This window comes from Physcomitrium patens, chromosome 17 (genome assembly GCF_059467195.1).
Source record: "Physcomitrium patens ecotype Gransden chromosome 17, ASM5946719v1, whole genome shotgun sequence".
NCBI classification, from domain to species: Eukaryota; Viridiplantae; Streptophyta; class Bryopsida; order Funariales; family Funariaceae; genus Physcomitrium; species Physcomitrium patens.
The window spans coordinates 13,679,421-13,745,719 of NC_143426.1; the positions used below are offsets into that span (position 1 = coordinate 13,679,421).

Sequence of the window (66,299 nt, forward strand, 5' to 3'; positions counted from 1 at the left end):
AGAGCTTGTCAAAGGCTCTCCGCATCATGTTTGACAAACCCAAGCATTGTGACTTACTTACATTCAACTTTAACTTTTTTCAATTTTTTTTTCCTGTTTTTTTCAAGTTCTTTTGGGGATTGGCCTCAATTTCCAATCGTACTTTAAGTTGGGGACTAAATGAAGAGTACATCCCAAGTAGTACAATGAGTTCCAATGCAAATTAATGTGAAGAAACCAAACATAAAATATATGCTTGCAGCAGCGGGAACAAACAAACAAACAGGAAAAGATGGAATAAGTAGCTAATCATTACACAGCATCCTGCATATCACACAATAAGAAAAAAAAACGCGGTTGACTTTTTGTCACGCATTCCACAAACAGTATCTGAAAAGCGTTGACCTCATGCAAATGTCAACGCACTTTATAGACCAGAATGGGAACGACAAAACACCACCAGAATTTATTTTATTCTTAATTTTCTATAAAAGCTTGTCCAATTTTGAGTCAATGCATGTGTCGATTTTTTTTTTTCTCTAATATGCTCTCGTTTCCCCCTTTTGCCTGCACAAAATTCCAACACTATCAGTTTCTCAAGGGCACAAGTTCAACACACATGCTAAAATTGATGAATTATTCACCCTGAATGGAAGCTGAGGGGTAGCAACATGTTATGAATGAAAGACTGACAACTTTCAAAGGGAATAATCAACAACCTTCGCAGAAGTGTCGTTGGAATGAAAAACATCCATTCATTTGGATGAAATTTCGTTTTTCTGGATGGAGAAAGGAGATCAGATTAAACTTTGCATGTGTGATTGAAATGTTGTGCACCGAGGCATTTTATTTTGTAGGACACACGAAATCCTTACAAAGATATATATATATATATATATATATATTTAAAGCAGGTGCACGGTAGAGTGGATGGATGGATAATCTGCAACACTTGGATGAATGAGCTGAAGGCACACATTTACCGGGACGAACCAAATGCCTTGATATGTCTTGTCAGGGAATCTGTGTCTTTACAGCTTTCCCCACTTTGACTCTGTTGGTAAGGACGCCCTTGAGCTTGCATTGGATGAATTTGGATGAATGTGGATGAACGTTTTTTTACTGACACCTAAAGTGTTCAAAGTTAGCTTTTGCATTTGAAGGTGGATCTCTTCAATTGTAAGACATGGTGCTAAAAGTTTGTGTGCTATATTCCCAAGCTGAGAAATCCATAAGAAACCAAATCATGTTCTTCAAATATCATGAATCACAACTCTAATGATTCATGATATTATCACGATATTATCACAATAGTATCACAATGAAGGCACTTCTCATGGTTTTATAATTTTCATACATTTATTTTAAAAAATAAATATAACTATGTGTCTTTACAGAAATCTTAATAAGATTGATGTCCTTTGGAACAGTGGAAAATTTTAATTTTAATTTAAAAACGTTGAGTATCAAAGAAAAATAAGACATGTGTTGCAATATCACATACTTCTATACTCTTTTCAATAACAGTATTCCACAAAATCTATGTGTGTGTGTGTATAAAGGATAAAGAATACATTGACCATTTTTCAATAAGTCAATTTTTTACATGTGATTGCACATGACAACTTTTTAAATGATAAAAACACAAGAGGGATTCTGTCTACAGAAGCACCACAAACACAGCCCACATGCAAAGTGTGCTGCTGCCATGGCTAGAATTGAATGAAACAGTAAATGTTTAAAAAAACTAAACCATCAAAATCATGCCATCACATGCGCTACAAGATGCTGTGATCAATAGATAGTTTGGCTTGGCTTCCGTTGGCCAAGGAACAGAACCCAAAGTATCATTCAATTTGGATAATTATGGCAATGCAGTGGATGGGAAAGTTCAAGTTCCAGTCAAAGAAGACATACCATTTCAAAACAAAACATTGAGACTAGTAAATAAAAAAATAAATTAAAATATGGTTGCCTACAGATTTGAATGTGTTTTAAAAAGTTTTATTCTTATCAACATAAGAAGTTGTCAAACCAGCGAATTCTTCTGAACATGAGAAAAGTATTACAATTTTTTGCCACTGTCTTTGAAGACCCATCTCTTGCTTGGAAAAAATCTATCTCTCAATCTACTTAGAATACAGTGAAATCAATAAACAAATCGATTGAAAGAGAGGATAATAATGAGATTATGTGTCAATTAGACCCCCCACCCCCCTGGCCTCTCAAGGGGATGATGCCCTTAAAATGTAATTAACGGGTAGAAAATTAAAACTTAAAAAATTAAAAAACCCCCTCACCAAAAACACAAAAAGAGCCCAGGAAAGGGGAACAGACAGTGGATGAATGAGCATAATTTCTTTTTCATCCGCATCCAAGCTTAAGAGATGGGGAGATGGGCATGAAAGGAGATTTGGACATTTGGCGGCAGATGTGTGGATCACAACTGTATAAAAAGTCAACGTGAAAAGTCAAATGCATTCCAGTCAACGCACGGTCTACAAAAAGTAAAAGTCAGTGCACAGTCAGTCCTGGGTGGTTGACTTTGGATGGGTACAAACTTCCCTTCACATCTTCTCCATGAGCTTCACATTCATTGCACTTTCTTTGCATATATATACACACACACACACACTCATATATATATATATATATACAAACACACACATATATTCATAAGTAATTAAGTAATGAAGTTGAGTTGATTTTGGCATCATGGAATCTACTGTTTGAAGTAGGATTGATTCCAATAAGGATTTTCAACCATGCACACAAACAAATGGTAGTGGAGCAAATGACGTGTTGCCACATCTAACAAGACGACGCCCTTGTTGAGCACAAGCAATGTGAATTTAAAATCCTATTTGAACACATGCTTTGTCTTTTACATCACTTTTCACCAATTTTTGGATAACCTTTTATGTGTGTACAAATAAATAAATAAATATATAAACTCATACTTATTTGATAGATGACAATTTTTCAAATTTCAACATTTCAATTTTATTATCACAATCTTTTAAAGATGAAGCATTTTTTGACAATATATTTGGCGAGGTAATCAACATTCTCACACACACACACACACACACACACATATATATATATACATATACATACACACATTAAAATGAATTTATATTTTCCCATATTGAACAACAAATCAACTAATCTGGTACACTTGACATGCCATGAAATTTTAGAGGTGAAAATGTTTTGAAGTTACATGTATTCAGTTTGATGAAATTTGTAGAGTTTTCAGTTTAATAGAGTTTGGTATATGAATTTCCATCACCATTACTACTTTTGCTGATGTATACAAATATACAAAGAATGACGACAATTGAAAAAAGAAAAAAGAAAACAAAACAGAAGTAAGATAGAATCCTATCGAGAAGAAGAACATTTATCAATCATATTCATAAATTCGTTTTAGATCTACTACTTTTTATAAGATTAAATATTTATAAACTTGAACATATGCTTCTTTGAGAAAAAGAAGAAGAAGATAATTCTTAGTATGATTTGCCCTTTTAGAATTTGTACACAACTCAAATACAACCACAATGTCTCAAATCACATTAAATTTAAATATTCATTATAACTAGTCTATTCTTTCACATAAAATAACTTGGACTTCTAACAACCATGTGAAAATCATCAACAAAAGGATAGTATTCAAACAATAATCAAACTTGAAAAGAGGAATCATTGAACAATGGGATCACTAAAATAAGAGCAATACTCCAACACACATGCACACACACTCCCATTTGTGTTGTGCTTTGTTTCACTCACTTGCTCTCTCATGCTCTTGTTAAATTGACTTGATTATAAGATTGTGTTCACAAATACCATCTCATGCCACATCCCAAGGTGCTCAAAGGGTGCGGAGAACAGGGAAGTGTGGAATGGCCACATGGTCAAATGAAAAGAAGTTCTAAAAAAAATGTTACAAAAAGAGTTAAAATCAATGAATAGAAGCTTGGATAATAAGGGGTTCCATCTCTATACAAGCAAAGGAGGAACACAAGGCCTTCTCATGTAGTTTTCAAACCCCTCCCCAATGGTTTCAAAAATTCTAAATAAGCCAACTCCTTCCTTGGAAGGGGCAAGCATTTTGTTTGGTTTTGTGTTTTGATTTGTTTTATTTTACCTTTTTGAATGTTAATCAGTTTTTTTTTTTGCATGATGCTGCTGGGCAGCTGTTTCCTATGCCACAACCCCCAACCACATCATACACATGGATGTTCATTTATTTATTTTAATAAAAATAATAAAAATAAAAAATATAATTCATACCAAAAAATTCTCACCAAATAACTGCCTTTGAGGCTACATGTTACATGATGTTTAATGCAACATGCTGAAATATAGTTTGGACAAAATGATGTGGATTTTGGTATATGTTTGGTTCAGAAATTGATAGTTGGAATTCTACTTATTTAAGAGCTTCAAACCAAGATCTGAAGATTAATTACTAATAGAACAGTACATGTTTTCTAACTCTATACTCAGTCTGAAACTAGTCTGATTGTTTTCAATTAACACCATATACACACTTACCTATAGATACATATACAAACATACATGCAAAAAAACAAACAAATAAAATAAGAGGATATTACAAGTATAGGTTAGTATATTTTTATTTTTTAGACTATATTGATTTTTATTTTTATTTATTTTTATTTATTTTTTGTCTTTTATAAATAAGGTTGGTAAAGAAATCAATTTAAAATTATATGTCATAAAAATAAAAATTTGAATTATGTAATTAATTTGGTTGAAAATTTTAATTCAAATATTTTACTAATGTTTTCTATAAAGTTTAACATTTCAAACTTATATCATTCAAATGAATCTAAAAAATGTTAAGTGAAACCAAAATATACGTCATTGAAAAAACCAAATTATTTTACTCTATATTCTAGCTTTTATTTTTGTGTTTAAATTTTTTGAAAAAAAAAATGTGATTGTAATCATAGAATTTTGAAGAAAAGTATATCATGCATCATTTTCAGGCTTGCTTTTCCAACAACCTTATATAATAAATCACCAAAAAAATCATTTTAATTTTTTAGAAGAATAATTCTTGCCAAGAACAAACAGAAAAAGAAAAAAATGGAAATGATATTTATGTGTATATATATATATATATATATATATATATATATAATTTATTTTTTAAAAAATTCATTGAAAGAAATTGATCAGAAAATTTTCTTTCAAATTCAGAAGTATAATTATGATGTTTGTAGAATGAAGAATTTATGCGAATTTTGAAAAATTGCATGTTTGAGTAACAATGGTTTGAAGACATACTCATGGATATAAATATTTACACTACAATAAGAATTAATTCGTAGATTCAACTACTTTAATGAAATTTGTAGACAAGCCTTAAATTAGAAACTATGATATCCAAATAAAGAATGTTTGACAATTTTTAGCTGCAGCCACTAACAAAACACTTCCAACTTTTTGATTTTAAGAAAATCAGGTGTCTGTTGAGTTGCTATTGTATATCGATGGCTAGATGTTTATAAATACGAATATCTATTTATGATGAGTACAGAAAGGAGAAAAATTTAATTGATATAAGACTAAAAAAATTGATTGATTTTCTAACAATATTTAAAATTAATAACAATTGTTTTGGTCTATTAATTACTGATTGCACTATACATACTTTAAACCACTCAATTGGTATATTGAGCATACATATTGTAACTTTTTTATAAAATTCTTTCTTCTTTAAGTTTATAATCCTCCATATTGATTATTTATAAAAATAATATTGATCCAATGGTTTAAAATATAACTATAACTATAAATATTTATAACTATATATATATATATATATATAGTTATATTTATAAAATAATATTGATCCAATGATTTAAAATATAACTATATATACACATATACTTGCATGATTATATGCATTTTGTAGACATTTAAATAAACTATAATATATAATCAATAGGAATTATATAGATCTATTCTAGTGTATAATAGTTTTAATATATATATATATATATATATATATATTTAAATTTACAAATTTACATGCATGGATGATTTAATTATTTTTATTATTAGATATATATTTTTTAAAAATTCTAATTAAAATTATTAAATTTTCTTGATTAATTAAAAAAAATTCTAAAAAAATTCAAGAATTAATATTGTTATTTTTTAAAAATTCATTGAACTATTTTTTTAAAATATATATATATATATATAGAGAGAGAGAGAGAGAGAGAGAGAGAGCGAGAGGAAGAAAGAGATGTTAAAGCCACACCATCCTTGCCATCTCATGATCCATTTTGTACCTGCTCCCTATCTTCAATACCATTCCCAATTCCCATCTTTTATTCTTGTTTCATGTTCCTAGCCACCATCTCCCACCCCCCTTCCTTCTCTTGCTATAAGTATAGATTTCACAAATTCACCCCATTTTTAATATAGTAATATTATTTATAATTTAATAAATATTATTGAATTATTATATCAAAGTACCATGCTTTAGATGGATTTTATAAATAATTAATTAAGTTTTAAAGATGATCCCTAAAATAAACTTGTTTCACATATAATACATAAAGAAAGATATTTAATATAATTTTTGATTTTATAAAGATTAAAAATTATAAACTATCAAATATTATTCATATAATTACATAAATTATGTCTTTTAGATTTTTTTAGTTATTTTATATTTATATTTTTATTATCTATATAAAAAAAATTCATATAAGCTTCAATTTATTTACAAACAACCTATTTTATTTAAAAACATCACGGATTATGACATTATAGTTGATATTTGTAATCATAAAAATCTTTTAAAAATTTTTAAGGAGATTATTTTTGAAACCATTTTTAATTTCATCTAATATTCATATTAATGAAATTAAACAACCTCATTTCAATCCAATGTTATGTAGACAACTGTACAAAATTCAGATTACTTGTGTTATAAACCACAACTTTAAAATTTATTTTTTGCATAGCAAAAAAAAAATCTACGGTTCTTTGTTTTAAAAATAAGAAAAAAATAAAAATTAATTTTTATTTTAATAATAGGAATATAAATCTGAAAAGATATTGAATTTACTAGCTTACTGATATTTTAATTTTATATTATAAATTATATGATTCTACAAATAAAAATTATAATTGACCTCAAAATGATTTCTTATATATATATATATATATATATGTATATATATATTAAATTTATATTTTTAATAATTATTATAAATTAAAATATGAGTAAATTATCTTGTAGCAACATTTATATTTTTTACATGAAACTTGTTATATCTAATATCAAAAGAATAAACAACACAATGTAACATTGATTCTTTGAAAGAAAAAAATTACATGAAATTAATAAATACTACCTCATCGCTATATAATATATGGCTTTTATGTTTATTATATTCTTTTTTAATATAATATTTATAATATAAAAAATAATTCTTATAAATAAATACAAATTAATATTTTTTTATATTAATATATTATTTTATATGCATATATGTATAATCACATTAAAAATTGTGATAACTTTTTTTCAAATTAATATTCTTCAACTTGAGTAATTTTTATTAGATTTCTTACTTAGAATTTATTCTACATGATTCATGTTACAAACATCTAATAAGAAGATTTCAAGAATATTATTAAAATATTCTAAAATATTTCAAAATATTCTAAAAGATTCTAAAAAATAATAATAGTTTGTCAAAATTACCTTCTTATTAATATTAGAGCTTGATCCTTCTTGATTAAGTGTAAATTATACTTCTTCTTGAAGGTATCTAAGCTCTTTAGAAGTTATAAAATATCCTCTCCTAAATTGATATTGTTTATTTTTTATTTTTTATTTTTATTTTTTAGAATGGTTGAAAATAAAGATGTTAGGATGGTTGAGTCTTATGAGTCTAAGTTAGATGTTATTATGAATACAATGAACATTCTAGCTTGTAGAACTGCTAAAATTGAGGGATTTTTTATAAGGCTTCATAGTGATGTAAGATCTGGAGCAAGTCATTCTGGGATGGAATTACTTTCTAAAGCTTCTACATCCAAGGAGGTGGTAGCTTTTATACCTCAATAAGAAAATTAACCTATTCAATAACATAAGGATCTTGTCAATGACATAAACTAGAAGAAGATACATAAATTTGGAAAATTTGTTTCAAAAAAAAGAAAAAAAAAGAAGAAATAAAGTAGTATGTATATTAAAAAGAAACTAGAATTGCTATTACAAATGACAAGAAAACTAGAGACTCTTAAATCTAGACTAGAAGCAAGAAAGAAATTGACAAGAGTGAAGATGACTTCACTCTTGCCTCTATATATACTATCTAATTAGGAGCTATGTGGCAATATTCTATAAGACCTCAAATATGTATTGACTTTGTAAAATACATGCTTTAGCTTATAAGGTAAGTTTTTTACATGTGGACCACATAGTTAGCTTGTCTTTTAAGCTATCAATATGTGTGGCACATGGCCAACTTGTTGACCACGATTCTAACCTAAAAAGTCAATTAAAGACACATGTAAAGTCAAAGCAATGTCTATAAAGCTTTTAAAAAGCTTTTATAGAATATATTATAGAATTGATCTACCTTTAAATCATATAAGTAATTATTGTTTTACATGTGTATGCTTGTGACATTACCTCTCCTTCTAGGGATGAGTTCCATAAGGAACAGTCTTCATGTGTTGAAAAAATCTAAGATGCGATGAATTATATTTGCTACATACTCTGATCTTTGTTCTCTTCGAAGATAGTTGATAGGCCCTCTCAACCATTGATAGTATCTCATATTAGGGCAAAAAGACTACCTTATTGTTTGGTCATTGTTGAGACTTTTCCAACTTCATTCAAATAAAATATCTAGAACACCGTTAGGAGTTGTTTCTACCTCTAGTAAAATCACCAAACATCAGAACTCTCTTTTGAGGTCATGATATCAAACACATTGTATCTCGCCATCTATTTGAAGAAAGACATGTTGTTCTTGAAGATCTTCATTTTGATTTTATCGTCTTGAAGGTTGTGACAATCGTAATGTCTCATTATTCTTCATTTTGATTTAGATGGATGTGATTGATGAAAAGCCTCCACCACATTTGTTGCATTTGCAAGATTCTTTATTGGCTCCAATGTGCATTCACTAATATCATATTTGTACCAATGGACAAGATATTCCAATTTATTTTAGTACCACGTTGAGTCTAGAACTTCTTCTACTTCAAACTCTTTATTATTGTCCACTTCTATAGGAAGAAGTGGAGCTTATCTTCTTCTTATTATATTCATAGTCTTGTATGGTTTAAGAAGAGATGTGGAAGATATGATGGATTTTCATTACTTTTAATAGATATAACTGATAAACAACTGGATTGATTTGTCCACAAATAGGAAAAGGTCCAAGCCTCCGGTATTCTAAGTTATCATAAGGATGAGTAGTCTTGATATTACGACAAAGCAATGATACCTTGTCACTTATATTGAATTATGGTTATTTCTTTTAATAAGCATCTATGTTGATTTTTTGTTATTTTTTAGCTTCTTTTAATTGCACCTTTATTCTTGCATGTAGCTCTGACAAACAATTTATTAAACCTTCTGTTGCAAGATTATCAACTTTTGAAAAGTCAAAAATATCAAATTATAAATGGTGACCATAATTGGTAAAAAAAGATGTCTATTGTATAGAAGAATGTATTTTACTATTATAAGAAAATTATGCCAATGGCAAGAGGATTCTCTAATCGACTTGTTAATAATTAATAGTACACCTTAAGTATTACTCCAAAACTTGGTTTATGTGCTTTGCTTGTCCATCAATTTGAGGATGAAAGGTCGAAGAAATTTTTATGTCCACCTTTAAAATGTTAAAAAGAGTTCTCCAAAATCTTGATACAAATTGAGTCCTTCTATCTAATATAATATCTTTCAACAATCCATGATATTGATAGATATTGTCAAAAAAAAGCTTAGCACTTTTTTTACTTGTGATAGATTTTATGTGTGGTACAAAATATGCCATTTTGATAAAACAATCTACTATCACAAATATAGAATCACACAATCTTGAGATTGGAAGATCTATAATAAAATCCATAGAAATAAAAAACCATGGTTGTTCTAGAATAGATAATGGTTGAAGAAGTCCATAAGGTTGATGCCAAGTTGTTTTTGACCTTGAAAAAATGTCACACAGTTGAACAAAGTTTTTTACAACCTTCCACATTTGTGGCCACCAAAAATCTCTAGATATTAGATCCAAAGTCTTGTTGTATAAAAAATATCTTGTTCTTGGAAAGTCGTGACATGCTTGAAGAATACGTAAACGTGCTTCTTTTTTTGGCACATATATGTGTATTTCAAAATAAAGTAGGTTTTTCTTGAACTCAAACTTAGAAGTATCACAAGACTTAAAAGAAGTATTCTTGATATCATGAACAAGAGGATTAGAGGACATACTTGATTGAATTTGTTTAAAAAAAGTTGAATCAATGGTCAATGTTGATTTCACTGCTCAAAGATAAAATTATTTTGGCTTCAATAAAATTATCTTTTGTTGATCAAAACTTATATCTCTTTTTTTAGGAGTAAAATAAGAACATTTGGAAAGAGCATCAAACAAAATTTGTTGTTTTTTCGCTGATAAGTGATATTGAACTCAAATCTTGATAAAAACATGCTCCAATGAATTTAGCAACAATTTAAAATACAAGTTGACATTAAATATTCGAGGTTCTTGTGATCCGTATATAAGGTGATTGGATTGGAAGCACCTTCTAGATAATGACGCCATTTTTGAAAAGAATCCACAATTGTAAGAAGCTCTTTGTTGTGGACTTCATAATTAATCTGAGCTGCTAAAATTTTGTGGAATGAAAAGCTATTGGACGGAGTTTATCATCTATTCTCATTTGTAATAATACAATGCCTAAAGCAAAGTCCGATGCATCTATTTCCATAAAGAATGTCTTAGAGAAGTCAATGTGATATAAAATTGGTGCAAAAATAAAAGTTATCTTTAAAGCTTCAAATATTTCTTTTGCTTCTTAATTCCATTGAAGTTTTTCTTTATAAGTCAAATGTGTAAGTGTAGTTGTAATTCAAGAGAAGTCTTTGATGAAGAACTGATAGTAATTGGCAAATTCCAAAAAATATTTGATATCTCAGACCGTTTTTGAGATCTTTTAATATATAATCATTTGAACTTTCTTACGATCCATCATAAGTCCATCGTTTGAAATGATATAATCTAAGAAGTCAACTTGAATAATATAGAATATATAATTTTCTATCTTGGTATAGAGTTCGACATGTCTTAATTTTTGTAAGACATGACGAACATGAAGTTCATGTTCTTCTATGTTCTTAGAATAGATCAAGATGTTATCTAGATAATAGACAACAAAATCATCTAAAAATTCTTTAAAAATATCATTTATAAGATGTTGAAAAGGTGTTGGTGCATTGGTAAGTCCAAAAGGCATGACATTATTTTCAAAATATCCGTACCTGGTTTGAAATGTAATCTTTGATTCATCTCATTTTTTGATGCATATCAGATTGTATGCTCTTTATAGATCTATTTTTATATAGATCTTAGCTTAATTCAAGTGATTGAAAAGTCTAGATATTAAATATAGTAAGTACTTATTTTTAATGGTAATCTTATTGAGTTTTCACTAATCAACACATATCCATAATGATTCATTTTTTTTCTTTAAAAATAGAATTGGAGCTCTTATTGGAAAATTTGAATGGCAAATGAAGTTCTTAGCTAGATTCTTTTCAATATAATCTTTGAATTTGGCTAACTCATTTTGTGAAAAATTGTAGATTGGTCCAAATGGTGGTTATATTCTTTCTTGAAGGTCAATTGAATAGTGATAGAAACGATGTTCTCAAAGAGTATCTACATTCTTTTTCTCAAATACATCTTAAAAATCTTGATATTGGCTTAAAATACCACTTGAAGTCTTAGGACCATTAGAAATGGGTGTGGTATAAATGACACAAGGTGATCTTTTTTTTACAGCATGCAAAAAAGATCTTACACTTATAAACATATGTTTAATTATACTAGACTTGTGATTTTCTACTTGATTAACTACACTTTTAGTTATATTTTTGAAAAAGTCAGGAGTACAAAAAATCCAATCTATTCAAGGATTGAATTTTTTTAACCATAATAAACTAAAAATGATTGAATTAGAAGGAGATGTAATGATATTAAATACTACAAAGCTATTATTACCATTAGTTATTACTTCTATGAGAAGGGTTTTGTGAGTAACATCTTGAGAAGACAAAAAGCGACCATCTATAACTTCTACATGAAAAAATTTAGTTTTCCTTACTAAAGATATGTTAAGTCTTTTAGCTAATTCTTCATTTAAGAAATACGCTGAGGCTCTTGAATCTAACAAGGCAAAGTCTTTGTAATGTATAGGTCCTAAAATAATATTTAATGTAAAATAATGAGAGGGTTTTGAAGAAAAAATAGGACCTTCATTAGGTATTGTATAATATTCCAACCACATAATTCTTATTGTAGCTGGAAAAACCCATTTTCTAATATATTGTCTTTTTTGATATTTGTACTTCTCATCTTATAATTGTATTGCTTCTTTGGACAATTTTGAGTAGTGTCCTTAGGTTCTCCATAATAAAAGCATAATCCTTTTTAATGGCAACAAGTCTTTTCTTGCTCAATAAGAGATTTGAAACATACGACATTAATTTGCATATCTTCTACTTTTGAATGTATGTGTTGAGGAGGCGTTGGTATTGCCATTGAATTATAATAACATTGAGGTTTACTTACTTGACTTTTAGATCAAAATTCAAAAAGTCAATTATCACACTTCACACCAAAGTCAATTGCTTGACTCAATGTTTGAGGATCAAGTAAATTTAGCATCAATTTCTTTACCTCATATTGTAATCTATAGAAAAATTGGCTAATCAGTGCAACATCATTCCACTTGATATCAGTTACAAGTTGTCAAAATTGTGAAGCATATAATGTTACGGATCAATCACCTTGTTATAAAATATGGACCTTGTTTGTTGCAATATAAGTTGCATCATTTTTTCTATACATAGATCAAAACTTTGCTAAAAAAGCCTCCAAATTATCCAATATTAAATCTCGCTGTTCAAAAAAAGATGAAAACTATAATAATGCTGAACTTAAAAGAAGTGTATCAATAAATCTAACTTGTGATCGTGAAGTTAGATAGCTTTAGAATTGAAGTTCAATCACAAGTTGTACTTGATTGATAAATCTTCAAAACTTGGAGCTTGTGCCATCAAACTTTTTAGACAAGGCAACTCTTGGTTTTCTAATACAAAAAGGATATTCTATCATAGGAGAAAGAATATGATTAGGTGCAGATATTGAAGCATCTCCAATCATATCTATATCTTCACTTCCTTCCATTCTTGTTGCTCTTTGTGGTCGTAAACTAAATTGATGCATTGTAAGTATTAACTCCCTCAATTGCTCTTGCATTTTTACCATTGTACTCTTCATTTCAAAAAGCTTTGTCATAATAATACTTAGAAAATAAATATCTAATATTGCTCAAGACAAGTAGAAGAGGGGACTTAAGAACAAAGAAGATACTACAAATAATATTAACTTAGAAGAGGGTAATCCACAACTTCTAATATGCTTATGTCTTATCAAGAAAAAAAAATAATCCACTCTTAATCAAGAGAAGACAAAGCTCTAATATTGTAAGTGTATTCTTGTCAATTTGTCAAGGACATGAATTAGAAGGTGAATAAACTTGAAAAATCTATGTCAAAAAAAAAAGTAGCAAAATAGAATTAAAGTAGTATGTATATTAAAAAGAAACTAGAATGGCTATTGCCAAATGACAAGGAAATTAGAGACTCTTAAATCTAGACCAAAAAGAAGAAAAAAATTGAAAAGAGTGAAGAAGACTTAGCTCTTGCCTCTATATATACTATCTAATTAGAAGCTACCTTGTAATGTTCTATAGAACCTCAAATATATGTTGACTTTGCAGAATACATGCATTAGCTTATAAGACAAGTTTTCTACTTGTGGGCCACATAATTAATTTTTTCTTCAAGCTACCAACATGTGTGACATATGGCCAACTTGTTGACTACATTTCTAACCTAAAAAGTCAATTAAAGATGCCTATAAAGTCAAAGCAATGTCTATAAAGCTTTTAAGAAGCTTCTATAGAAGATATTATAGAATTGACTTACTTTTATCTACTATTATCTAAATCATATAAATAATTATTGGTTTACATGTGTATGTCTATGATAGATCCTTAGATTAGTCTTTGAAAAAAGTTTGATGGTACATGCTAGAAGTTTTAAATATTTGTTAATCAAATTCAATTAGTAACTTTTCTACACCTTGAATATTATTCAATAAAAGAGTCATGAGTTGGTTTAATTGGAACCTTGCTCATATGACAAACTTTAACTTTAACTTTAATTAAACTTTAATTAAACCAAGTTATTTTTTTGATATTTCTTTAAGATAAACTTTATTTGAAAAGAATTTTTTAATCTTTAGCAACTTTAAAGCTTTCTTAAAATCATTTGGAGAGGCATTTGAAAAACATGAAAAGGCTTGATAGACAACAATTAAGATTCATTTATTATGTCAAGGATCACTTTCTCCATCAATTTATGTATCTAATTTTAGGTAATTGATTTGTGACATCAATTGTAATAAAGAAGCTCTTATGAGCCAATTCTATTGGAGACAAAGAGATGATGTAAATTGATGTAGTATAGTTCAAACTTCTTACAAAAAAAAAAAAAAAAAAAAAAAAAAATGTTAATTTCAACAAAGCCTATATTTATATTATGGTGAAGAAGGTTACAAATCTAGAAATTATCTAAAAAAACAACATACAACCAAGACTAGGAGTATGATTGTTTAAAAAAACAAAGAGGCCCAACCACAATTTGGACCATGTGGCTAGACATTTCAACACCTCAAATTCATCAAGATTCTTCTCTCTTTGCTCAACTTGCTTGTTGCTTTACTATATCTTTATTTCTTAGCCCACAAAAATTTCAAACAAACATCTTATTAGATTCAAGAGCATCCACTTGCTTTATAAATGAAGAGTTTTTTAAACTTCATAGAATTTCTTTAATACAAAAGTCAAAACTTATATATGTAGATGTAATAGTTGTTCAACCTTTATCTTTAGGCAATGTTACTCATGAGACCATACTACTAGATATATCATTTGAGGGCCATAGTAGCAAAATAGATCTCCGTTGTCATATTACGTGTTGTTTTGCTCAACAATGCATTGGACACTTAGCTGTAGAAGGTGAGATTATGTATTACAAGTAGCCAAGAAACCATAATAGATTTTGTCCATACGAGAAGAATATAATTTGAATTTCAATTCAAAAGTGCTTAAAACACTCTTCTTAGTAGTCTTAACCATACATAAATCCTAATTACCTTGTTACTTTCATATTTAAGCAATTTAGATTTTTCTTGTAAGCCCCAATCATAATCAGTAAGCTTTAACAAGCTGTAACATCCAATCCGATTGTCCACTTGATGTGGAATTTTTCATGCAATTGTCAATGTAAGTCATCTATATGCTCAAGAATTATTAAGCCAATCCAATTTATAGATTGTGAGAAAATCTCCAAAAATTGCTTTGATGTCACTCAATTGTCAACTTGAAAAGTGAAGCAGAAATCCCAACAGTGATTTCTCCCTTTTCAATCATTAACTTTGTGTCAAAATTGGTGTATAGCTTGATCTTTAAGTCCTCCAACACCATCCTAATTTTCACCTTAATCCGACCACTAGATCTCCAGATATCATAGAAACTCTACCAAACCTCAAATTGCCACCTTTTGAAACCCTCTTGTGCTAAAAACTAGATATCTCTAAACGACGTTGTTAGATCATCACAAAATTTTGTAAACACTTAGCACATCTAATAATCCAAACAGTGTTAAGTTTTCAACTATAGATGTCATACTGTTAGGGACATAGTCCTTAGAACCTTCTAGAGACAAGTTTCTAGAACCTTCTAGAGACAAGCTTCTAGAACCTTCTAGAAGCAAGTCTCTAGAACCTTCTAGAAGCTTCTTAGTTAGTAGAAGATGTTAGGGACATAGTCCTTAAAACCTTCTAGAGATAAGTTTCTAGAACCTTCTAGAAGCAAGTCTCTGGAACCTTCTAGAAGCTTCCTAGTTGGTAGAAGTTGCTTGAGAAGCTTCCTAAATAGGAGTATATATTGGAATCGAGGCTGAAGAGTTCTTTAGTCTCGATAACACATCTCTTGGAGCTCTAGCTCACCTCTCTGGTGTTGTTCTTGTATTCATCTGATTAATCTAGTTCTTGCAAATTCTTCTTGAACTTCTTGTTAGATCTCAAGTCTGTATTTCTGTGTCCGTGACAGTTTGTCGAGATTTCATTCACCTCAAATATCTGAGCTAGTTTCTTCTTTGTTAGAGTGTGGATTACCCCTCTGCTTGGAAGTGTACTAGGATTTTAGATGTTGCGGATTACCCTCCTCTAAATTGATACTTCTTTTGTTACAATATTGGAATCTTATTCTTCTTGGAAAGAGTGGATTACCCCTTTTCTTGAAGCTCTTAAGGCATTTTAGAGGTTGCGGAATACCCTCCTGTAAACCAATATTGTCTTCTTGTAGAGTCATTTCTGTCCTTCTCTTAGAATGGCCGAGGGTCAAGACATTAGTATGACGGAAAGTTCAGAGTCCAAGTTAGATGCTATCATGAATACCCTCGCTACGTTATCGCAAAGAACTACAAAGATTGAAGGAGTTGTGGCAAGGCTTCATAATGATGGAGCATCTGGGATGGCACAATCTAGGTTGCACCAGCCTCAAACTTTTGCACTTGGAGAAGCAATTTTGCCTCAGGTTCGAGAAGCACCACTGGTTCTACAACATAAGGAGCCCCGAGTTAGCCTTCCGGACAAGTTCGATGGTACGCGTTCCAAGTTTCGAGGATTCGTCAACCAAATCAGGTTGATAACAGTTTTACAGCCCGAACGCTATCCAACGGAGGAGTCACGTGTTGGGCTTGTTGGAACCTTACTTACAAGACAAGCTCTATCATGGTTTGCTCCTTTGTTTGAGAAACGATCGTCCATACTAAATAACTTTGAAACCTTTTTGGAGGCGTTTGCGAAAGCATTTGGTGAACACGACAAGGTTCGATGAGCTACAACAAAGATCCGGTCACTACGACAAGGGATGCATTCTACATCAATCTATGCATCGGACTTCAGGCAATTAGCATGCGACATCAATTGGCACGAAGAAGCGTTGATGAGTCAATTCTATTGGGGTTTAAGGGACGATGTGAAGGATTTGCTGTTAACTCTTCCTGATCCGCAAACGCTCAACGAAGCTATTAACCAAGCTGTGAAGTGCGATAACCGCCTATTCCAACGTCACCAAGACCAACGTTCAAGACAACATATGGTTCGTCACATCCCAACTATGTCGACAAGCAGCGTGAATTCACATTCAGAGGTAGAAGACATGCAAATTGATGTGGTACGTGTCAAATCTCTTACTCTAGAAGAAAAAAAGAGACGTATGGAGGAAGGTCTATGCTTGTATTGCGGTGAAGAAGGCCACAAAGTTGGAAACTGCCCCAAGAAGCAAAATCGACGTATTATCAGGACTAGGGGCGCGTTTATTTAGGAAAACAAGGATGCCCAACCACAATAGGAACCGTGCGACTGGACAGTGAAATATCGCAACAACAACCAGGTTCCTTTCTTTCCGCTCAACCTGCCCTTTGTTTTATAATCCCTTTGCTTATTGGCCCTCAGAAATTGAGAACCTTAGCATTATTAGATTTAGGAGCATCTGCTTGTTTCTTAGACAAAGAAGTTGCGAAGCATCATAAGATCCCTTTAGTACAAAAATCCAAACCTATTCACGTTGAGGTCATAGATGGACGAACTTATTGTCTGGTAGTGTCACCCATGAATCAGAACCTATAGAAGTGACGCTTAAGGGCCATAGTAGTCATATTATTTTCAATATTATTAGAATCCCATCAAATCCTGTTATTCTTGGTCTTTCCTGGTTGAAAAAGCATAATCCATCCATAGATTGGAAGTTGCGGAAGATAACCTTTCCCACAAAACCACCCAAGATCAAGCCTAGTAGAAAACCCCGAATAGAGAAATCCTTATTTATTAGAGCAAGAGCGTTTATAAGATCGTCCAAAGAAGGCACACCGTTTGTCATTTATGCGACTCCAACTACCGGAAAGAAGATCTCAACAACAAGTATACCGGAGCAATATAAGGATTTTAAAGACGTGTTTCAAAAGAAAAATGCCGACATGCTACCGGAACACAGACCATATGATTGCGCCATAGACTTGCAGGAAGGAGCACAACCACCTTTTGGCCCAATCTACAATCTATCGCAGACGGAGTTGGCGGAGTTGCGGAAGTACATCGACGAGAATCTAGCCAAGAACTTCATCCATCATTCAAAATCGTCAACTGGAGCACCCATCTTATTTGTGAAGAAGAAAGATGGCTCATTGCGGATGTGCGTGGACTATCGAGGCCTCAACAAAGTAACAAAGAAGAATCGTTATCCGTTGCCCTTGATTTCTGGTCTCTTAGAACAACTTGGACTTGCAAGGAACTTTACAAAAATTGATCTAAGGGGAGCTTACAACCTCGTACGAATCAAGGAAGGAGATGAGTGAAAGACAGCGTTCCGTACAAGGTATGGCCATTTTGAGTATAATGTCATGCCCTTTGGTCTTACCAATGCTCCAGCGGACTTTCAACATATGATGAATGACATTTTCCGAGAGCACCTTGATGATTTTATTGTCATCTATTTGGATGATATTTTGATATTCTCCAAAAATGAGGAAGAGCATGAAAAATACATTCGTTTGGTCTTGGAGAAACTATGCGAGCGAGGACTATATGCCAAGTTGGAGAAGTGTTTATTTCACCAAATAGAGATGGAGTTTTTGGGATTTGTTGCGACTACGGATGGCTTGAAGATGGACCCCAAGAAGGTGGAAGCAATCGTGTCCTGGGAGGTTCCGAAGACGGTTAGAGACGTACAATGCTTTCTTGGTTTTGCTAACTTCTATCGAATCTTTATCAAAAATTACTCTCAAGTTGTTGCTCCCCTCACTTGGTTGACATGCAAGGATAAGCTGGAATGGGGACCTCTAGCAGAGAAGGCGTTTCAAGACATGAAGACCGCATTTACTACGGCTCCAATTTTGGTACATCCAGACTTTACAAAGGCCTTTTATTTAGAAACTCATGCTTTGGATTTTGCTTTAGGAGCTGTACTTTCACAAATGGGAGAAGACAAGAAGCTCCATCCGGTTGCATTCTATTCTCGAAAGTTCCCTACTGCTGAAATCAATTATGAGATCCACGATAAGGAACTTCTTGCTATAGTGGATTCTTTCCAAGAATGGCGTTACTTTCTTGAAGGAGCTGCACATCCAGTGACCGTATACACAGATCACAAGAATTTGGAGTATTTCATGTCAGCTCGAGTTTTAAATCGATGTCAAGCTTGATGGAGTATGTTGCTATCTAGGTTCAATTTTGTTATCACTTATCGACCTGGAAAGTAGCAAGGCCTATCTGATGCCTTATCGAGGAGATCGTATCTTGTACCGAAGGCTCGAGAAGTAGCGTTTGATCAACAATGCACGACATTGTTGAAGCCAGAGCAATTTCAGCTTTGCGCTACTATTTTACCAATTGATACTGACTTCCTGAATCAAGTACGTGTCGTGACCATTGAAGATTCAGTAGCCATTGATATTAAGTAGCATGCCAATGACGACAAGTTCAAGGTGGAGGGAGATCTTTTATACTTTGAGGAGCAGTCATATATCCCAAAAGGACCAGCTCGACTCCGAGTTCTTCAATCTCGCCACGATTTTCCAACTGCGGGATATTTTGGATTCAACAAGACCTTGGAGCTTATTTCTCGAGATTTTTGGTGGCCCCAAATATGGAAGGATGTGAAAGATTTTGTCCTCTCCTGCGACATCTGTTCAAGATCCAAGAATCCTCGGCATCGCCCTTATGGACTCCTACAGCCATTGCCAATTCTACGTCGACCATGGTCTTCAATTTCCATGGACTTCATCACGGACCTACCATCATCGAACTCATTTGACAGCATCTTTGTCGTGGTAGATCGGCTTTCAAAAATGGCGCACTTTGTCCCTTGCAAGAAGACATCGTCCAGTGAAGTTACAGCAAGGCTCTTTCTCGATAATGTGTATCATTATCATGGACTACCAGATGATATCGTATCAAATCGAGGAACCCAGTTCGTATCAAAGTTTTGGAGATCTCTCTTTGAGATACTGAAGGTGGATATCAAGCTTTCTTCGGCTTTTCATCCTCAAACTGATGGCCAAACGAAATGGGTGAACCAAGTCTTGGAACAATACTTACGATGTAGCATCAACTATCAGCAAGACGATTGGACCACATATCTGCCGCTAGCCGAGTTTGCATATAACAACACCCTCCATGTGTCGACTCAAAACACACCATTCTTTTCCAACTATGGATATCATCCGAAGCTTGATTTATTGAGTCCATCATCAAATAACAATCCAGCAGCTGAAGGATTTGCGAAATAACTATTAAAGCTTCAAAATATGTTGAAGCTTCAATTACAATCCGCTCAAGAATCCTACAAGGCGTCTGCAGATAGATTTTGGAATCAAGCACCTACTTTCAAAATTGGAGATAAAGCATGGCTTCTTCGACGGAATATCAAGACCAAACACCATGTGATAAGTTGGACTATCGAAGATTGAGACCATTTATCATCCAGAAGCAAATCAATCTAGTGGCGTATCGTCTGGAATTACTGGCTTCTATGAAGGTACATCCAGTCTTTCATGTTTCTCTGTTGGAGCCCTATCGAGAGTCGTCTTTTCTTGGAAGAGTGCAATGTCCGCCACCTAGTATTGAGATCGAGAACCACGAGGAATACAAGGTTGAAAAGGTACTGGATTCATGACAAAGGTGGGGCAAGTTGGAGTATCTTGTTTATTGGTGCGGCTACGACATTAATGAGCAAATGTGGGAGCTAGCTGAAAATCTCGCCAATGTGCCACAAAAGGTACAGGAGTTTCATCAACAACATCCTCAAAAACCTAAGCCGGTTTGATGATAGCTTCTTTCTGAAGCTTGCTCACCCAAGAATATAAGAAAGGGGGAGAGCACCACCAAAATTCATAGTTGATGTAGTTATTTTCTCCAAGATAAAATAGAATTTTTTCAGTAGCCATAGTTTGATCTTCTGATATAGATAGCCAAGAGATAGATACTATGCCAGTCAGATTATCTCAACCAACTAGCTCACGAAGGTGACCCCGAGATGAAGAACCACGTGCACCACGACGATGACGGAGGATACTAAGTAACTGATCATTGGTGATTGTATTTGAGTCCGAGCCTACTTACGATGGTCAACCAGAAGGCATATTTGCAGGACAATTTCACAATGAAGACACGGAAGTTTATGCTTGGTCAGAAGTTGAAGGAGTGGACCACTACCGTTGGCTTCAAGGGTCGATGAACCACTTACCTCGTAAACAACAGTTGGAATTCATAGCAGACGTTATGCGACGGATCTTCATTTTCTTACGTTGGTACTAATTGACAACAACATTGCTTCTTAGAGACCTCGAAGCTAAAGGAGGAGGTGATGTTAGGGACATAGTCCTTAGAACCTTCTAGAGACAAGTTTCTAGAACCTTCTAGAGACAAGCTTCTAGAACCTTCTAGAAGCAAGTCTCTGGAACCTTTTAGAAGCTTCTTAGTTGGTAGAAGATGTTAGGGACATAGTCCTTAAAACCTTCTAGAGATAAGTTTCTAGAATCTTCTAGAAGCAAGTCTCTAGAACCTTCTAGAAGCTTCCTAGTTGGTAGAAGTTGCTTGAGAAGCTTCCTAAATAGGAGTATATATTGGAATCGAGGCTGAAGAGTTCTTCAGTCTCGACAACACATTTCTTGGAGCTCTAGCTCAGCTCTCTAGTGTTATTCTTGTATTCATCTGATTAATCTAGTTCTTGCCAGTTCTTCTTGAACTTCTTGTTAGATCTCAAGTCTGTATTTTTGTGTCTGTGACACATACTAATTGCACGAATTAGCCAAAATTGCTAGTCCTAATTATATTATATAAAATCCAAATCACTGATACAAACTCTAACTTTGAACAATAATTTCTAAGTCCTCTAAAATCTTCTCAAAAAAATTCTTACATCTTTGGAAAGATCTTTAAGCTAGCTTTCAAACTCTAGCCTTCAATCTTCAAATGAAACCCTATTTTGCCCTAAGCCATCGTTTTAGTGGCCAAAGGCCTAATTTCGACCCTGTTTCACAAACGATCGACTTCCAAGTATAAATCTATCCTATCCTAAGGATTTTTTAGCCCAACCCTACTCTCAACTTAATCCTAGTACCAACTATACTAATTATTTACCTCTTTTAATCTGATTTCATCAATTTATGGTCTTTCTAAGGTAGTAGAAGAATCTCTACAACCTAGAAGGTAAAATTACTAACTAACCTTCAACCTACTAACTATTAAGATAAGAAAATAATCTAAGAGGCTTTTATAAAAGCCATGTTTAGATACCTCAAATTATAATTGAACTAAGATAATTAAATATCAATTAGAAATTCAATTTCGATTATAATTTCACGATATAGTCGTATTACATCACAACATTCACCCCTTCTTAATCTATGCATCCTCCAATTTATTTACTTAGTTGACATCCAAAAATAAATTGGAATGAAAACTTCAAGTACAAAGGATTTTTGAAGATTTGAAAGTAACTTGTATTGTAGCTCTAATTTTATTATATTTAGATTTAATAAAGATCTTCTACTTGGAGACTAATACTTCTGACTTTATATTAGAAGTTGTAGTATTATAGATATAAAATGATAGAAAGCTCTACCCAATTACATTCTATTATAGAAAGTTTTCAAATATAAAGATCAATTTTAAAATTCATAATAAAGAGCGTCTTACAATTGAAGACTCTTTTCAAGAATGGCATCACTTATTGGAAGGCACTGCACATCCTATGACTACAATACATGTTATAAAAATTTGAAATATTTCATATCAATTCAGATTTTGAATTTTTGCCAACGTCATTGGAATATGTTATTATTTCATTTTGATTTTGTGATTATATATTAACTAAGAAAGCCACAAAGACTATCAATTTTTTTTATCAAAGAAATCATATATTACTTCAAAGACCAGAGAAGTAGCTTTGATTTATAATATACCATTCTTTCTTAAATAGAACAAGACTATTTCAAAAATCTAAGAGCCTTCTAATCTGCAACAACATAAATTTTTTTACAATGTAGGATAGAACAGACTACAGTAAAAGAAAATAAAACAACATTAAACAAAAAGATTCAAAATAAAACTTTACTAAGAGAAAGGATCAAAAGCCATATTTGACCAGCTGTCCAAATGGCCTTAGCCAATTCTATTTTTACTTTATTCAACCATCTTGTAACTTTTAAGAATTTTTTAATGATGTATCTTATCTAGATAATTGTCCGAAGCTCTTTTTAGAATGTTCCATAATAGGCTCCACCTAGATAACTATCCAAAGTTTTTTTAAGAATGTTCTATAATAGATCTTATATAATCTACAAATCTAGCTCCAATTCTAGAAACTTCTATAAACTTCTCAAACATGACTCTATTTATTTATTTCTATGCATCAATAATAAAAATATCTTATCTATATCTTGATATACTTTTGAAGCCAAAATAATTTTATTTTTGTATTACTTCTATGATTACATATGCTGATTCAAGTTTTCTTGAACAAATTTATAAATTATCAGCTAAAGATTCATTAGTTTGTAATATCAAGCAATGGCCATAAAATAAAATATGGCTTTTTCAACCAAATATCAAGACCAATTGGTCTTATAATAAGTTGGACTATTAAAGATTGGAGCCATTTTGTATTTAAAAATAAATTATTCTAGTGGTTTTTGAATTAAAATTACCTATATCTATGAAAGTATATGCAATTCTTCATGTTTCTTTCTTAGATGCCTATTTAGAATCAACTATTTGAAGAAGAATACAACCATCACCACCTTACATTAAAAAAAAACAATCATGTGAAATATGACGTAGAAAAGATCCTAAAATTTTAATAAAAAAGAGACAAGTTGGAGTATTTTATTCATCAGTATGCTACAATATCAATGAATGTATACGAAAACTAGTAAAAAATCTAATTAATACATTACAAAAAGTATAAAAGTTTCATTAAAGCTATCCTCAAAAATCTAAACCTATTTTAGAATGACTTTTTTATGAAGCTAGGACTAGGATGTTATATATATTGAAAAAAGCAGATATGAAGTTGATTCTTCTTATAAAACTCAAAGTTAGAAAGAGAGGTGATGTTACAAATATCTAATAAGAAGATTCTAAAATATAATTAAAATATTTAATTAGATTTTAAAAGATTTAAAATATTTTTAAAATATTCTAATAGATTCTAAAAAATATTAGGAGGATTAAAAAAATTGTCTAAGAAGCTTCTTGAAATTACTTCATCTTCAAGCAATATGAAAACTTTTTGAGAAGCTTCCTAATACTTATTATATATTGGAGTTGAGGTTGAAAAAATCCTCAATCTCAACAAGACACCTCTTAGAGCTCTAGCTCACTTTTCTTATTATTGATCTTGTATTCATCTGGTAAAATTAAGTTCTTGTTAGTTTTCTTATTAAAAATCTTCCATTCAACTTCTTGTTTGGTTTCCTATATAGTGTATTTAGGATAGTTCATGACTCTTATTACATTCTAATCAATTTGATTTGTACTCACATTTATTGTAATAAGGAGTAGAGATGGAAAGGGATTGAAAATAGTAGCTGGGAACAAGAGATGGAAACAAGGTACATGAACAAGAGATGGAGGCTAAAAACGGAGGATGAAAACAACATATGCAAACAAGGGAGAAAAATTGGAAACATGGTTAATAACAAAGATACATAAAAAATGGATTATGAAGTACTAAAGAAGGTGTAGCTTTAATAAAATTGGAGTGTAGCTTTAACAACTCCATATATATATATATATATATATATATATATATGTATATATATATGCATATATTTATATACATATACCTATAAATTTAAATTTTATTATTATTAATCATATATACTAAATTAATAAATATAAAATTAGTTATTTTAATTTAATTTTTAAAAAAATATATATATGATTAAAATAAAATTATAATGATAAAAGTTTATTTGTAATATTATGAATTTAAATACTTAAATATATTTTTTCATATATAAGATTGAAGCTATTAAAAATAAAATATACAACCACTAATATTTTTAGATATATTTTAAAATATAATAATAAACTTGTATTCAAATTTATATAATTCTTATACAAACTAAATACATATACTAAAATTGTAAATAGAGAGAGTTTTCAAATTTTTATGAATTGATAGTTTTAATATATTAAATTATTTTATTTTAAAATAATAAAAAATATAAATATTTACATATTAATATAATAATAATCAAAAAAATAAAAAACTCTAATTTATGCTCAAATCTATTGATATGATAAATAGATAACACTTATAAAATAATACATATTACTATTAAAATTTCTAAAACAAAACATATCAATCTTATTTAAATATCATAATACTTTGTTCAAAAAAAATTAATTTAGCTAATATTGAATAAAAATTATTTTTTACTTAATACGAGATACTAAAAATGGTATTGCATCAGAAATTAAAAATTATATCTATATATATATAGATATATATATATATATATAGATATACATATATATGAAGATCAATACTCATGGATTTTGACAAAGCAATGCATTAGAAATTTGTACTTTGCTGCTTCAATAAATACATTACTTTCATACTTCAAAGCTAAGGGTATACAAATTGATATAATATGATTCAAATCTCTTATAGCAAAGGAGAAGAAGTGTCAATTTCAATAAGGCTTATACTTGTATTGTAATGAAGAAGGCCATAAATTTGGGAATTTTTCAAAGAAACAACATTCAACTAGGACTGCGAGTGCAACCATTCATAAAAACAAGGAAGCTCAACCATAATAGTGACTATGTGTTTAGGCATTTCAACACCTCAAGTTCATCAAGGTCCCTCTTTCTATGCCTAACTTGCTTATAAGTTTATTATAATTTTATTTTTAGTGCTACAAAAACTTCAAACAAATGCTTTATTAGATTTAGATACATTTGCTTGTTTTTTAGATAGAAATTTTTTCAAACTTCATCAAATTCTTTTAATACAAAATTCAAAACATGTACATGTAGAAATAATAGATGGTTGACCTTTATCTTCAAGCAATGTTATTCGTAAGATCATATTGCTAGAAATATCATTTGAAGATAATAGTAGCAATATATATATATATAGTATATAATTTTATTATAATACATATAATATATACATATAATAAAAATATAAATATAAGATATATTTATCTTTAAATATACTAATAATTAAATTAAATTAAAAATAAATATTTGTATGCATATAGTTACATACAATAAATATTATAAGTATTATTTTTGAAACCACTTCAATTAAGTATTAATAATTTCACAAATAAAAATTAAAGTTTAAATTGGTTTTAATCAAAATAAAAATATATATTTTTAATGTAATTTTTTTAAATACATGTATTGATTCAATAAATATAGAATCTAAATAATCTTATATTATATATATATATATATATATATATATATATATATATATATATTTTACAAATGAAACATGAAAAAAATATAAATTAAAGCTTGTACAATACAATATTTACCATGATTAAAGTTGTACATGAAAAAAATACATATTAAATTAGTATTATCAAAACATTGATCAAAGTTTGTTGCAATCTTAGTCATTTCTATTTTGTATTTGTATGATACATCTTGTAGACTCTCAAAATTTATTTAGATGTATTACTTTATTTTCTTCATTCTACATTTATGTCATATCAAGTAACTAGTGTTTGAGCATTTAGATCAATAAAATCACTAGATTAGAACATTAAGTTTGTAAGCTTTTTGATTACTTATTTGTTTAAGACACCATATGATGCCATTTATGTCTTCCATTTAGAAATAAAATTGATCTTTAGATAACCTTATAATATTTAAATTACCATTGCTCCACCATTTATTATTAAAAATGGTCTAATAGTGTGTTATAACTTGTGGCCATTCTTAAACTAATATTAATAAAAATTATAATTATAATTATAATAAATTAATAAATTTTATTTATAAAAATTAAATATATTTTTAAAAAATTAAACTAACATGATAGAATTAACATGATGTACTAAATTATATTTATGTGATACAAATTTTATTTGAAATTCTATATAAATATTTTTATTTTTTAATCAATTTTTTTATGATCTCTTTTTTTTTTAAGTTTCTAAAAAAGTATTATTAAATTTGAAGTTGACTTGATATAAGAACATACATTGATATTCTATCTAATTAAATTATAAAAGCACAAAATCTTATGATATATGACAATAAATTTCTAAATTATAAAAACATCTACCTTCAAATGTATATATTTTTAGAAACAAATAGAAATTCTAAATAAAAATCTAAGCATTTTTAAATAAAACATTATATTAAAATATATATATATATATATATACACACATTAATTATCTTATAAACTATATTTTTCAAAAAAAAAGAACTTCATCAATGATAGAGAAAGAGAGATGTTAAAGCAACACTCCCATATAATTAAAGCCACACCTCATGTAGATACACTCTCTCTCTCCCCCTTAACTCTTGCTCTCTAAGTGCTCTCCCTTGTTGCTCTATTTTATCTCTCTTCTCTTGTTGTTTACTTATGTCTAGTCTTGTTTTTCCCTATTGCTTTCAATTTATGCATACACACTAAATCTTTAATTAAAATGCTTCTTCCACTTAAATGCAAAACTCTACACTTGCCAACCTTCTTCAATGTGTCCCAAAAGAAATTGTAAAGTGCAATCATAAAAAAAAATCGAAATGCAAGAAACTACAATACCTCTCTAGTGTGATTTTGCAATATTCTATATAATATTATCTTAATCTATATGCTTATTTTAAATTTATTTTCATTGCAAGTATTTTTTTTTATAAAATTATAATTTCATCATAATTTATAGTTATTTAATTAGTAATTTTAAATTTATAGTTATTTAATTAGTAATTTTAAATTTTAAAGTTTCTATATTTATTGTATATTAAATTCTTCAATAAAAATCTATTACATAAAAATCATCTATCATCAAATAGGCTTAATTTTTATAGTTTAAATCAATTATGAAATAATACATAAAAAATTAAGTATATTTTAAATTTAATTAGATATTTTAATTTTATAAAATTATAATGAATATTTTTACAATTAGAAGTAGATTATCAAATTTATAGATGAATTTTACTGTAAGCATATTGAAAACTATGATTTTTTTTGCATATATATATATATATATATATATATATATAGAAACCCTTGGTCTTTTAAATTTAGTATAAATACGTTTAGAGATATTTTAGAATATTTATTAATATTAACTCTTAAGTTAGTTCTAAAATTTATAAATGTTGATATTTTAAATTTTTCTCTTTTTCTTTTTTTAACAAGGTTATTGTGTACTTTGATTGCAAGTCTACAAAACATATCGATTTTTTTAAAGCATTTTACTATAATGTGAATATTACTTCTTATTAATAGACCAATTCCTTTTATAGTTAACTGTAAATGTGTAGTTATTGTATTTATGATTATTATTATTATTATTATTATTCTTTGAAGGAATATTGATAATTTTTGTATGAAAGTTTTATAATATTGTTATTTTTCTGTTCAACTTGACCTTATATAATCAATTGAATTTATGACTTTTAATACCAATGACAAGATAGAAGTAAAGAAAGAACAGAGTACTTTAATTAATTGAAAATTTCGAATCAATATTTATTCTAATATTTGACAGCATGTTTATTAACACATTAGGATTATTATTTTTTTTTAAATTAAAAAATGAAAAATAAAAAATTGAAAGAACTTATATATGTTGAAACCTGGGTTACTTTTAAGTCTATAGTTGATTTTATTCTTTAATGACTTTTCCATTATTAATATGCAACTGGATATTCCTATATGTCCTAAATATTATAACACAGGTAATATACAAGTTATATGTACAAAAACCTTATAGTCTTTTTATGATCTCTTTATAAATTTGAATGTATTAATAAATATAAAAGTAGGCATATGATTTGTACACATCAATTTCTAATTATGTACCATTCCTGTTTTATTTAATATAATAATTTCTTTATATATTTTGCATTAAAAGGTTAAAGACAATCCCCTACATCATTTAGAGGCATATTTAAATAAATTTATGCAGGAAAATAATGGTAAATTAAACAAAAATAAAATAAAAAAGTCCCATGATAAAATATTTTTACATGTAGATTTTGTTGGTCATCTACTCAAGTCATAGTTAAAGAGTGTATGTTATAGACCTTATAATATTATATATTTTAATTTGAATAAAATATAATTAAGCATATGTATTTAGGACATTGTTGCATGTATTGTAACACTTCAATAGCAAACTGTTAAATTATGGTTTTGTCTAAATAATGCAAATAAAAAGTAATAGATATAAAATAATCATATTTCAACATTAAAAAAAATATTGCCTCTATATTTTTAATGTACATAACAAATATACATTCTTTGTTATAAAAAATCTAAAAAAATAGCTATATAAATTTATTTTTAGTAGATATAAAGACCCAAACACATACATAAATAAATAAACCATAGAGTTGAATATCTAGTTAGTTAGAATTTTATTTTTGTTGTCATTGTTACATTTTCAAGAGACAACATTTTAATGGACCATAATATGGATACAATTTCAATGTTGGATCTAGCACTCAAATTTATATCAAAATACTGTCTTTTATTTGCTTTAAGTATAGTGTCAAATTTCTAATAAAACATGTTGTGATATAAATAAACCAAAATCAACAATGTAAAAAATGATTAAAATTATGACAACTTCAACAAGAAGTTCTATAATCTAAACCCAGTTTTAACACCACAAAGACACTTCAAGGTTGTGATGAAATAAGATTATAATTGATTTCTTCTACCATTTACAAAAATTCTAAATTCTAAATTCTGAATTCTACAAAGGTTACAATTAAATTAAGGTACTGAATAGATGAGGCAACTTCAACCATAATGTTGCTTATAAAATCAATATTACCAAACAACCAAAATCCATTCCATGCTAAAAACAAATTCATTACAAAAAAATTCAAGAGATTCTACCCAACATTAGTATGAGGTAAATTTATAATAATTGTACTAAAATTCTTACAATATTTCCGTATGTTAAAATGTGTACAAATGCAAAAAAAATCCATTATAGTTTTAAATATGTAATCTTAATAATGACTAAGAACCATACATTCTATCTCTTCCTAGTATTATGCAATTTTGAATCCATGGTCATTACATTCATTACATTAGCCAAAAAATTGAACCAAGGCAAGCTCTTTATCGGTTAATATTTCTTCCCACCCTGAATTGAGAAACCCACTTCCTACAAATCACCTCCATACATCTGCAGTTTCTAACCAATCTATTCCAAGAGTCCTGTCAATCCGTACCCTGACACAAAGCATTGGAGATTTTACAAACGCAGTGACTCGACCGCATTAGCTGTGGTTGACACCACAAGAGGTGAACAAGGCAAAAGGTACCACCTCATAGCTCTTGTACCAACTACAGTTCTATGCTACTGCATCGACGTTGATATCTACATAACCTGTCTTGAAACCTACGATCTTCATCTAAAAGAATGGAAAACTAGAACCAAGGATGCCAAGTAGGATCCATCATACAAAGGCTTTTGGGCCTCAAAGCTGCATCAACAAGATCGGACACTCCCCGTTGCACAGATTGAGGAGGTTCTGTTGAATTCTCTTCCTGCAAAACAAAACAAGATGGAGCAGAAGAAATTAGTACTCTACTAGCTGAATATGCTTTACTCCAGATGCAGTGAACAGATGAGAAACTGGTCATGATGAATGGTAGGTTACAGTCGTACCTCCTCAGGGAAGCATTGAGGTGCAATTTTCTGAACACGAGTGATAACTTGCTCCACATTCTCAGCTACTTTGGTTTTCAACTCTGCTGAGCTCATTCCTCCGGCAGTACCATTCGCGGGCGACGGTCCTGGTGGTCTTCTCCATGACCACGAGATGAGCTCATCTCTGAAAAACATTGCTAGCTGGTGTTTAACGTGCTGGTTCTGCAATACAACTATGTCAGTGACATGCTTGCGTTGCCCACTTCTTTGCATTGGATGTACATTAAGTTACATTTGCTCCTAACCTTAACCATGCACCTTTAAAAAAACTAACTCTAGTACAGTAGCAGCTGCAAAAATCATAAGCTAAAGAAATGGGGAAAATCATAACTTGATGAAACAATACCTTAGGAGCAACAACAGCCTGTGCTGCAGCACACATTGAAGATATAAATAGTCCTTCGACACCGAAGGGGGTAAAAAATGTCTGCAGGTTACGTGTGAGTCTGAAAGGAACAGGCTCTGCAAACTCTACCATACCATGTATATCGTAAGCTGCCATCACACAAAGCAATTCGAGTATTAATTGCCAACTTTTTAGTACATTATTATAAAGTCCAAACAAACGTGGTAACGTAATAACAAGCGTGTCACTACATTCACTACAAGTTGATATTATTTGTACCTAAAAACAAAACTAATATACAAGAATAAATCCGTGCATTTAAACATTGAAAATGGGGAGTGTTGATCGGACTCACCAGGGTGGAAATCATTTTGAAAGACTTTGCCCGTATTCTTTGCAAAAAGAATTTTGTTAGGCGACCGCCCTCCAATCTGCAGCATGTATGACATGAATCCTGATAGCGCCAGTTGAACAGCAAACTGCTTCTTAAAAGTCCAAAGATGGTTGCAGGTCGGTAAAGTTTTATACATAAATTGAGAAAAGACGTTCTCGCTAACAAATCTGTTAGTGATTTCGTTATAAGTGTGTAGCCTAAGGTCGACCAGAGCCTCAAGATTGAGTTGTCCAGTAATAGCCTGATTCAATCGCTCCTTAAAGTGAGTGATTGGAAGGTCTGCTTCTCGACCATAGCGAGCACAATTAATTTCATAAACTTCTCCAAATGTACTGTACATCAAGTCGTCTTCCACCAATCGGACCTGAACAAAAAGGCAAATATAAGGATTATAACTATTAGCAGTGGTTCTGACTGATAATTGGGATGCACAGAAGCTTAAAGAAAATGATCCATCAGCACATTAAAAATATCATCCTACAATGAAATACACCACTATACACCAAATAAGATGAGTATCCAACCTACTTGACTTTAAATCATGGAAATTCAGAACGCAGCCAAACCTGAGGCCACACTGGAATAATGATAGGAGTGTTGAAAGCTAGATGGCGACGCCGAGACTCCTTGTGCTTGTCAAGCAAGCGGTTAAGCACTCTGAAGAGCTGCACCATGCGCTCATCACTGCGTGCACTTGGGGTCAATGAGGTCTGCACCAAAAAGTGTTTTTGCGATCCATCATTGCCCACCAAAGTGAGCCTCCGATGGCTGCTGCCATGACGACGAACGATTGGGACATCCGCTCCTATCCGGTCCAGCTTTACTGTATGGTCAGGGGCTACTTCCTACAAAACAAATCAAGAAAGTGCAGCCATCAATATCAATTATTTAGATCAATCCTACGATTGAGATTCAAAAGTTTAAGTCAAACAGCATCTTCCCTACATGTTCACTACTCAAACTAGGCTAAGAACCTGCTTAAAATACATCTCATGACCTGAAAAGAAAGAAAAAATTACCTGATCGTTGAAATATTGACCTGGAACTTCAATATCCAGAACATGAAACTCCCGCAGACTGCGACTTTCCTCTTCCAACTTCAATACTGCTGGAAGCCTATCCTCCACATTGCTCTGGAAATTACCATAGTCAGCATACAGCAAAAGAATGTTTCGTGACTAAAAAATTTACAAGTGAACCCAAGTCGTAGTTGCTTTAAGCACAGTTTAAACCTAGTTAGTGACTATGGAAGCGATAATCACAAATTAGGAACTGTTACAAGAAACAATGTTGAAGAATTACTTGCAGAACTCCTTTCCAAGTCTTCAACTTTTCAGTCAACTCAGCTAGCGTTGCGGGAAATGTGCTTGCACTATCAGGGTCGAGGTCTCTTTCAAATTCTCGCTTATATTCAGTGACAAAGTCAACGTGCTTATTGATAGTGTCTACTGAAAAACATGCACGACAAACTCCAGCTAGTTCCTTCTTCAAAGATTGAGGAACCTCTGCTGTAGTGGCTGTTGGATACTTGTAACATCTGTGTAATAGTGCATGAACTACAGCTAACAGTCGTTCCTCAGGAAGTGGTACAAATCGTGCACCAATCTCGGTTAACATCACCTGAGATTATCATCAAGTCAACACCCGGGAAAAAAAAAAATTAATAAGTCACCTTAAATAGCGTATAAACTGAGTGAAAATGCTGAACAAGTAGCCCAACTAAAATTTAATGAAAACTTCACCTAACAAGGAATATTCCAGCATTTAGCTTACACAAAACAAGTTGTTACCTCCAGTTCATTCGCTAAATTCGTATGCTTCGTTCTCAAGGCCTCCATAATGTCCTTGGCAGCTTCAAATGCCCCAACTGCAGGTGATGGTCCAGTTGGACTATTAGGCCAAGTGGCACTATTCAACCTGCGCAATGTCTGATGTTCCCCAGGCATTGATGTCCCAGAGATGTTGGAGCCAGAAGGCTCTCCAACAGAGCTCCCCCTCTCTGTTTCTTGCCCAGTTATTGTAGATGATTCAGTACCACTCTGCAACGATGCAGATCCCCCTTGGTTCCCCTGGATCATTAATTATAGTGTACTGTCAGCCTGATTGAGGCATCTTAAGACTACTATACTACTAAGTTTTGAAACTAACTAAAACTCTAGCCGACTCCAAGATGCATGTACAGGATGTCCTTAGGAAGCAGTAATGAAAGTATCCTCCCTTTAACCTTAGATTTCTCATGTTACTTGTGAATGGATGACTACCTGAGTGCCTGAGTTAGACAATGGCATCTGAATGCTAGAGGAGGTATCATTGCTGTTGGTTGCAGGCGAAGCAGCCACATCAGATGAGTTCGCAAAATTTGATACATTTGTAGACGAAACCTGTGCCAAAGTTCGGTTTGAAGTGCCCCTCATCATATCTGGTTTGTTAGCGATGTCACGACGCTCCAATAAATACGTGCGTAGCCAATAATACAGAGCCTGCCACACTCGGGCAATACATCTCGACTTCAGCATACTAGTTAAGGAATAACATTGAATAGCTTACTGCTGTTGAGATTTATTCAATCCAATATTCCTACGCTTTCGGAACAATAGCGCTATAGGATAACTCACGCTTCCAAACAAAAGAGCTTACTAAGGTGCAAAGTTGAAATTAGACCTGTGGAAAAACAGCCGCAAGCTTCAATATAACATTCTTACAGCTCGCTGCCTCAGGCCTCTGAAGGGACAGCAGCAATTGCGGAATCCAAGCAAGCCAGACCCACTGGGGTATAGAATCACAGTACTTATCGAAAGCCTTGCTCACTGAACCAGTCTGATTATCAAAACTTAGCAAAAAGAGAACTCTAGCTAAGTGGTTACGCCCGTGCTTGCTACCGTACTTGATGCCTTGTAAAAAGCAGCTCACAGCATATTCTAGCCACAGATCTTCATTAGTTTCCTTGTACACCTGCATGACAACGATTGATTTAAGCAAAATCATGCTAATTATACATTGCACCTTATTCAGGCTCATGAGTATGAATGAATTTGGGATGGCATTGCACAAGTCCATATTCAGTCAACGGCGGTAAACTGACTTCATTGCAAATGAAGAGAAACCTGATCACAATGATTGCCCCAGCTTATCCACCCCTTCGGCAGATGCTTGTAGAGAGAAATGGCAGTACAATACGCTTGATTTGCATTCTCCATGTCATTCATCTTCTGCAAAAAATCCCCTTTCAGTCGGAAAATCTCTGCTTTGTGCTGCAGAGGAAAATATTCCAAGTTCGTAGTATTAATGAGACTCAATCCGCTCGCTAATTCTCCTTTCATCTCTAGATACGCCTTTGCTTGCTCCCGTATTTTAACAAACGCTTCCTGCAAACGACCAATACAAGGTAAAACAAGTATCCCAGAAAGGTTGCAATAGACGAGTCCAAGTTATTTCATGTCTGAATTTCAGGTAACAGACAAACCCTCACCTGCACCTCCATCGTGAGAAAGCCGTACATCTTGTTCAACACACTGACGCACACTTCGTATAGCCCTTGTCTACGAGCCACATAAGCAAGCTTGTTTACACTCCATGCCTTGTCACGGAAACCCAGTTGGTGCAATTGGGGATTTGTTTCTGAAAAGCCCTTGAAGGCATTAATCACTGTATTATACATGTGATTACGCCACTGTAGTAGATCCATCCAAACCGTCAGTTCATCCCATTCATTAGGTGTTCGTAAACGCCATGTTTCCAAAATATCCTTCAAATCAACATAAGCACCAGCAGGCCCCTGCACGAAGCAATTAACGTTGTGAGAAATTGGTCAACCACTATTCAAATACAACTATTTCAACTACACCTTTGCAATAACATACACAGACATATTATTTTCTGCCGTGCATGCATTGTCAGAGTGAGGTAAGGACATACTATGATAGGAACTGTTGGATGACCATCTAATCTAAGAATACAGAACCATCAAATCTCAGCCTCAGGCTATGGCTCACCTGAATTCCTGCCACTTGCCCAGATCCTTGAGGCTGGGGTTTGTTTCCATTTCCAATCTCTAAAAGCACTCGTGCTGATTCCTGTAGTTCCACCAATTGTTGAAACTGCTGCAAAAGGGGAATGTGAGATTGTACAGCCATTTCTGGCAATTGCCACCATTGGTGAAGAGCCAGCTCGACCCCTTGACCAACCCGTCCATCAGCCTCAGTCACACTGGCTAAACTACCGTCGTTCAGAGCCACATATGCCTGTACCATGCGGAATTTGGGTGATTCATCAACCTGCGCCTTGGGCAAGACAGTCTCCTTCAACAAGGTCCAATCTGGAACTTTAATGAGAGTATCAAGCAAAATATCATAATTTTCAACACTTCGACCAAAATCCACTAGTATGTCCCATTGACTGAGACGTTTAGCGCAAGCAACCCATTGTTCCTCCCAGAGACACATTTCAGCCTTAGAAACTACTCCGGCATTGTATGAACCCTGTATGCAAGACAAGCAAAGAGATCAGTACACAGCTCAGGAAATACCGCAAAGAAAAAACGAACAAGATACGATATTTCTCAATTTCCTCCATATGTTCACTAGAGATATGCATACACTAAACAAAACTTCAGCCCAAAAGTTGGACCTGTGTTGCCTTGTTCATTGCATTGTAGAAAACATCCTGAGCTCGTTGCCACAAGCCATGTTGTAGTAATGAAAGACCAGCTCTTGTATCCGCAGTAATCGTCCGTCGCTTCCACAGCCCATATCTGACATCTTCTTCATTCAGCATACGATAAAGCTCCGCTAGAGCATCAAAACAACGTGTTTCCTAGAAAGCAACCAGATTGATTTCATTAATTACCAGGACAAACACTACAGGTCTTTGTCAACTGCAAGAATATTCATGAAATGTAACACAGGGAAAAGCTCACAAGAAAAGACGCCAACAGAACAAATCGTAATTAGCACTGTGCTATTACTGTTACCTGTGGAAACAACATCACATGACTCTCGAGTAAGGATATTGCTATATGCCAGGCATTGTAGGTTTTCCCCAGAAACTTGATCAATTCACTAGGAATCTTAGGCTGTGGTTGACTAAGGGACAGGCCTTCCAGCAAGGCCTGAACTACATTAGGTCGTTTATCCAGCTGCTTGCTGTGATACTCCTTGGAAAGCAAAGTTATCATCGGTTTGGCAAGCATAACCTGCTCCTCTTTTTGAAGAGTTGCCCAGACAATGGGAAACACCAGCACCCACATGTGATAAGCAACATGAGCATCTGTATGTGCAAGTTCTCTGAGCGGCATCACCAGATCAGCCACCTGAAGTTTGCTAACTTCATTTAAAAATCGAGCATGCTTGTTAACAATTCCCATGAATGTGGGCGTAGCTCCATCAGATTCGTCTGGTGGATCACAAGCCTGCAGTTGCATTCCTGCTCGTTCTGGAACTACTCCTGAAGCCATTAACGGAGGAACCTGCAGCACAGAACAATAACACTGAAATCGTAAGACTAAAATCAAGGCAACTTCAAAAACGAAAAGATCTCAGAGAAAAACAATATGACTCAAAAGCAAAGCATGCTTTCTTCACAAATGTTTAACATGAAATTACTGGTTCACTTTACTCATTGGCAAACAGATATAGAAGAGAGATAAATTGTGCAGCAATTGATACTGAATCCTGAAATCTTCAATCTATGTTTCATTTGATAGCTGGAGGTCGACCTGGGCAGAATTCGGAGCAAGTGTGATGGGCTCATGTTCCACTAGGATGGCAAGCAACAGATCAAGACACTGTTTGAGCCAGAAAACGTCGCTTAAAGCTTCCCATTCTTGAGTTTGAATAATGTATTGCAATCGGGTAAACAAAGTTTTGCTGATGGAATCGTGATAAAGGGTGAAAAACTTCTGTCGCATCTCAGGATCTCGAGATCGTAATCCCAGCATGAACTGTCGTTCAACCTTCTGAAAAACTTCTTGCCTAACAGACAAGTTGTACCTGTGATAGCAAAGCAGCATCTGAACATCAAATTTCCTTTCCGATACTCTAAAATAAATGCACGACGAAATACACAATTGGAGAAACAAAAAACGAATAATAGATACTCATACAAACCTCTTATTATCTGTCAGAAGCTACAAAATGCAATAAGTAACCGAAATGACATTGTTTTTTGTGGAGTACTTACTTTGTTGTATCTGAACACAGCCGATGCAGTAACTTAAGGTACATCCGATCCCACTCCTCCAATACGGCTGGAGTCATACCAGAACAATCGACTTGAGCCAAACGCTGCATGAAGGCCACCACATCTTTGATAACCAGGGGAGCTGTGGAGGCAACCTGATTAGATCCCTTAAAGTCATGTTCCACCCAGTCTCTTACTAGTTCCAGGATTGCAAGCAGTACCCCAGTATCAGTGCCCTTCTCCCCGAGAACAGTTGGAAGCATCTGACAAAATAAACGTTTGGACTCGGGCAATAATAAAACCCGCTCACTAATGAGCTTCATGAGTGTCTTTAGGTTATTAACAGATAGCGAAAGGTCCGCTGACCCGCGTCCTGTTTGATTCGTCGCATCAGCCTCCGGCCTGTGCCCCTGCTGAAATAGGCACACCCATTATGGCGGATTGAGGACAACTAATACGTTGAAATAAATCACTGACATCACATTCATGGAATTTGGTTACAGATATTTATTATCCATAGAATAATTACATACCTGACGCGCAAGCTGTGCAGATGTTGTGGCCATTTCGCGCGCAAGACGGTGGAAAACTCGCACCAAATACAACATAAATTTATCAACATACTGCTTGTTCCCAGCCACAAGCGTCTTCAATACGTTGAGCGTGAAACTGATCATGACATTAATAACTGAAGCTTCAACAGGCGGCTGTGTTGGATTAGACGTCACAGTCGTCAACTGCTTCTGAATAAGCTCCTCGACCTTCTGATGCAAAAGCTTCACATCCTGATGAGTGTCTGAAGCATCCACTGGAAATGCTTCAAACACCATCTTCAGCAAAGTACAAAGTGAATTACCAATCTCCGGCAACTTGCAATTAAAAGAAGGTTCCAGCACCTGCAAAAAGCACACATTACTTAAGACTTATTGCATTGATCAGTATCAGAGATTACCAGTATTAAGTCCAAAAATGCATGAAGTTTTTTGAGCTTTACACTACGCACCTGGATAATATGATGGACGTTATTCCGAATAAACAAATGTGGCTGCTTCTCCACTGCCTTGTTCATGACGTCGAGCCCTTGTGCCAATGCGGTGGCTGGATCCTTGCTTTGTCCAGCTGGTTGTTGTGCAGACAATATTTTCTCCAAATAATTGAACTTCACATTTGCATGTGGCCAAACCTCAAGTGCTTGCGTCAAAAGCTCCAGTGCTTGTTTATACATTGCCTGTGTTTCTTTATCCTTGGGTTCAGTAACCAAGGCCACCTGCACAGAGTGGAAACAATTCAAATCAAACTGCTAATCTTAACATAAATCATTAATGTGTAACCCACTTCATTAGGACATGAGGCCGAAGTCACAAAAGAGAAAGAAGTTCTAAAGTAACGTTGAGAAACTAGACATCATATCAACAAGTGCACCACTCAGTATTGCCTTACGGTAACAGCCAAAGATTTAGATAAATTACCCGTATTAAAAAATTGATAATCATCTCCTCCATTGCTGCATTAGGCTTGAACTCCTCGTCAGCCTGCCCCATAGAACCAGGAGTGCCAATATTGGGAATAGAATTGGTGGGACCTGTGGGTAAATTGGGAGACATTCCGGCAAGACCAGGCAATCCAGACTCTGACTTTGTTCGTTTACTTGCCTCATCTCCAACTCCCGTTAACCCTGCAGCTTCAGCTGTTCGTTTTGTTCCTGAAGGTGCTCCACCAGCTGCAATTGCTTCAGCAGGAACCTGTCCTTCTGCACCTGCAGACTTACTTTGTCCATCTCCTTCTGTACTGCTTCCTTTGGCTTCCGCCTGCCTCCGCTTCTCCCACATCACAACCAAACCAGCAAGATCAATGGCAAGACGCCGATTCTCTAATGGGGTGTTCTGTGGTAAGCCAAGTCTGCTCAGCGAATTCACCATCTGGGGAACAAATTGAGCACGACAGTTATAGAACAAATTAGCATGCCGGACCAAAAGCTGGAAGATATGTATTAAGTTCGGCACTGAATGTCCTTCTTCCACCAGAATCTTCTTGGTGTAGCGAATCCATATGGGTATCTTATTTTCACCGAGGGGCAGACGTCGCGGAAGAGCAGGCATCAAAATGTCGAGAGCTTGCTTAACCAGAACACGATGCTCAGGTTGACAAGTTCGTAAGAGAGCTACGAATACCTGAAAGACCAAATTCTCGAAATGTGAGCCGTAAAAAAAGAAGCTAGTTGACCAGACCACTCAAAGAATTAAATACAAAAACACCACAGAAAAAGCTCGGGAGTATTCATCAACCTGTAAAATTATTTTTTCCGGAGCTTGATATGCCTCCAAAAACTGACACACATTCACAAATGCCCACTGCTTGCTAGCACTTTCTTCCCGTTTCAGATGATTCCAGCCAAATTTGATAAGCTCCTTGCGATGGTGAACAAGATCGCTTGGAAGATGCTTAAGCAGAAGAGTAGCTAATTGGAGCAACTCAATGCGCAAAGACTCGTCATAATCTGCACTGACTTCCTCAGGAGGATCTAGAAGCTTCTCAATGATGGTTTTGATAATAGTTGCGTCCACTACATCCCAGCACTGATTCTGTTGGAAGGAATGAGTAAGCATTGGCAAAATGAGCATCTGCATGGCTACCACCAAGACATCCTGGGGCAGTCTTTTTGTCTGAAAAAGCTCCAGAAAGCAAAGCAGCACTGCTTTCTTCTCTTGTGGGGAATACCCTTCTCCAACCTATGTAGGATGAACACAAAATCAATAGTGTAAGTAGGTCAGCGCAGTAATGCTTCATCTCCAGCAATGTGCTGTGTAAAAAACACATCACATAACTATAACAACTCCACCCCTTCAAACAACTAAAACATTTTGGTGATTGTCGCATAATATCAGAAAAACAATATCCTTCCAAAAAGGATTCACACATATCAGAATGTAGAAGGAACTTACCTCGACCATGTAAAATTCTTTCAGGAAGGTGTAATCAATCCGTGTCCGCACCAAGAATATGGACAGCATCTCAAAGAGAACATTGACCTCAGCCTTGTCATGCCTTAGGTAATTCAAAAAGCACTTCACTAAACGCTTGCTTTCCTTCACCTACTCATGAACACGCAAGTTAACAAACTCAGATGCTAACTTGAAAGCCGAAGGAAAAGAACTTCAACAAGACTACAAGAAATCGATAAAAATGTGTAAACTTCTGATTTATAGCACTCAATCACTACACTAAATGCATATAAAACTTTCTAGAATAATGTTAAAGATAAACCAACCCATTCAAAAAAAAAATTAAAAAAAAAAAAAAAAAAAAAAAAAAAAAAAAAACACTTGCCTGATTTAAACTCAGGCCCTGTTCATTAATTAAGCGGGCTTGCCGAGCAGGGGACTGCCATAGCCTCACTAAAGCATCGAAAACTGCGCGGTTTTGATGCAACCAATCCGGCAAAAGCTTAACTAATGCAGATACAAGAGCAACCCCTTGAAACTGAGCCTCAGCTGTCGCCTGGACACCAGCTTCCGCCGGACCAACTCCGGCTTCGGCCCCACCTGCCGGTATTAAAGCAGCAGCATTCTCCTCAACAGCTGGAAACGCGCTCTGAATAATTTTATTGGGAGAACGAGCAAGCTCCTCCCGTAAAGGTTGTCCTCCTTCTGATTGGATAATATCCATGAACCTAGTAATATTGAAAAGGCAATACCAATCACTAAATACTGCCATAGTGCATGACAACCAAGCGTTCATTCTGAAGAATTAGAAGCATGTTTACTTGCACCTTTTACAAACTAAAAGAAAAACAACTGATCAGCTTCATAAATTGCTTACCGTCGAAACACGGTTGGCTGCGTGAGGCGGCCAAGGAAGTAATCCACGGCTTCAGGTGCATAGCGATTCAGAAACTTAGTGAGTGGCAAACGGTAAGGGCTATTCAATTCACTGTAGACCTGACTTGGAGGAAGCGCAGCTTCCAACTGCATAGTCAAGGTCACCAGTTGGTCCAAGAACTTCTGAGCTGCTGGTGGGAGCAGATGGAAAAGTTCAATTATTGCTGCAAAACCAGGAAACAATCGTAACTAAAAAATTAGAGAATAAAATCATTTAACTCTTCCCAGCTACTAAACTTCGTATTCAACATATTTGCTAGTAATTCTGGATTTAATACTCGACCTTCTCAAAAAAAAAACATCAAAATCTAAAGCTAAGCGATGGTTCACCAAGCACTGCAGGTGCAGTACAAGAACTATTCACACCCCGAGCATGGCTTCCGCTTCATCTAAATACAATGACCAACAGAATAAGGGCAAAAGTCCAAGATTGCTTGAATTCAAGACAGAAACAACCTAACTCTCCATGAGAAAAGTTTCAGTACCTCCAGCAATTTTAGGTTCCTCGCCAGCCTTCCAAGATTTCTGTGATGAAGAGAGTTTCTCAGGTTCCAGCCACTTCTTAAGGTGTTCCATTAGTTTTTCGCCAAGAGTAACATTGAACCAATTAGAGAGAAGCTCAAGCAAACGAGCCAAACCCTGTAATAGCGGCATTGTCAAGTTCTTGTAATGCGCTAAGTTCACAAGAATAGGACGAAGGCTGCTTTGAAGCAGCTCCTTTGGCATTTTCTGTTGCTGGATGACCTGGATACATCAGAAACGATTCAGCACTTCTCCCAAAAATATTTCAACGACAAAAGTCTAACCATGAATTCACTGATATTTGATTAAGAGTAGATCCAGCTTTTACATCAGTTGCAATGGATTGGGCCATGACTTGAAACAAGTTTAATTTCGTTGAGCAATGTAAGAAGGAAAAGCAGACGCACCTGACGAAGACCCTCCTTCGCAACCGCAACAATTTCAGGTGTACGACAAGTAAGTGACTTGAAAAACATTGCAATGATTCGTGACCGTAACTCGGCATGGCTTTGGGTCTTAAAATCTGCCCATGCCATAGCTGTACACAAAAGTTCTATACATACAGTTCGTAATTTAGTCAGTGTGGCAGCCATTTTGGGATTCATAAACTTGCCATTAAGAACTGACTCATCCGCCTCTGCAATCTGCAATGATTCCTGAAGAATGTTGCTCAGCTCCTGTCTCATCTTCAGCAGTGGAGGTCGTAGAGCAAGGCAGAAATTTAGAGCCATCACTGTGCCAACCTGCATTCAAAAATAAGCATTTATCAACAACTATGCATCAAAAAACCGATGATTTTTTCAGAACAGTAATCGTCTCCACCCAAATCAAAACTCGTTCGGAGGTTGACTTACAAAACAAACGTGATTGCGAGGATCAGTAACAAGGCAACAAACCATACCTGCTGTTCAGCATGCTTACTCCGGAGAGGCTTGTAGACCAGTGGAGTCAGAAGAGGCTGATAGTGGGGTTCCAGCAATTCTGAAACCTCACTACCTGTCCGACTGGCCAAAAGTGCAAGGCATGATTGTACATTTTTTCGAACAATATAACTAGCGTTCGAGTTAAACAGCTCCCCCGCAAGTACTTCGACAACCCCTAGGAAGCTTTGTCTACGAGGCTCACTGTTGTTCTCTTCCACATTGTTCACGACTCTTAGTACTTGATTTAGAACTTGACTTGCCTCCTCCTGCTCAGCATTAGCATGCGGGGGCAACCGTTTTAACACATAAATCAGTGCCCTCACAGCCCGAACCTGTCACAAGCATTAACGAAAAGATATCAATGCTAGTGATTTACACAACTCGGGTAGCTAGGACACGTGATAAAGAATTCACTTGTATCGTTGCGAAATATGACGAGTATAAAACGACAAATATTCAATTAAACTAAATTACAAGAGAATTTGTTTCTCCATGCTTATGACGAAACAGTTCATTGAAAAGAAAAAATTAATATACCTGAAACTGGCATAACATCTCCACTGTAGCCTTCCCAACCAACGCCCCAAGCCCAATAACACCTCCCATCTGCGCTTGCCATGTGCTACCATAGCAACAGTGCAAGAGGCGAGGAAGAAGTTGCTCAAAAACAGGTACTCTCACACCAGGAGGAGGAGAATACACTGGATTCATTGACGGGCTCGACACACTCATGGGAGTTCCGGGGGTGCTCACCCCTCTAGGAGTAAGAATACCTGTATGCTTAGAACGTGCTAGGAGTAGTAAGGTCTCAGCGAAGATATTAAGTCCATTTAAAGCCGCCTTTGCATGCGCTCGATTTTCATCAGCCAATACTGCAACAAGCGCGTCAAGAAATATGAGAGGATCAAGTTCTTTAAGGTTTGCTTGAGCCCGGTTGCTGCGTGTTCTAGCGTTTGGTACACCAGAAGCCGTAACAGTGTGAGGGCCAGAATTTCCTCCAGGATTGTTAGCAGCTGATTCCACATGGAATATCATTGCGAAGTGGCGGCAAATGTTGGCTGCAAAATCATCTTTTCCATCTTGCAGCTCCAGCTCCATACTCGCTGCAATGACCGTCATGAGAAGCACTTTAAACACACTTCTTTCAGCCATAAGCTGCGTCTTCGTCTTCACTCCCAAATCACCCTGAGAAAAAAAACAAAACTGTGTAAGTCAACACTTCCATGACAGAACTTCATCTATAAATCATCACTTATCCAAAGAGCCATGTCGATGAGCACGTTGAACTTATGGAGACAAATGAAAAGCAATCTAACAAGACCTTCACGTTTGGATTCTCTGCTCTGCGTCGAGAAGGATCAACTGATGTGATAAACATTGTGCTGAGCTGCCCAGGGGTAACTCCTTCTCCTCCAACATTTCCCTTCAGGTTCAACACAGAAGCCAAGCACACTCTCAAAAATTTCAGGGCATGCTTCCGATAGAAAGAGTCTACTCCAACCTGTGTCCCCATAACAGCAGCTCGAGCAAGATATATACACCTGTCTAGCGGCACAAGGAAGGATGTTGTGGGCTCAAACGTCAGAATTAGACGAAGCCCGTGTTCAGGATTCTCTTTGCATTCAAGAGACAAAGGTTCTTTAAGAAAACGACGATTACGGCCACCTAATTTGCCCAACAATTGAAGGGCCTTGCCACCCCAAAGATAGGGCTTTGGTCGAAGGTGCGACCAGAGAGTTAGTATGAGATCTGACATCACCGTCGCCATGCTAGGCTCCAAAAATTCTGGATTAAGGCTGTCGATCCAGAATTCAAGTGTTCGCAAGCCTAGTGCAACAAGCTCGTCACTCCCTCCTAACGCCAGCACTAAGGGCTTCATTAACCTATGCAGGTGAGGAAGCAGAGAACTTAGACGGGCAGGGAGAGTGAGACAAAGCTCAACCACTAGATCTATCATGTCCAAACCAGTCGGACCTTCCACCATAGCAAGCAGCATATTAAGGCATGGTTGCAATGTTGGAATGAACTCCCGAAATAGCAATTCAAATTTTCCTCCAGAAAGTGCTCGAAACATTGTACGCAGCAGTTGCATGTATCCAAGTGGTTTTTCCACTTCCGTGGCATTTTTCATGCACGACTCCATAAGTGTTATAACATGGGGTTGTAGCACCCGCTCACAATCAGCTGAAAACTTAGCCACAGCAACAAAGAGGTATCGAAAAAGCTGCAACACGAGTTTTGCTGCAGGAGTATCCGGCTGCTTCAATGTATCTAACTTGCTAGTAACCAAATAATTCACCAACACATCTGCAAAATGCTTGGTAACCTGAAAAAAACAGAGAGAAAATTGGCAACACGTCGCATCAGCATCTGATAATACAACCGTTCAATTATATGCTCTCAAAGTCATAAAAAACTACACAAAATCTGAACGAAAGCAAACAAACAATGCTTTGAAGTAGAAGCCAATGTCGACCTTGGGAGTGTATAGAAGAGTCGAGAAAATCTGGAGAAGCTGGAGGTTGGCGAGCATGCAATCAAACAACTGAGGCATGCAGAGCGAGAACATGTCCATGAGATTACGGTGCTCCATCACAGCAAAAACTGAAGAATAGTGAGTATACATTTCTTTCTCTTCGTCTTTCTCCTTGAAGAGAGCCAAGCAATGAAGGCCACTCTTTAAAATTCCTGATGCAAGGCGAACCTGATTTACAACAAAAATTATGATCATGTTAAGTGACATGTGGAAAGGTGGCAGTAAGACACGAAAGACTAGACTGATCCAGCTCAATTGATACGCCTTTACAATGGACAACTACTTGTTTGTTACTCTGCTCCATTGCATTCTTATCCAAATATAGATAATCAACATAAATCTTTATTGTATGGCGAATTCTATGAACACGTTCCCTGAAGTAGCCTTACCTCTTCCTCTCTCATGCCTTTAACAGGTACAGGAGCATTATTCATCTGGGGCAATGGTGTTGCATTGAAGTGAGTGATGCTCCAAACCAGAGTCTTCATTCCTGGTAAACAGAATCCAACATAAAATGGAAAAATATTTTATCGTGCTGCTGAACCAGAGGAAATAATCCATAGATGAATTAAGGCATGAGAGAGGAAGACATCGCGTATCAAAAAACGTAGATACAAAAAACAAAATTGTCATGAGAATTGTGTAGTCATTACCCATTATAAGAGTTTTCAAAAGCTGCTTGCAATCCATGACTTCCTTAGAATGCTCTGGTGGTACTTGCAGATTCAAGGCCGCCTGTATACCAGCAACATTGAAATGTCTATTATCTATAACAATGCAGGCTACTAGAAGTCGTTCTTCTTCCTATTAACAAAGAAAGCTATTGAACAGTGCACATTCCTATCAACACAAAAGACTCTCTTAACATAATGGCCAACAGAAGTGGCACATACTTCGTCTTTTACGATCTAAATAATGTAAATAAATAGTTCAAGCTCTTATTATTAAATATGATTATCGAACATAGCTCTTAAAACCACCTTGAACCACACGCAAGGATACTAATAATCACAAGTACAGAAAACTAAGCTACAGAAAAACACGCCTCACCTGCACAGGAAGCTCCAGCCTAGAACGCAATGTACGCCGTTCTTTCCTATCTTCTCCATCCTCCTCTAGTAACTACATTCGTCAGGGAAATAGTTCAGCAAAATGAGGGTCAGAAAAGAAGTAATTTAAATTCAAAAAACCCAAGGACAATCCTACAACCAAGTTGACCTAGGATATAGAAACATTTCCAATCAATTTGCAAATCAATAGATCTAAACATCATACACACAACTATAACACCTTTGAGATGCTTGAAAACATACTGTCACATCTTAAAACGGCTTAAAATTTATCTAAATCACCTGAGGAATACTGTGTTTCAGCGTTCCAAATTTACTGACAAATGCATCCAGAATTCGACCCTGCAATTCAAAAGTGTCACCAAACACGCACAACTAGAGTCTTCCTAATCCACTGCAAAAATGAAGCACCTTCGAGATCTAAAATCCAAAAAATTAAAAGGAAGTAAAACAATGGCTATCAATCACAACAAGCAAATGATCACAACCACTAAGATCTAGCATGAAACTTCAGATAAAAAGCACATGATACAAATGAAAATAAAACAAAAATGAAAAACGTCAAACTAGAGCTGGAAAACAATGACAAAAAGGTCTAAGATCTGAGATGCAGTACAAGAAGAGCTCGCCCTTCTTCTCTACTCAAGTGATCAACTCTTCGTCCAAAAATTGTCTCCACCTGTATATCCCGTTAACCAACACATTCAAATCCAATCAATGATAATGCTGTCCTGAATGTAATTATTCCCTAACAAACTTGAATTTTATGGGTAATTCAATAACACTGCACCGACCACGTCACTGAAGGCTGCTACTCATCGAAAGTGAAAGGGAGTAGAAAGAAAATCATTTGTTCAAAACTTGGCTTACCAGATTCAACATGAGACGAACGCACGTTGTCTGCACACTAAGAGGAAGAGACGAATCGTGCACATTCCTAGAAAATAGATAAACAATTCGAGAGAGCTGCAAAAGCATGCACCCGGCATCATTAATGCGAGCAATTTTAAATCCTTGTCTCCAAATATGAAAAGCGAGCCGAAACATGATAAGATAAAGCAAGTAGTATTAGAAGGAAACCTGTGGAAGAGAAAGGTCCAATCGGACATGGTGGATGAGCTCTGCTAGAAGGCTGTATGCTAGAGGCCTCAGCGTTTCATAGCACGCCCTGCCCGTTCCAACTAAAACCCTGCCAATCACACTCCAAGGTTTAGCATCCTCTCAGGACTTTCCACAGAAAATTACACGAAACACCGCACAAAACCGCTTACTTAATGCACAGTATCAACGTGCCAAATCTGCCCACGATTAATACCTCTCGTCAAGAAGTGTGTCTATCTGCGGGAAAAATCCTCTCCTAAAGTCCGTGGCAAGCACATGACGAGTGGCAACTAAAAGTTCCTGGTAGGACATAAGAAAACCAGAAAGAAGATGATCATCAGTTTAAACATGCTTCAAATCAGCAACCAAACGCGGAACCAGTAAAGCGACATCGTTCCACAAATCTACAAGAAGAAATCTATGATTCAGCTCTATTTTACTTGCCGGCCACTTTCACACAGAACCGCAACAGTATAAAACTCCAAAATCACCCCCAAGAACAGGTTGTACCTTGCGGATTGACACAGAATCGGGGCAGCTGACAAGCAAGCTCACAATACTTTTTGAGATGCTATCTTCATGAGGACGAATGCAATCAGCAAAGCTCCGCAGTAAGTAAGTCAGAAAGGAGACAGTCTGCAACCAGCACAAGAAGATGCCAATAAACATACCTGCAATTGAGGCGTCAATCTAGCATCCACAAGAATTGATAAGATGCTTAAGCATATAGAACCGCCTTTCAAGAACATGAAAAATTGCATCACGGTTCGAGGAATGCAAGAAGAAAAAAATACCTTGACTTGCGCTCCTTTCAATTCTGCGTAGACATTCTTCAAGGTTGGAGGTACTTCAGTCGGCCCAGGAATTCCAATAGCACTCACCATGAGAGGAAGCAACAGAGGAATATTTGTCGGAACATAACGGGGATATAATTGAAAAAGAAACATCACAATCAAAGGGCACTCAGTGACCACTTTGAACGATCGGGTGCTTTGATTAAGCTGTCCAGACATCGGACCTCCAGCTGGTGACCTCATTTGTCCCATGTATCCAAGGTTGTGATGCGCAGCTGCCAGCTGCACATCTGGGGCACTTGATTCTTCAAAGAAGTAAGTTACGGTCGCCCTAAAATTCTGGTAAATCTGCAACAACAAAAAACAAAAAATAGAAAATCCCACGCAAATATCAAATTGAGAGCAATGTTATCTAGAAAAATTCAAGCCAAGGCACCATAACAAGCAGTCAAATATATATATAGAGAGAGAGAGAGAGAGAGAGAGAGAGAGAGAGAGAGACGTGCCAGCCATTATTTAAGTATGTTTCACTCTCACTGTGCAATCGAACAAGATCTATCGAGGCATTACTTACGTTCCTTACATGATTGATAACTACCACTATATTCTTCCTCCTCATGCCACTAATGAGGTGTCACAAGTTCCTCTCTCTTGACGAAGTCTATTCACACATAAAACTCATTTATAGCCATTTCCAACCTGCAGCAGCTCCAAAACCACAATGTACTAAAACACTTTGCAATCCCTAAGTTGGGTAAACCCATACCTCCCGTACAAAGTCGAGAAACTGCTGCACATCTGGTTCAAGAGCAGGCCGAAAGTTTTTGTGAAGGTCGAAAATAATTCGTAAGCAAATCAAACCATTCTCCTCGTTGTCGCACGCCAGAACATGCATAGAGAGCTTCAGTAGGTCTTGCACAAAAAGGCGAAGAACCTCACTGTGAGGTAGCCGATTGAGAATTTCAATGACGACGTTGCGAAGCTTGTGCTCCACATTATCGGTGGCTTGAGGCTTCGTAATCTTTGTTAAGAGATTTGAGAAAACGACAAAGTAGCTCTTGAGGAAGTTCAGGTACTCAGATGTGTGCACAATCTCTATGCTGTCTCGGACTTCAGTGGCAAGGGTTAATCTGTTTTGCATAGCTGCAAACCATTGAACGGTGAAAATCAGAAAATTTCTAGTCTGAAAACATCTCAGCCATGCCTTGACTTTAAAACCCTAATTCGGGGTAGACCACTAATACTCCCAAGCTAAAACCCAAAACAAATCTGCCTGCTCGGGTCCATATTTCTTCCATGTCCTTGAATAACTACAGTACAGAATAGGGGAATGCACAAATAAATAAACAGCAATCTCCCAGTTGGAGAAATGATTTCCTCTTCATCGAGACCCTAGCCAAACCATGCCAGTTTATAATGTAGAAACGTTTCCTTCGAGATCTTGACTCATCAACTAAAAAATGTCATCGCAACCAACGCCTAGAAACAACCAAGTCCAAGCACAGAACTCATCCAAACACCCCCCTCCCCCCTCCCTCCCCTAAAAAAAATGCGTCTCATTCAATCGCAACAAATGAAAGAACGAACGCCACTTACAAAGGTCCTGCTCAAGAAACCTTCGAGCATGCTGCTCGAAATTGGCGATGGGAATCATGGTAGCCCGAGCCCCGCGGGCCTCCAAACCGCCTCAGAGAATCGCACGTCAGCCAAACTCAAGCGCCAAAAAACAGCAACACCCCATACAACACCTCCACGTCCACCTCCACCATCACCGCCACCGCCACAACCACCACCTCGTTCTCCACCCACAAACGCACACGCACAAAAAAAAAATCAAAAATCAAAAATCAAACAACACTAGGTCGCGCCACTCCACCTGCACCTGCACCTCCACCACCAGTGCACGCGCACCAACGCCAAGCCTGCAACTACACTCTCATATAATTCCTGCAAACTTCCTCCACTTCCAACTCGACCTTAACCCCAGCCAATCCATCATCGCGATGACTCTCAAACCCCTTTCCCTCCCTCCTCCCTCCCCTTCCCTTTTGGTCTCTTCGCAGTGTCTCCGTTTCCCCTCGGCACCGCTGAAGCTGCTCCCGACACAACCGAACTTATTTTCTATTCCGAGAGCACCATGAATGCTGCTGTTGCTCCTCCTCCTCCTGTTATAACTTCTTCCTCTCCTAATTCCTTCCTCTTCTTACTGCTTCATCTTCTAATTCTTCTTCTTCTTCGTCTTCTGCTTCTCTTGTGGACTTCTGCTGTTAACGTTGGGGGTTCGCGGGCGATGGTTGCTAAGCGATGCCATGGTCTTGGAACAAAAGCCCGCACACCGCTGCGGCGGAAGACCCACCCCTCCTCGCACGCCGGCTCCCGTCCCCGTCCCCCGTCCCGCCTCCGCCGTGCTTCATTACTCCCTCACTGACTTACTAATGTTGCTTGGATTAGTGAGTTTCTCTCCCCCTCCTCACCCACTAATCCTCCTTCTAAACCTGCACGGCTTTGGGGGAAGGCAGGGGAGGGGAGGGAGGAGGGTGTTTATTGACTAATGGTTGGCGTGTACCTAAAGCTCAATTATAAAACCAATCTTTTTCTTAGACATAATTATTTTTAAAAAATTAATAATTAATAGAAAACATTAATTTTTGTTGGAATTATTCTTATCAATTGTATAGACATATTTTAAGTAATTAATTACATCATGTGTAGGAGTGGTAGACGACTATAAAATTGAAAGAAAAGAGTAATGTTACAAAATAAGAAATCAATTATTGAATAATTTGTAATTATAATTGAAGTTAGAATGGCTTGAATGACTTTTATTTATTTGTTTAGATATACACATCTTTCAATCTTTAAAATAAATGCTTAGCTAAACATTTAAAATTTATGTGGTGGTTTCAGATATAATAATTAGAATAGTATTTGTGGCTCTTTTTTTTCTTTACTCAATTTTACCAAATACTGGTATTTTATTTTAGAATATTATTCAAAACATTGATAAATATTTTAGTGAATCTAATAATTTATAATCTACAACACTAAAGACACAGTGGAATTGGTTTTCAAACATAAACTTTTGATTACTTATTAAATTAAAATAACTAATATATATTCTAAAAAACCTATGTTTAAAAAAAAAACAAAAATTATATGTGATTATTATATGATCTTGGGCAATAAATTATTTATTTGTGATTTTTGTAAATTATAAATTTTTAATTAAAAAATATATAAAAACATATGTTTGTAATATTATTTCCTTTTTTAAAAAATTAAAAGTATATGTCTATATATATATATATATATATATATCCTTAAAACAATAAACTAATTGACCTTTTAAAATTACTTCTTTAAAATATTATAAGAAATATAATACTATTGATATTTAAAAAACATTGGTTCATACTTTATTCCAAGATATAGTTATCAAATATATAATAAAATTAAATGTGACTATTTGTTTATTTCTAAAGTACTCAAGAATAAGAATCGTCTTATTTTATAAAATAAAAACAAATTAAACATGAAATAAACATTCTAGAACATTTTTATTTACACAACTTGAATATTTATATAGTCATAGTATCTAATGCATGATTTATTTTAGTTGCCTTTGTCGAGAAAAAGACATTTAAATAATAAATACTAGTAAAAATTATAAATTTTAATATACTTTTTAAATATTTAAACACCATAAAGTATTAAATTTTTAAATGCACTCTTTAAAAATATATGTGTTTTATGTCAAGTCATTTGAAGCTTAGTTATTGAATGTAAAACAAATCCATGATAGAATTTTAATTCATTTAGAAATTCTTAATATTATTTATTGGTTGATTATGTTTTGCAGTTTAACTATATATATATATATATATATATATATATACATATAAATAGGTAATATTTTATGTTTATATTATAATAAAACCGTTAATAAATGCATGAATCTATTATTTCTTTTAAAAGACTATATACTAAAAAATGTACATATACATTGTCAACTAAATTAGTCTATAAAAAAATTTAAAGAAACAAAATATAATACATAGTTTGCTTTCCAAAAGCCAAAGCTTAAACTATGAAGATTTGTTTTTCAAAATATATGTATATAATATCATTTAATAGAATAAAACTTTCTACAATAATTTAAAAATCTAAAAAGGACATATTTACATGAAAAATTATTGATAAGCTTATGTCTAATTAATCAATTTAACTTGAAACAATTTATTTATATGATGAATTTTAAGTCTATTTTTTGAAATTATTATAAATTAAGATTACATAGTACATTAAATAAGTTATCAACTATTTTATAATAATACTATTATTTGAATCCATTGATTTCTTCTTGTAGTAACATTTTAAAATAAATTATTGTCACGTAATAAATAGGAATAAATTACAGATGAATACATTGATAGATGGTTGAACGTTTGGATGGATGAATATATACAAATAAATATAGATATACTTCTTTTTTCAGTTTTTAAATTATTAAAAAATGCTTTAAAAATCTTCTTTGTATTTTTAAAATGATGCATTACATTTGGTTTTTAGTAGTTTAAGATCTCGTAAGTATTTCCTAGTAGTACAACTATATAATAGTTAGTTTTAGAAGTATAATATAATTTAATCACTGATATTTTTTACTATTTTTTAATAATATAATAATTTATTAATTTTTATTTAAACTATTTATTGGTTAATATTACAATAATAATATAAGAAATATTCTATTTTTCTCCATTGTATATATTGCACTAAATATTTTTACATTTCTATCTTTCATTGTAGATTTAATAAGTTTTTTGTATAATGAGTTTTTTTCAAAAGACTATTAAAAACATTTAATTTATTCTAATAATAAAAAAATAGATTAAAAAATCATATTTTTGATATTATTTACCACTTTTTCTTAGATTGCTTGAAACAATAAGATTTGAAAAAATTCATTCTCATACAATTGTCTAATAATTTAATACATAAAAGTTAAACAAAAAAAATATTATATTCAATGAATTCGAGATAAACATTATAAAATTTATAAATACACTTTTAACTTCAACACATGAGATTATATTATGTTATGATTATATTAATCTCAATCTTTATTATGATTATTTTAGTACTTTTAGTGTCCAATTTAAATAAGATAATTTTGTAGAAAGTTTTAAAATATTTCTTTCATATATATATATATATATATATATATATATATATATATAAATTAGCAAAAAACAAACAAAGAATAACCATCACAACAATTTTATTGCTACATTCATCAAAACAATAACGAGAGAATAATTTTATACCAAGGAAATAAAAAAATAGACATACAGCTCAAAAGAAATATTGATATTAGCCAAAATCTAACTTACTAAGCAACACAATTGCCAAAGCAAACACAGGATGACTTCAAAGAGCAACTATTTGTTTACTTAACATTAATAAAAAAACAACCTAATATTACAAGAAGTACTTACCAAAAATAGTTTAGTATTTTATGACACAATTTTTTTATAATTAAAAATTTATATATTCAAAATATGTATGCACACATATTAAGATATTCATTTACTGACCTTCAGACGTGATATATTAGAACAAGTTAGTAATGTATGTTGATATGCAACAGAATACTGAATTACAATGTAAATGATTTAACTAAAAATTATACAAGAGTAATTTTTTAATATTTCACAAACTGTAAATAAAAAAGTAAAACACTAAAATTCATATACATGTGAATATATATATATATATATATATATATGTATTTGCACTTATAACTCGAAAATTGTAATACAAAAAGAATATAACATACACCACATAAATTTTAAAATCTTGTCTGTAAAATATAAAAATAACATGTGTACATATAAATTTGACATATTTATTAATATATAAATTTATCAAAAATAAATTAAAATATGAATTTTTTTTCTTTGATTTTACTATCAGTATTTTAAGGTATGAGACTAAAACCAATTATTTCTAGATTTAATAGAAAAAACATAAAGATACATTTATAAAAATAAATAATTATTATTATTTTATTTTTTTTGAGATACTTTTTAAAGTTAAATCACTCAAAATAAAATATAAAATACATATGTTGCATAATTTTACATATGAAAATATGATGAATTCTAGTTTATATTGAATAGGAATACACTTACAGATTTTAGATTATTCTTATTTCAGATACATTAGTTGTCACTTAAATCTAGTAGATGTTAAATATAGTAATATTATTGGTTTAAAAATAAATTTTGATAATGTCTTTCTGAAACATATTTTAAGTTCAATTTTCTATTTCAATTTTCTAATTTCACAAAATCACACTGTATAGTTTATTTTTAAGATTTCCAATCTAAAAGAACAATTGAGGATTATAATGTCACTTCAGGAAGCAGAAATAAGAAAAGGAATTCAAAATAATAACAATGACATCTAAATTTATATTATGTACTTTGAAAAAAATCATTGTTATTTGATTAATCAAAATCACATTTCATATAAGTATGTATGTATGTATGTATAATAAAATTTTAAATTTCGTGGAAAATTATTAAATGTTAAATCTAATAGTTAACAGATTTTTTCTTAATAATTGCAACTTAGTGTATCTAAGTACATAAAAGATCAAAAAGAAATTGATTAAAATGCTTATTGACTGTATAATAAAAACTAACTTCTTTATTAAAACATACTTTTTTTTCTTTTTCTTTGTCTTTTTTAAAATTTAAAACATAAATCTGAAAATAAATGGTGCTTTGAAGTTATAAACTAATTTTGCAAAGGTGGAAAAAAAATTTATATGAAAATTGAAAAAGCATAAAAATACTACTTTAACATGTAAGACTGGTACTTAATTTTGTTACTTTGTTTTGAAATTAATTTTTTAATGTAATTGATTAAAGTATAGTAATATATAATATAATTATAATTCAAATAATTTATACGAATAATGCATTACAATATCAAATAAATATAATTTTTTAATACTACAGGTGAATAAAAATTAATAAAAATATGTCAATACATCTATATACACACACATATAAAAAAAATAAAAATAAAAGTCATGCTTATAAATAGATCAAATAATATACAGCTATACAAGTGTAACAAAAAAAAAAGAACATAAAAAGTTGTTATATAATTTTTTTTTAATTTGTATTATATATTGATTATTTGTGTACATAAAAATAATGCAATGTATTTTGATATAATTTTATAAGTTTTTATTCTAATAAAAGATTAAAAAAATAATCATATAATTTTTTTCTTAGCTTTACCATCACAAATATTAATTTGAATTATATATATATATATATATATATATATATATATATATATATATATATATATATAAATATTTAAAATTATTTCAAACTCATTAATGAAATATTTGTACTAATTATAATCTTTTGCCATTTCTATATGAATCATTTTTAGTTTTAAATTATGAAGTTAAAATAAAAATTAAATAATATCATTTTTATTTATATTACATCACTCACTTATTATACAATTGCCTAATCTAAACTTTAGAAGTTAAGCTTGTGTTAATCAAACTTTTGTCCAATTGGTACATGTGTCTTAATAAAATAATCTTCACATCCTTGTTTTTGCTTCTAATCTTAAAATAGGAAACTTTCTTTCTATTAAATTGTTCAAAAGAGGACTTTTAAATTAATATTCATGATTAACTACAATTGCTCAAATTTGACATAAATCTTGTTAAGTCAACCATATCTATTTAAAAATTCTTAGGATGTTATTCAATCTTAGTATAGTCATTTATAAAGTTAAATTGAAAACTCATAAAATTAAAATATATTGATGATAATTTTTACATATATTGACAATATATTATCAATAAATATTAATATATATATATATATAATATTTTTTAATTATTTTCATGAGTCTCTATTAAAGCTATTATAAAAATACGTGAAGAAAGAATATGTTAAAGCTCAAATTCTAAGTTTTTAAAATAAAGCTATATTTATTTATTTAGAATAATAAAAACTAAAAAATTAAAAATTAAAAATACAAGACATGTAAATGTTAAAATTATATGCATAAAACATCTATAACATGTTAATGTTAAAATTGTATCCATAAATTTATAAAAGTTGTGACATTTTTGATAACACGCTACAGTGCTATTAAACTCCTTGTAGTAAATGTTTTGCAATAGATCTGTGGTGATGTGTATGTATGTCCCCTAGTCATCTAGTGTATTTTGATGAGTTGCATAGTAATCATCAAATTTACAATCCAAATACATTGATGGGTTCTTTTATATTGCAAAGCACTTACAAAGATGTCTCATAAGATTGTCAAAACACTGTGCTAGACATAGACTTCATCTTGTTGTAGGAATAGTAATCTTGTCTACTAAGCTTTGATAATTTTTTTTTTTTTTTTTTTTTTTTTTTTTTTGGATAGGTTATCCTAAAAGAATATTTGAATTAGTAATTATTTTTATAGTATTTTTTAGTCATTGGACTTGAGTAACTTATTGTAGTGTACTTAACTTTTGGCATAGTATCAAAGTATTGTTGCAAAGACCATAGGTCTTGATTTATTACCTCTTCCTTATTTTTATTTCTTCTATTCATCATCTTATTGTGTTGTCAGACTTTGAAGTACCACTACATACTTAATTAGACAAAGTCTTAGAAAGCACATTACTAAGAGAAAGTTGGACTCTAATCTAAACAACATCCAGCAACAAAATCCATAGAATGGACAAAGTAGCAATAATACCAAAACCATTATATTCAAAGTTTACTTTCTTAAAGACATGAAAAAGTATGATATTTAGGCATAAAAAATGAAGAATATTTTGGAATAAGATGGTCTGATTGTTTATTGCACAACATTTGAAAGCGCAAATATGATGGATACCAAGCGGGGCAAAAGAACTCAATCACTCAGCACTCTCAATGACAACTCTAAAAACAATTCTTACATACTCATGAAGTAATACAAGGACCTTCACATTTGTTGGACACAAATAAAACAAGAGTACAAAGCAAAAAATAATCCAAGAAAGATTATGTTTAGTATTAAAAAAAACAAGTAGCATGAATGAATATCTCAGTGATATGAAAAGAAGTTGTTGATATGCTAAAGTAGATGAATTTTCTCTTGAAAAAAGATATTGTAATTAATTACATTATCAAAATCTTATGCAAGGAATATAACACCTTAAAATAGTTCATCTTCTTGAAGAAGCTCCCCACCTACTTCAAAATAGAGTTGCAATTGATAATAGAAGACATGACTCTAAAGATTGACATGTGAGAAGAAAAAGATAGGAAAGTCTTTATTGCCTATAAAGATAGCAATTATACACACCAAATTTTTAATAATAAAAGAGCTGACAAACTTTTTACAGCCAGAGAAGGTTTTATGGTAATAATGACCATTAAGGCAACTACAACCATTATGATTAGCCTTAAGACCAATGATATTATACTTCTTCATATTGCAACAACAAAAAATCTTCTTATTCATTCAACTTTAGTAGACAAATCTTCCAAGAACATCAAGCACAAAATAACAACATTGAAATAAAGCTCAAATAAATAATAAATGATATCTTTCGTGATTTTTTTTGATATTTTGTTGTTTGTTATTTAGATGATATCTTAATCTACTTTAATCATATAAAAAAACATGAAATTCATATTTATTGTGTATTGTGAGTGGATTATTCTCCCCTCACTTAAATTTGATTTAATTAGATCATAACTTACATCAGAGCTCAATATTAATTAATATTGGAGATGCAACTCATCTTTAAGATAGGGGAACCAAAATGAGGTAATAATCAAGATTAATCCAACAATACAACAAGTTAGTTACACTTTTTTATGATTTAATTTTTAGCATTTGTAGTTCATTTAGTTAAGTGCCTTCTAAGACTTATTCTATCAAACTTAAACTCTGAAAATTATGAATTAGAATAAAATAAAATAAAAACAATAAATACCATGCTTGAGTGCTAGTCTAGGACTTTTTAAGGTAGTCTTAATCATGTAAATCGGAGTTCTATATAGAAAGTTATCTATGAATGAAGTTTTTATGACAAAACTTCATCTAGAATTAGAAATTTAGTAATAGACAACCTTAAATATTTAAGTTCAGCACTAATATGATGTTAAGATTTTTTTTAAGATAAAAGATGAAAGTTGGAAGATTAAAAAATTAAAATAAAAAATTAAATTAAAATTCAAGTTAGAATTAATAATTAAAAGTTAAGTGAAAGTTTAAAAGTAACAAAAGTAAAAGTTTAAAGTTGAAGTTTAAAAGTAAAAGTTAAAAGGTTAAGGTTAAAAGAAATAGGAAAAAATGAAAAGATCAGATTAATTTTCATTTTCATTTTATTTTATTTTATCCTTAAAGGTAAGAATGGATGGAAAGATAAGAATTTAAGATTAATTTCTAAGTGAGGTAAAAGTTCTTTGAAATTATTAAATAACATTAATTAATGATAATAAGACAAATGAGTGATAATATAGCAATTTAGGTGCTAAGAAATATAATTAGAGGGTGATTAGGGAAGAAAAACTTACTTAAAGTATGTCAAGTTGAGGGCAGCAGATCCGTTGTCATTAAAAAAATTTCAAACAATTCCACATAGCTCTTATGTACTTGAATTTTTTTGTGGTTAAGGTTGACTTAGATTTGCTCCTATCTACCAAATTTCATGGTAATCTGAGGTTTGACACCCGAGATGTGTATTTTCAAAGCAAGGCGACTTCAGCTGCCTAGGCAGTAGACCTTCTTCTACTTAAAAATTCACTAAAAATCAGTTAATAGTTTAAAATTGACAAGTATAATTTTTCCTAAAACCAAACTTAGTAGAGTTCCTTTTCCAACTAATTTCAGCAAAAAATGTAAGTAAGTACTAAGATACAATTTTTCAAAGCTGGTTGTTCAATACTGCCAAGGCAGAAGATCCCTTTGCATTTAAAAATTCATTAAAATTTTGATAAAGATAAAAAATTAGCGATTTAAATCTTTTAGTAAATCAAACTTTAGAGTGCATTCATTGCAATAATCCACATCCAAGTTGAGTCAGAAGTCACCGAGTTATAGATTTTTTAAGCCGATGCTCCTACACTGCTAAGGCAGTAGACTCCTGCCACCTTGAAAACTTGCCAAAAATTCGTCACAACTTCAAATCAGGCGTGCCTTATGCCGTTACAAAGCTAAGGGTGAATGAAATTTGCTTACAAAGTTTTACAAATAGAAAATAAAAAGAGATAGACTGAGCGAGTTAAAACAAAGGCCATACAAGTTTAAAGAAGAAGATTTGCATTCACAAGATGGGAGAACATTTTGCCATGGCTTTGCCACAAGAAGATGGAGAAAGAGAGAGGGAGCTCAGTCACCCAAGCTGTCTTAACCAGGTGGAAGGAGGCCCAAAAGTGGCGGACACATCTCCACCATCAAAATCAGAAAATCTCTAACCAAGATCAAGGGTCCTCAATAACTCTCAGCCCAAATCCGATTTCAAGGCTGAAAATGCCTAGAACTCAAAAACTAACACCTTTTTGGTGAAACTAATACCACCAATGTCTCTAAAATATATTTTTACCATGAGATCAACTATTCACAAGCCCAAATCTAAGTTTTAAATAATAAGAATCAATTAATTTGCTAATTTAGTTGTAAATTTCAACTATAATTTTAATTCTAATTAGCTTATTTGGAAATCAGCAAGGATTCTTGCCATCAAAGCCTTTATAATCACCATTCTTCAATTTAAACTCCCTTAAGTATGAACTCTTGGCAAATCCAAAACCTAATTGTAAATTGGCCTTGAATTTATGATTTTTTCCAATTTTTTCCTTTTTTTCAACTTCAAGTAGTAATTAAAATCACTATGAGAGGAAACTCCACCAAAAATTTAGCTTGTCTCCATCTTTTTGAGATCATCATTAATTTAACAATTAGGCTTTATATTTTTAATCTAATTAAATTACAAATTGAAATTTAAGCTTAAAAATCTTCAAAATTAATTAAGAAGATAGAGTAGTTAGGTTTAAGGGACTTTCTAACCATATTCAAATTAGAAATTAACTTTTGGATTGAAAATTAAGATTGTGGATTAATTTAAGATATAATTTCTAAGAATTAAAAGATAAATTCTACTAAAATTGTAGTTTTAATACTAAAAAAAAGATTTAAAATAATTCAAGAAAAGAAAATCATAGATTTTTTAAATTTATTATTTTTTTCTTTTGAGTTTTAAAATAATCAATCAATCTACTAATTAAAAGTATCCATCTAATTAACAACCTAAAGATATGATTAAAGTTATAATTAACAAAAAAACTAATTTAGATCTATTAATTAGTTATATTAGTATTAAAATTAATAAAAATATATTAAAAATTATTAAAAAATTATAATTAATCATTGGAGCTTTTAATTATGTTCACATGTATTACAAAAACTAAAAGATGCAAGATTATATACTAAGATGGAAAAGCTCATATTTTACACTATTCAAGTTGACTTCGTAGGATACATCATTTCAAATGATGGTCTTATGATGATTCTAAAAAGATCAAGACTATCATGGATTGGAAGATCTCAAAAAAAATTAGAGATATATAATTTTTTAAAGTTTTTCAATTATTACTAAATCTTCATCAAATTTTTTTTTAAAGTTGTAGCTCTTCTTATACGTCTAATAAGTAACTTCACCTTCTACAGATAAATGTCCGATGAATTTATAAACAAGACAATACATATTATGACACTGATTTTCTTTGGATATCAATTTTTAATAATTTGAGATAAGTATTACTTTATCTTATTGTTAATACTCTCTTTAATATGCCAATATCAATTCTTTACCTCATTTACTTTGATTTGGCTCATTTATGCCTCTAGAAAATAAATAAAAGTTCTTTCTATAAAAAAATAGTATTAAGACTAAATATTTTATTACCTTTCTATCTTTTATCCTTATTTTTCTATTATATCTTTTTGTTAGGTATTTTTATAATAAAATCAATATTTTTATTTTTCATTATATAATTTTATTAACATACAACAATGGTATATTTTTCTAAGTAATAAACAACTTTTTTCTAATTATAGTTATCATCTACAATTTGATGCTTTTGATCTCTCAAAAATTGATAATCCTATAACAAAAGATTTGACAAATTATTTATTTAAGCTACATACAACAATAAAAGCACAATTAAAAGAAGCTTACAAATGACAAAAGACTAATGCACATGCCTATTGCAAGGATCAACCTCAATTCTAAATTAGCGATAAGGTATGATTAGTATATTATAATATCAAGACTACATGCTCTTGTGATAAATTGAATTATTATAGGCTTAGACTATTTCCTATTTGTGAATAAAACAATCTTATTACTTTTTGATTACATCTACTAGAGTCTATAAAGATCCATCTTGTATACCATATATCTCTTTTTAAGTCATATAAAATAGTGAATATCTCAAGAAGAAGACAAATAACTCCTCCTTCTATAGATATGGATAATAGTCAAGAGTTTGAGATAGAAGAAATTTTAGATTCAAGGCATTGCCAAAATATATTGAAATATCTTGTTCATTGATATGAATATGATATTAAAGAATGCACATAGAAGCATGCCAAAAATCTTGCAAATGCAATAAAAAAGGTTGATGCTTTTCATTGATGGCATCCATCAAAACAAAGATAAAGAATAACAAGATTCATAAAAGATGATGACCTCTCTTTATGAAACTTGTTTCTAGAAGTGGAAGTAACATCATATATATATATATATATAGATAAGAAGTATTAGATAGAAAATAAATGTAAGTTGAATTGATATTATCTTGTGGTAAAGCTTCTTAAAAGCTTCATAGATGTATATTGACTTTATGTATGTTTGTACTTGATTGGTAGATTAGAAACTTAGCGAATAACGTAGCCATGTAAAGCGCCTCTTAGCAACTTATGGAATAAGCTAACTATGAAGGACACATATAAAAAAATTACCTTACAAATTAAAACATATATCTTATAAAGTCAACACATGTTGGAGGTCCTATAAAACATTGTTATATAACTCTTAGTTAGATAGTATATATAGATGCAAGAGTAAAGCCTTCTTCAGTCTTTTCAATGCTTTTTTAGTCCTTATTCTGATTTCAAGAGTTTTTAGTCTTCTTATCTTTAGTAATAGCCATTATAATTTAATATTATACTAATTTTGAGTGATTTTTAAATATTTTTGAGTGATATAAGAGTATATTGATCTTTCAGCTCTCTGAGATTCATATCCTTGATACTAGAATTGCACAATTTAAGAAATAATTTGGCTCCTTGTATTAAATGACAAAAATAACTTTCATAAAAAAATTCTTAGGTATTCAAATAATTCAAATTAGTAAAGGTATCTTCTTATATTAAACAAACAATGTTACATCTATTCTAAAAAAATATTCTATATTCAAGAATTCTTTGAAATTTGTATCCATGTCAAATTCAATAAATTTTTTAAGAAATATAAAACTTTCTTCAACAAATTCAATATTATATCAATAATTAATTAATCAATTATATTATGTTATAAAAATTAAATTTGATATTAGATATGCAATCTTGTTAGCCAAAAACTTTATCCAAAAATCTCAAGAATTTCATCAACAAACTATATTCTCTACAATTAAGTATCTATGAAAGTATCTATCATTAGGTATTTGATTTTTTTGATGATGTATGACATAAAGTCTCACTTTAGAATACTCTGGGTAATTGGTTGTAGAAAATAAATTAATAATTGTAACAACAAGGTCCTAACAATCTAATAGAATCTTAAATAAATTCCAAGTAAAGCTTGATAATCTTAATGAAATATTAGTTAAATCTTAAAGAATTTTTAAAGAAATTATAAAAGAAACATAGAAAATTTTAAGGATTTCTAAAGAAATTATTAAAAAATTAAAAATTAAATTAAAAATAATTAAGAAATATTTAAAATATTAAAATTTTTAAATTATAAAAATATTAAATAAATCTTGAACAAAGTCTAATCAAATTCTATATAAATTCTAATCAAATTATAACCAAATTTTAAATAAATCTTAATTATATTCAAATATAATCTTTAATAAATCCTAATAAAATTTTAAAAAATTTCTCAAGTAATTTCTAACAAAATATTAATCAAGTTCTTATAAAATATTAATATAATCTTAATATAATCCTAAAAAAATCTTACTAAAACCTTAAATCCTAAATCAAACCTTTATCAAATTTTAAATCCTAAATAAATCTTTAATCAATCTTATAATTTATTGAAACCTTATGAATCAATAATTTAATTATAGGATTTGACTCAAAAAATTTGTACTTTATAATTACTTAATTCAAAATAAGCACAAAAAAATTCAAGAATTTAACAATTTAAAGATAAACTCTATAATTTGCTTGGATGTCGGCCAATCTTCTTTTCCAACCTTGATGCTAATCTCTTAGCACCAACATCTCTTAATTTCATTGTACAATAGTTCTCAAACTTTGCACAATTGTTGAACATCAATTCTATTGCTAGTATGCATAGTTTTATTTTAATCCAATATGTAGATTATTGTTAATTATAGAAATACTTAGTAGTCTTTTAAATTCTAATTTTAAGACTTTTAAATTTTAATAATTTTAAAATAGATAATTTTATCAAGTTCAAACTCATAAAAAAATTTAATACAATAATAATCACTCAGTTACAAATTTCATCCATAGATTATTTACCAATTTCATAATATTTTTTAAAATATAAATTTTTTATATTTTTCAAAATTCCAAAGTCATCTCAAAACAATCTTGACTTTGCAAAGTCTTTATAAAATCATTACAAACTCAAATCACTAAAAATTAATGGCTAAAGAACCTTTTTTTAGTTTTCTTTTAATGTATGTTCTTTGATCAACCAAAAAACCTTGAAATTGCCATAAGTGCGTGGTTTTGTTCCTCAAGGTCTGATTTTGACCTTAGTTCACAACTAATCTTCCTTAGGTATCAATTCTTGATTTCTTAACGTAATTTTTGCTACAAACTATTCTTAAATACTTTCTAAAAATGCCTATATTAATTAGCTTCTTATCTGTTTTGTTTTTCTTCATTTCCGGCCATATAAAATAAGTAGAAGCTAATTTTTCAAAGAAACTATATTAATACTTATTAGTTCTACTACCTCTTTGAATATTATCTATACTTCTAAGATAATTTGTTATAATATTTTTAATTATGCTCTTTTATAATATAATCTTTTTTTTAATCTAATAGCCATAATATAATATAATATTATAAAACAAAGATAACCCTCTATGGTTTCTTTAATGCCAACTATAATAGAGATGCCAATAATAGGGTCTCTATCAGTAATTATCTATTTAAGATTGAGTACTTCCATATCCTATGGAATAGTCAAAAATAGAAATCAACTAATAAATCTTTTTATGAAGTAGAATATTTAAAACTAGCTCGAAGCTCATGTAAGGTAATTTGGCGGTTCATCCATGAGTTTGAATTTGGAACTCCACAAATAATAAAAATTTATTATCATAGTCAAAGTGCAATCAAAATCATCCAAAACATAATATTTCTTAAGAAGATAAAATATTTTGAAACAAATTGATTTTTCAAAAGACAAAAATTAAAAAAGAGCTAATTAAGATTAATTTTATTTCAACCACCAATCAACTAGTAATTACCATAGCTTTAATGTCATAATTTTTATTAATAAAGGCTCTTAAAAAAACCAAATTTGAGCATTGTGGATATTTTCTAAATCTCAAATATGTTGTCTATGTCAAACAATTCACTTTGTAGTTTCAAAACAACATAATTAGCATTTGAAACTATCTCTCATAATTATTTTTGTATATTACATACTCTTAAAACTTTTGTAGTGAAAACCACAAAAATCTCTAATACATTAATTATACTTCAACTACAATTTAAAGATCTATGTCCAATAATCTTGTCAAACTACATAATATTTTTTCATTAACAATTGAATGGAAGCTTTAATATACAAAGTTATTTGTTTATAAGAAAATTCAATTTCAATGGTTAATATATTATATTCAATTCTTTTTAAGATTCATTATTTGGCAATTTGAAGATATGCCATTTTAAAA

General features: G+C 32.1%; 1 protein-coding gene across 3 annotated transcripts; it reads right to left on the reverse strand.

Annotated features, from left to right (window-relative positions):
• Positions 1-30,740: 30,740 nt before the first annotated feature.
• LOC112294757 (uncharacterized) lies at positions 30,741-51,439 on the reverse strand. 3 transcript variants are annotated; one of them, XM_024545558.3, is made up of 43 exons: positions 50,692-51,439; positions 49,862-50,238; positions 49,096-49,443; positions 48,812-48,937; positions 48,516-48,601; positions 48,281-48,389; positions 48,071-48,166; positions 47,817-47,879; positions 47,483-47,542; positions 47,181-47,252; positions 46,784-46,865; positions 46,520-46,620; positions 46,071-46,298; positions 44,916-45,920; positions 44,132-44,779; positions 43,573-43,926; positions 43,079-43,414; positions 42,635-42,893; positions 42,091-42,313; positions 41,599-41,941; positions 41,214-41,363; positions 40,557-41,000; positions 39,924-40,442; positions 39,741-39,803; positions 39,275-39,538; positions 38,805-39,167; positions 38,272-38,684; positions 37,808-38,081; positions 37,064-37,558; positions 36,721-36,906; positions 36,087-36,572; positions 35,564-35,869; positions 35,199-35,459; positions 34,756-35,046; positions 34,356-34,574; positions 33,885-34,163; positions 33,397-33,714; positions 33,114-33,227; positions 32,661-32,939; positions 32,056-32,458; positions 31,701-31,849; positions 31,313-31,516; positions 30,741-31,191 (listed from the first exon to the last, which is right to left on the reverse strand). In XM_024545558.3, the coding sequence occupies exons 1-43, from the start codon at positions 50,747-50,749 to the stop codon at positions 31,072-31,074; spliced, it is 11,574 nt and encodes a 3,857-aa protein (XP_024401326.1). In that variant the 5' UTR covers positions 50,750-51,439; the 3' UTR covers positions 30,741-31,071. The 3 variants fall into 3 exon arrangements, with proteins under 3 accessions (XP_024401326.1, XP_024401325.1, XP_024401324.1); XM_024545557.3 differs by having other exon boundaries at positions 38,272-38,681; positions 39,741-40,442; XM_024545556.3 differs by having other exon boundaries at positions 39,741-40,442.
• Positions 51,440-66,299: the final 14,860 nt, after the last annotated feature.

Excerpts from the sequence above, each read along its gene's own strand:
- LOC112294757 (XM_024545556.3), bottom strand. The coding sequence starts at position 50,749 with ATGATTCCCATCGCCAATTTCGAGCAGCATGCTCGAAGGTTTCTTGAG. Across the intron at positions 48,390-48,515 it reads GACACACTTCTTGACGAGAG|GGTTTTAGTTGGAACGGGCA; the intron begins GTATTAATCGTG and ends TGTGATTGGCAG. Across the intron at positions 37,559-37,807 it reads TTGCTCCGAATTCTGCCCAG|GTTCCTCCGTTAATGGCTTC; the intron begins GTCGACCTCCAG and ends TCTGTGCTGCAG.